The sequence below is a fragment of the Pipistrellus kuhlii genome, unplaced genomic scaffold, assembly GCF_014108245.1.
Source record: "Pipistrellus kuhlii isolate mPipKuh1 unplaced genomic scaffold, mPipKuh1.p scaffold_m20_p_21, whole genome shotgun sequence".
Lineage (NCBI taxonomy): Eukaryota > Metazoa > Chordata > Mammalia > Chiroptera > Vespertilionidae > Pipistrellus > Pipistrellus kuhlii.
Window position 1 is genome coordinate 5,508,211 of NW_023425520.1, and position 72,089 is coordinate 5,580,299.

Below are 72,089 nucleotides of genomic sequence, written 5' to 3' on the forward strand. Positions count from 1 at the left end.
TTATATATGGGGGAAACAAAAAAACTTTAGTTCTCTTCACTTGCCCTTCTCCTTACTTTCACACAGAACACTTTCGTTTTGACACTGCTGTTCACCAAATGTGTAGGAAGTTTTCTGACATTAGCAATTCTGTGACACCAGAAGGATGTCCTACAAGTCAACTCAGTTCTGATGTTTCTACCTGGAAATAGCATCAGATCCCACAGGTTAAGGGCTCAATCCCACAAGATTGTCCCAATCCAGATGCCAGTTGCAAAGAGTAGGTCCCCAGGACACTCATGACTTTTGTGAAAATTGGCTACAAATCAGAGGTTCCCATGACCTCCCTCCCCTTGGATTTGATTCTTTTCTGGAACAGCTCACAAAACCAGGGAAACACATTTACCATTTTATTAAAGAATATGGCAAGGGATACAGATGACAGTCAGATGGAGAGATAGGAGGTCTGGGTGGGTCCTGAGTTCAGGGGTTTCTGTCACCGTGGAATTGGGGTGCTGACATACCCTGTTACATGGATGTGCTCGCCAACCTGAAGCTCTCTGAAGCCTCTATCACTGGGATTTTATGGTGGCTTCCTCATGTAGACATAATCAGTTATTCACTCCATTTGCACCCCTTCTCCGCTCTCTAGAGGAAGCTGGTGTGGGGCTGAAAGTTCCAAGATTATAATCATGGCTTGGTCTTTCTGGTGACTGGCCTCCATACAGGAACCATCCATGAGCTAACCAGAATCACCTCATCAGAACAAAAGATGCCCCTAGTGCTCTCATCACTCAGGAATTACAAGGGTTTGGAGAGGCCTGTGTCAAGGCTGGGGTCAAAGAGCAAATATTAGAACAAGAAATTCTCCCGTCACTTGGGAAATTACAAGAGTTTTACAAGTTCTGTGCCAAGAATTGAGAGGGAGGGACTAATATATACTTCATGTACTCCAATTCATCTCATATATCCACATGATTATATGATTAAAAAATAAGTCTAACACAATATTTCTGTGTTCAAAAGCTTTGTGGCCATTGTCTTCAGGATAAATAATTACCTTTTTACTCTAGCGAATGGACCTCTATACCATCCATCTCGGATATAGTAGATAGCTTCATCTCACAGCACGGCCCCACCCCCCCAGTCCTTTTTAACCTGTTCCACTGCTAAACACATCTCTATTGAGCACCCAGTTTAAGATGTGAGCTGACTTCATCTAAATTGTTTTTCAACACTTTTATTTTAATTCATACAATACTCTACTATAGAGTTCATACCTATGGATAAATCTCATCATTTAATTAACATCTAAATATTATATATATATACATATATATACACACACACACACACACACACACACACACACACACACATATATATATATATATATATATATATATATATATATATATATATATATATAATTTTTGTCCTATTTACGTGAATACAGCTGACCCTTGAGTAACATTGGTTGAACTATGTGGGTCCAATTACACTTGAATTTAAAAAATAAACATTTATACCATTTTGATCCATAGTTGGAAGCATGCAGATGTGGAGGGCCAATTATATACATTGATAGTTGCCATTTTATATAGGGGACCTGAGCATCCTGAAATTTTTGTATTTCTTCTGGGGAGACCTAGAACCCATCTCCTCATAGATACCCAGGAGGACCACTGATGTAGTTAAGTTTTGGAGGAGTCAAAAGTATAACTACACATATTGTTAGAGATTTATGAGCAATTGCCTAATACAGTGAGTGCTTAGGGTGTCCATTTTATTTCATCATTAGATAATAGGGCTAATTTAGAGCCTGCTTTAAAATCGTGCATTCCGAGGAAAGGGATATCTGAGGGCCAACATCACGTCCTTAACTTTGTCTTTGTGAGGAGTCAGCCTTGCTGTGGGAATTTTCTGGCACAGGCTTGGGAGCCATGCCCAGCCTCTGCCCATGATTAATGGAGTGCTTAGTACAGGCACACAGAGATCTCGCTGTGCCGGAAGGAATGACTAGGGGACAAAGCATTGGGCAAGCTAGAGAGATACTATCTCATTCATTCCTAGTTTCAGAAAAAAGGCACGATGGATGTCCAATCTATTAGAAATAATAATACAATCTTGGCTCCTGGTATTTGATGGCTTTGCCTAGCTGTTTGTCACAGGTAACTCTGGGGCCTTTGAGGAACCTTATGTTAGATATACAAAGACCCAGAGAAGATTGAATTTTCAGAAAGCGTAGAATGGTAGAGGAACCATTTGCAATCACAATACATTTATAATGTTTACCATCTACTCTGAAAACTGAATGCAGCAATAAAGTTATAATAAATTAATCTTCTTGATTTACTATGTATTGAGTCCCAACAGTGTACAAGGCCTGGAGTTGTTAGACCTTGCAGGGAACATGTGAATGTTAGCCATGGTCTCTGTCTTCAAAGGGGTTGCACATATTTGAGAAGATATGCTGAAAATTTTTCTAATACCTCCTGGCATTGCAAGTATTTGAAAGAAGTAACAGATGGAGGGCATGGGACTTAATTTATATCATTTAACTGAGATCTAAACAAACTTACCAAATACAGTAGACTTCACTATATCTAGTCTACAAAAGTAAGCAAACAAAAGAGAGAAAACTCGCTCAAAGTTTCTCACACACTGACAGGTACACTGCGGGGCAGCGGTAGGCAGAGTATTAGGAATCAGGGAAAGGAAGGAACAGCTGTTTTATGGTGGGTATCATGAAGAATGTGGCATGAGATGTGTGGGTTCAGGAAAGCTGGATAGGAGATGACCCTTCACCTCAGAAAGTGACTTATTGTACTTGTAAAGTTGGAGGAGAGGGTGGCATGAAATAAAGAATATGAGTAAGCCATCAAAGACTGACTCTAAGTTCTGTTCAATCAACCCTATAAAAGGTATTTCAGCTGAATCTGGAGGAAGATGAAAGGTGAATCAGCTATGTGGGAGAACTCACACAGGGTTCTGATAAAAGGAGCAAGGACACCAAGAACCGAGCAGGCCAACCAAGCAAATGATCAGTTCCTGCTTTTGTTGTTGTTGCAAATCTTAAAATATTTTGCAAAAAGTGTATGGACATAAGTTATTTATTCTTATACTTGGCCACCATGTGTCTAGAGTAGGGGTGTCGAACTCAATCAGAGAAGGGGCCAAAATCTAAAATCCAGCCTAAATCGCGGGCCGAATGGTTTACTGAACAGTCATAAACTGTCATTGTGATGGAAACGCAGCGGAGTGCAGTGATGACAGCACGGTGCGGGCCACATTGCAAGGCCTGGAGGGACGGATTTGGACCGCGGGCCTTGTGTTTGACACATGTGGTCTAGAGTATCCCCTTCAGAAAGACAGAAGAGGGAAGAGTCTCAGACATCCATTGATAATACTAGTTTCTTAAAAATCTATAATAATAAAAGGGTAATATGCTAATTAGACCAGACATCCATTAGTACATCATTCCAGACATCTTTCCAGACAAAGCCTGGGAGAGAGAGAAGCCTGGGTCCTGGGTGCTTGTGGGCAACTGGAGGGAAGCCATCTTAGGTCCCAGGTGCCAGAAGGAAGCCAATGTCAGCAGCTGGGGAAAGGAAGGCCTACTCTTGCATGAATTTCATGCATTGGGCCTCTAACATATATATACACTGTAAGGACAATATTCTTAAAAATGCTTAATTTCCATTAAAAGCATTTATCAAGAGTCTTCTTTGTGGGAGGTGCAATTCTAGATATTGGGGACATAACACTGAACAACAGACAACATTATCTAGATTACATTCTGTGCAAGTAGACAGATGAAAAACAAATACTTAAGTAAAACTCTTCATTGGCCAGGTGCTTAGTCTTCATTGGCCAAATGGGAAAGGCAATAAGGAGAGTGCAGGTGTACTGCATGAAGGGATTTGCAGCTCACCTGGCAAGACTCAGTGGTTGAGTGTCGACCTAGGAACTATAGAAGGTCATGGTTCAATTCCCAATCAGAGCACATACCTGGGTTGCAGACTAGATCCCCAGTGGGGGGAATATTAGAGGCAGCTGATCAATGACTCTTTCTGATCATTGATGTTTCTATATCTTTCTCCATCTCCCTTCCTCTCTGAAGCCAACAAAAATATATTTAAAATAAAATAAAATGGAGTGTACATAGTAGATGTTAATGAAAAAAAAAATGTATTTGAGAAAAGAACTAAGAAAGGTGAGGGAGGAGACCTGAAGTTGAAGACAGCATGCTGGCATGTTTCTTCTGGAAACAAGAAGGACAGAGTGGCTGAAGAGAGCTGAAGGGAAGAGGAGGGAATGAGGTGCAAGAGGTACAGGGTGCCAGATAGTGTGGAATCATTATGAGGAATTTAGCTTCTATTCAGTAAGATGGTAGCCATTGGAATATTTTAAAGAAAGGAATGACACAGCATTGCTTCCATCTTAAAAGTATGGCTTATTACTTTTAGAAAATAAACTATGAAGGAGAAGCAAAGTAGAGTAAAACCACTTATCAGAAAGTCGTACTAATAGAGGTGAGACAGATTAGGGACTTTTGTCAGAGTGGAAGTGGTGAACAGGAAAGGAGGTTAGATTCTGGGTCTATTCTGAAGGAAAAATCCACAATATCTCCTGACAGCTTGTGTGGGAGTGGGGGAGAAAGAGAGTGCCAGGACCACCCCCTGATCTTTGGCTTCAATAGCTATACTGATGGACAGCATTGTCATTTCCTGAGATGAGCAAGACATTTGGAGGGGCAGTTTTAAGGATGAAGATCGGGAGTTTTGTTTTTGTATATATTTAATTTGTGATGCCCACCAGACATCAAAATGAAAATGCCAAGTAGACAACTGAAGGGGAAAAAATATTTCTGGGACCTATGAATTTGGCAATCAACAGCAGAACAGTCATTTTTTAATCACGTGATATGGTAAGATCTCCAAGGGAATAAGACTGAAAAGAGAGTAAGTTCAAAGAATGAGACCTGGGCCCTCTGCTGTTTGCAGGCCTATAAAATGAGGAAAAATGAGTGAAGAACTTCAAGTAAGAAAAAGCAGCTAATGAGAGAGAAACAGTAGGGCTGGAAGTCAAGTAAGAAACATGTATCTAAAAAGCCAGGGTCAAATAACAAGTCAAACATGGCAGAGAAATAAAATCAGGACTAAGAATTAAGCATTGAATTAAAAATCTACAGAGGGTCGTGACCTTGATGAGTAATTTCAGTAAAGAGATGGGGAGAAAAGAGATTGTCTCTTGTTTGTGACTGGAGTGGATTAAAGAGAGAATGAAGCACTAGGGTCAAAGACTATAGATAACTCTTGGAGAGGACCTTGTTATAAAGGAACCACAGAAATATTGTGGTTGCTGAATGGGCATGCAAGGTCAAGAGAGTTACTATAATTTGGTTAAAGATGAAGAAAATTATAGCTTGTTGAAGGGTGCAGAGAAGGGGTGACATAATTGTATGAATAGAATTAAAAATTCTATCACCTTGGCCCTACTTATCCAATAAGGGAAAATCTAATTATGTTGCATTTTATTTGATATTCTGACACCATTTGACTTTAAGTCTATTTTGTTTAAACCATTTTGACCTTATAAAATTTAGTGTATTTTATAAAGATCTTATGAAAAAGTTAAGTTGAAGGTGGAAAATAATGTCAGTCATTCAACAACATTGAGAGAGAGATATGAGTTATGAATTTTTCATTATCACACTTAACCTGCACAGGATTCTTATGTACAAAGTACTATTCTAGTTTTCCACGAGGAAATAAAAACTCTAGGAATATTAAGTAATTTGTTCAATGTCATTAGCTAAGTCATAGGATTATCAGAATTAAGAGGTAAAATTTATATACACTCTATTTACTCTGGGTCTGCCATTCCCCAGAAATAACTTTGTCCATTTGGGTGGCAGAGTGAGTTGATCTTTTATGACACTTTTATTTATTGCATGACATTTACTGTGCATATTAATAGACAAATCTGTGGTTAGAAATGCAAAGTATGATGGGGATAAAAGCTCCAGATCAATGAGGAAGGTCTTTGAAAAGGGGAAGAAATCAGTAAAAGCAAGGCAGCATAGCATCCTGGTGTTAAAATTATGTCCTTGAGGATCAAATAGTTTAAAAGTCCTAACTTATAAATAAGACTCGGGGACCCAGAAAATAAATAATTTGCCAGAGGAGGCAGAATTAATCACAAAAGAACAGAGAGCTCCTGACTCTGAATTGAATGTTCTCTTCAATGCACCTACAGCATAATTCATGGGTTGAAATTAGCTTCCACAAAGAGAATTACAAGTTCCCATTGATTAATATGGTTTTGGAGTACATTATAATGATATTTCTTTTAAAATCAAATAGAAAAATGTTAATTTCTTGTTTATGTGAAGCTTTAGTTTGAGTAAGATATTATTGTTCATCTTTATTTACTTGAATTTATCTCCTTTTTTCTTCATGTTTCTCTTTACAAAGGTGGTATAAGGATAAGCATTTTGGGTCTGTAGAGTGGGCTGCTTCTTATTTCTGATTTAGATCATCTCTGTCATTTGCCATCCTTCCTATGCTTTCACAGTTGTGGGGTTGCTTGCCAAGTTGCACTAGACAAAGAGAGGGAGCAGAATTGAAGGAAAAAGGGGAGGAGAGAGCTCAGGAGAGCAAGCCCTAGGGCAGTGGTCCACAAACTCATTAGTCAACAGTGCCAAATATTGACAGTACGAAAATTGAAATTTCTTTTGAAAGCCAAATTTTTTAAACTTAAACTATATAGGTAGGTACATTGTTATTAACTTAGGCTACAAACTGGCCTTTGCTAAAAACTCAAGGGGCCAAAGAGCTGCATGTGGCTTGCAAGCCGCAGTTTGCAGACCACTGCCCTAGGGGTATCTGGATTGTGAGATAGATCAAAAGGGGTCACAAGCTCTGCCTATGGGCCTCCAAGAAAAATACTCCGATTGATTATTATGTAAAGAACCAATCCTAGTGGCAATAAGTAATGAATTTGAGAATCTACAACCTCAAAGGAAACAAAGATGGGAGTAGATTAGCATCTTATGAGAGGTTGCTTCATTGATTTGCAGCAGAGAAATAAGGAAACAAAACATCTCCATACTTATGTAAACTTTATGATCTGCAGTGGTGAACATAAAATACAATATACCGCTGGTGTGTTATAGAATTGTATACCTGAAACCTATATAATTTATTAACCAATGTCACTCAAATAAATTCAGCAAAAATTAAATTTAAAATTTTTTATTTTTTTTTATTTTTTTTATTTTTACTTTTATCTTTTAAATATATTTTATTGATTTTGTACAGAGAGGAAAGGAGAGAGATAGAGAGTTAGAAACATCGATGAGAGTCATTGATCAGCTGCCTCTTGCACACCCCCTACTGGGGATCTGCCCGCAACCAAGGTACATGCCCTTGACTGGAATTGAACCCGGGACCCTTCAGTCCCCAAGCCGATGCTCTATCCATTGAGCCAAACCGGTCCCGGCTAAATTTAAAAATTTTTTAATGTCTGACATTCAGACTCACAGAGCCCCTTTGATATAGAAATCTGTTTTAGGCTTCATTGTTGTTGTTTTGTTTTTTTTCCTAGGAAGTTAAATGTAATATTTCAAAGGAAATGGTTTGGTCATTGGTGCCAAATATTGCTGAGAGGGCAAGTAAGATGAGGAACCAAAATATCCATCAGATGTAACAATTGTGAATTCCTTGGAGATAGGCAGCTATATCAGTACAATCATAAAGGCAAATGCCTGAGTTTAATGTGTTAGGATGAACTGTAGATAAGAAAGTTACTAAAAGTTATATAAACTTTGTGAGAAGTGTAGCTGAAAAAGGAATTAAAAAAGATAATGGTAGGTGCTTATAGAATATAGGATTGACAGTAGGATATTTTGAAAGGGAAAGACGAGCTTATTTAAACTTATCAAAGTTTTCAAATGTCATAGACTGGCTATGTTTTTGGAATTGCTATAAGGATAATCAATAATGTGAAACAGGATAGAATCACACACACAGATAAAGAATTGTATTGGCAAATGAATATCTCTTCTAATATAATAAAAGAACACAGACATATAGTTTTGCACAGGTCCTTTACACATTTACCTATTAATGATTGTTGGTGTGTTTTGTTTGTTTTTTTCATTGATTTGAAGAAGTTCTATATTATAGGATCATTTACCCTCAATTTTTATTATATACTAGAGGCCTGGTGCATGAAACTCATGCCCATTTAGGGTCCCTAGGTCTGGCTGGCAATCAGGGTCCATTGAGGCCTTCTGGCTGCAGCCAGGGTCTTCCTTCATTCCATGCTGCCCTCTTGTGGTCAGTGCACGTCACAGCAAGCAATCAAACTCCTGGTCTCCTGGTTGAACACCCGAGGAGATACTTTGCATATTAGCTTTTTATATATATACTAGAGGCCTGGTGCATGAATTCAAAGAGTAGGTCCCTCAGTCCCGTTTGTGCCCTCTTGCATTCTGGGACCCCTTGCTCCTTACTGCCCCATACAGTGGAGGTGCCAGCCATTTGCCCAGCGTCTGACTAAGCAGTGCTCCCCTTGTGGGAGCATACTAACCACCAGGGGGCAGCTCCTGCATTAATCATATACCCCCTTGTGGTCAGTGCGCATCACAGTGACCAGTCGTTCTGCTGTTCAGTTGAATTGCATATTAGGGTTTTATTATATAGGATATAGATGTTGCATGCATTTATAGAGTTTTGTCTGTCTTTTAGTTTTAATTAATTTGAAATTGATAGCATAAATAAGTTTTCATGAGTAAGTTTAGAGGAAGGTGGTCAAAAGGTACAGTAATAAGATAAATAAGGAATGTAACCTCCACTTACAGATAAGGATAGCATAGTGACTGTAGTAAACACTCCTGTGTAATATATAGAAAAGTTGTTAAAGAATATGAGATAATGGTGTTAACTTAACTTATTATAGCAATCATTTCACAATATATTTAAGTTAAATCATTATGTTGTACACCCTAAACAGAATTGTATATCAATTACATCTCAATAAAACTGGAAGAAAGAAAAAAAAAAAGATAGTCTTGGCAAATGTGGCTCAATTGGGTGAGTGTTGTCCCATACACCAAAAGGTTTCTGGTTCAATTCCCCAGTCAGGACATATGCCCAAGTTATGGGCTTGATTCCCACTAAAGGGCATGCAGTAACTTATAGTCTCTCTCTCTCTCTCCCTCTCTCTCTCTCTCTCTCTCTCTCTCTCTCTCTCTCTCTCTCTCTCTCTCTGTCTCTCTCTTTCTTCCCCTCCCTCTTCCTCTCCCTCTCTCTCTAAAAATCGATAAAGATATATTTTTAAAAATATATAGTTATTTTTCCTTATCCCCCTGTTGCCCCCAATAACCCCCCTGGGTTCTTTTATCAGAGTGGAAGTAAAATAAAGATTACTAACTTGTGTTTCATACAGCATTCAAAAGGCCATTATTTAGCTAGAAAGTTCTCAATATTTCTATCGATTTTGTTATATCAAATTTTCCTTTAAAGTTTTTGCATGTGACATTTTGAATATCGATAGAAAGAACTTCTTTGACCAAAGCATATGTAACATTCTTCAATCATTTTTTTTCCTGAGGCATACATGAATATATTTTTTTGAATTTTTAGTACACTAGGAATCTTTACAGTAGGCGTGAGGTAGGGATCTCTGCCCAGCCCACCTGTACCACCAGCACAGAGGTTGCCTTTAATTAGTACATGCTGTCCAACCTTCAGGTTTTAGCCTCAAGCACCTTACAAATTGTGTAATGTGGGTCAAGGAACACTTCCTGGAACTGGATCAAAACTGTCTAACTACCTCTTAGACCCTGCATCCTTGCTGTGGGAGCAAGGACAAAGAACTGTGCACATTTTCCTCAAGCACATGCATTCTTCTTCAACCAGAGTCATTCAGAATGCTTCCCGGGAGTTTAATTTTCATGATTTTATTCACTTCTCAGTTTAAAGGTATGTCTTAATTTTTTCATCTGGGTTTTCTTATTGTACAATGTGATAATGTCTCTTTAATCACAATGTTTAAATGCAAACAATAAAAACATTAATATCCCTTGATGGTTTTGCCGGGAACACAGCATAGGTTTTGGACTACATTAGAGCTAATCTTGAGATTCTATGATTCTATGAAATGCCATGTCGCTCTTAAATAGCCTGAGTTACAGGGGCCAAGGAGGCAGGAGTGAGCTGAATATTTGTAATGCAGCAGTCACTGTGTTAGCCAGGAGCCACTTTGTATATGAGCATGTTTAAACTTTTATATTATCATCTCCACTTGCAGATAAGGAAATCAGAGAGATTAGGTGTGCTACTCATAGTCATATGATAATAAGCTGGTAAAACTTTGATTCAAATAAAAAAGCAGATTCCAAAGTCCTGTGCTCTTTCTTCCACATGGGTCTTGGTGTGACGACTACCAACGAGACAGGAAATGTGTAGATTCTGTTTAACACTGATTGAAGAGTATCTAAAACCTTTAACAAGGGAAGCCTTCTATTTAGCTTCTTGAGTTAGGACTTCAAATGCTACTGTCCCTGGGAGATATAAACAATGATTTGCATTGAAACTGTCCATTTTAAGGGAGGCTTTGACAGGTGGCAGAATCAAGAGACAGGCATGAGGAGAATCAGATGACAAAGGTGACAAAGTAGAACTAGGTTAAAAGATGGAAGACGCCGAAGCACCCTGATTTCTTTGCCTCCTTTCCAGTTTTACTTACATTTTTCTACATTGGAACTATCTCTCTCAATTTCCTTCCTTGTAAAGCAGAGGATGCTATCTTACAGTGATGTTGTACACGGCTGCTAATTGGGAGCAAGTGAACTCTATGAGAGTAATTCTGTTATCCAGTCACCGTGGGTGCATGTTAATGCCACATGTATTTTCCCTTTATGCTTCCTTTTAGAAAAGGCAGTCCTTACAGTAGAGGGCCAAGAGCTGGTTTATCCTAAAAGACTTCCTCTGGTACAGAAGCGAGATGTTTGGCACACTCATGATTATGACCTACAGGTATAGATTTTTGAAGTAATAAATAAAATGTATTGCTTTTACAGGTATGTGGAAAGCAACCTCAGTTTCTAATTAGAAGCAAACAAGAGAAAAGTCTCAGTTCTTCTCAGGACTCCCAATCAGTTTACGGCCTGTGCCTGGGTGGGTAGGATATGGAGGATAAGAGGAAAGAAGCCCTGGACAGATTGGGAGACAAGAAGGAGTCAAGCTCAGATTTTAGGGGGTTGCATTAAACATTTTTCAGTCTATGTGAGGAGCTCCACTACCTGCTCTCCAGGCTGACGTAAGGCAACCTCACTTATTCTGAGCTGGCTCCCATGAACAGGGATCTGATTTGCAGGTTATTTGCCTGACAGATTTGCGGCAGAGTTGGATAACGTTGACAGCAACAGAAAGGCCTACGTGGCCCATTGGCTAGAAGGGTGGTTTATTCAGGTGTTAAAATTAAAAAGTTACCATTTTATTTTTATAAGTAATAAATGTTTACTTATGTAGAAATTGTATAATACACATCATGGGTGCAAACCTTAACATGAAGTTATTTTCAATTCCCAATATTATAAAAGACATTCAATGTTGGCCCTTAGATTTTTATTACCAGGCATTTGCATTTTGAGCCTTAGGTTTTTAATTTGCTCACAGAGAATACTGACTGTCACTTTGACCTAACACTTCCTTTTTAAAAACTTCTTTATTGATTAAGGCATTACATATGTGTCATTATCCCCCCTATTCCCTCCCCAAATCCCCACTTATGTCCTCACCCCTGTGGTGTCTGTGTCCATTGGTGAGGCTTATATGCAAGCATACAAGTCCTTTGGTTGATCTCTTCCCCTTGCCCCCACCCTCCCCTACCTTTCTGCTGAGGTTTGGTGTACTGATCAATGTTTCTCTGTCTCTGGATCTGTTTTTGTTCATCAGTTTATGTTGTTCATTATATTCCATAAATGAGTGAGATCATGTGGTAGTTGAGCATTATGCTAAGTGAACTAAGCCAGTCAGAGAAGATAACTTTCACATGACCTAACACTTCTTGAGAGGGCAAACCTTTCCCAGTGTACTGCCTTTTCTTCCCTCCACCATTAGAAGAGCCAGCCTTCCAGGCTTCCACTTATTAGGTCTCTCAGTCAGAATTAAGGCACATTTTAATGTTCCAAATGATACTATTGAGGCCTCTTTAGTGATGGCTTGAGATGATGAAAAAAGCAACTATTTGGAAACAATGTCTACTCTAAACATTTTCGTCTGTTAACCTCCTTACAAATAGATTTGTCTTGAACTCCAAGCCTTTCCTCATCTTCTCTTAACTCAGTAGTCGGCAAACTGCGGCTCTTTGGCCCCTTGAGTGTGGGTCTTCCACAAAATAGCACGGCGTGGGCTAGTCTATTTTGAAGAAGTGGCGTTAAAAGAAGTTTAAGTTTAAAAAATATGGCTCTCAAAAAGAAATTTCAATCGTTGTCCTGTTGATATTTGGCTCTGTTGACTAATGAGTTTGCCAACCACTGTCTTAACTGGTTGATTATTAGCACCCAGCTAAGAGGTCAAAACAAGCTTTCTACCACCCATTGTGCAAAAGCTGGTGGGCTCTCTGGCTTCTGATAAGAATTAATCAATACTGATATTAAAAGTCCCACAGTGAATATGCAAGTTGAGCCAGAACTGAGGCAGGAAATACACAAGATGAGTTTGGAGCACCTGTACCAGGAAGTAAGGAAGTTCTCAAACAGACAATCTCTACCCACCATGAGGAGAGATGTTAAAAGAACATAGGAGCCAACTGAAATCACTTGTGATGGCCAAAGAAGAAACAATAAATTGAACAAAACAATATGTGACATTTTTGGACCCTAGCATAAAGTAAATGTCTATGATACCATGTTGATATAAATATGTGGTTTGATAAGTCAATAAATATGAGACTAGACATCACAGAAGAACAAAATATTGATGTAGATATCTCCTCCCCCCGACCTTCCTGGCCACCCAAGAGGTGGAGCATAACTCCTTACCCTTTAAGCTTGGGCTGTGCCTCATGACTTCCTTTCAAAGAGTGGACTAGAGAAGGGGGGAAATATCCCTTTACAGTGGAGAAAGCTGTCAGATGCTACCTCAGCCAGGTGACCAGTGTTAACATCACCAGGGATGTCATGTTGATAGTTTGTACTCTTGCTATGATGTGATGGAAATGACACTTTATTTGTTTTTCTCCCAAATCTCTATACACATTGTAAAAACCTAAATTGAGAGACAGCCTGCAAAATACCTGACCAGTATTCTTCAAAACTGTCGAAGTCATCCAAAATAGAGCAAGTCTGAGAAATTGTTATTATCTAGAGCACATGTGTCAAACACAAGGCCCGCGGGCCAAATCCGTCCCGCCAGGCCTTGCAATGTGGCCCGCACCGCGCTGTCATCACTGCACTCCGCTGCGTTTCCATCACAATGACAGTTTATGACTGTTCAGTAAACCATTCTGCCAGCGATTTAGGCTGGATTTTAGATTTTGGCCCCTTCTCTGATTGAGTTCGACACCCCTAATCTAGAGGAACTTAAGGAGACATGACAATAAAATGCAATATGGTGTTCTAAGTGAGATATTAAGGCCACAGAAGGACAGTAGACAAAAATGAAGGAAATCTGGTTAAGTGTAAATGTTGATTGTAAAATCCATAGTTGATTGTAAAAACAGTAGCGACAAATGCACCATAATATAACATTAAGGAAAACCTGAGTTGTGGAGTACATGAGAATTCGCTATATTGTCTTGCCAATTTTCTCTAAATCTAAAATGATTCTAAAATAAAACTAAATTTAAAACATAAATATAAATACATAAAATTATAAAATAAAAAATAAAGTTAACTATCCTGTTCATAAAACTATTAATGACAAGATTAAAAATAACTTTATCACATCTGACATATAAAAATTATTCCTCAATACTCAATAATATAAAATTTATATTCATTCACATTTCAAAATGTCCTGATATACCATCCTGTTATACACATAGACACACACACACACCTACACATCTATGCATAAAGGTCAACTTATTTTAAAATGGGATTTAACTCTCATTTAATTGAGTATCTGTTTCTTGCTTGCCCACTAACAATACTGTGTCTTTACAATAAAATGCTAATTTTATGTTACACTTGCAATAAAAAAAAGTCCTAATGATGCACACCTCACCTTTAACAAACACGAAACTCTCCTCCCCTTCCCTCAAAGTTGCCTCTCGTCAGTCAGAAGATCCTCCTCTTAGTAGTGGCACAGCTAAACAAACCAGAAAGGAGAGGTAGTTCTTAACTTCTCTCTTCAGCCTCCCTATCAAACAATCACCTAGCCTTGTAGACTCCATAATGTAAATGTCTTTCAAAATTATCTACTGTTCCTTATTCTTGCTGCCACTTCCCTGCACAGTCAGTATTACAGCAACAGCCTTTAAATGTTTCTCTTTTTTTTAACTTTAAAGTAAAATCCTGCATATATTAGCTTCCTTATAAATTCAGCTTTATTCATATTTACCATTTTGCCTGAAAGGAGAGCTGAACTCTGAGTAGACTACCCACCCTCAGCCCACACTGAAGGAGTACATATTTAGTTCACATTATGGATATTGTTTTTCAGGAAACTTATGACAATGAACTGTTATATGAAATAAGTCTAAGTAGGAAAAGCTTTATACTTCACCTTTTAAGATCAAGGTAAGTTCTATTATGATTTAATAACATAGATTTATTAGTCTATAGTATTAACCATTTTTGTAAAAACTTGCAGTGAAGTGAACTTACATCATTTTCATCTGTACATAATCTGAATTTGTACCCTCCTAATGTAAGCCCACATCATTTCAACAGCCTAACAATTATAGATACTGCTCTCCTGTTTCTAATTGACTCCCTGTTTGGGATATAGGAGTGCTTTGAGCTCTACATACTCTAAGAATACTTTCACAAATACTTTGTGAATCAGTGGAACAAAGGAAATTTGAAAACCATGGTTCTTAATGGAATTTTATTTAAAATAGATATCAAAGCACGTTCTGTTTGCACATGGAGCAAAATTGAAAGAATTTTATAGTGAACATTTATAAACCCATTAATATATACAGACTAGTAGCCCTGTGCACCAATCTGTTCACCAGTAGCTCACCAGTAGCTCGCTGCTGCCCTCCAGTAGCTCTCCACCTTCTGCCCCACCCTCCTGTAGCTCCCCCAGCCACTCCTCCTCCCTACCCCCCTTCAGAGTTTGCTGCCCTACCCCCTGCTTGTAGCCAGTAGCTTGCTGCCACCTTCCTGTAGCTCTTCCTGCTGCCCTGCCCTCCTGTAACTCCCTCTGCCTGCCCCCACCTCACCCTCCATAGCTTGCTGCCCTGCCTTCTCCAGTAGCTCTCTGCTGCCTCCTTGTAGCTCGCTGCCCCTCCCTCCTGATGACCGGTGATCTGGTCATTGCGCAGCGCTTGATCCTTATGCTTCACAGGGTAATGACCATTTGCATATTACATCTTTATTATATAAGATCCTCATAATCCCATCAAGTTAGACATATACACAAATATTCGTTAATATTTTACTATGCATGTTCATATCATAATTCCTTTATCTATTTACACATCCATTCACCTTTCATTGTTTTATGCATTTCAAATTATGTTGTATAAAATCTTCAATAAAATCCTTCCTAAAAAAACAAACATATCATTAGGGTTGGCAGGTTTTTCTTTTGATGTTAAAATTTTTTTATAATGAAATGCATAAACCTGAGTATACATTCATTGAATTTTGACAGATGCACATAGCTATGTTACCTAAACTCCTATTAAAATAAACTAGAAAGTTTTGTTTTATCTGAAATAGTCTTTATTTTCTCTTCATTCTCAAAGGTCATTTTTTGTGGATATAAAATTATGTGTTGACAGAGTTTTAGCAAATATTATAGACATATTCTCCTCTCCTGTGACGTCTATAGTCTCGCATGAGATTTTTGCAATAATTTTGATTCCTAAGGCAAGCAATTTTTACCAAGGTAATATTTTCTCCAGGTTCTTTTCAAGGTGCCACTTTGCTAAAACTGACAGAATATTTTTCTGTTTCTTCTATAGTCTTTACCAACCCATGAAATCCGGGTAGAAAGTTGTTCCACAGGAGTGGGATTAGTTTTGCTTCTTGCTTTTAGCCTAAGAGCAGTTCCTGAGATTTGACAGCAGTCTGGAGGCTTCTCAATCACATAAATGGTTTTATCTATCCTGTTTCCCTGAAAATAAGACAGTGTCTTATATTAATTTTTTCTCCCAAAGTTGCGCTAGTCTTATTTTTAGGGGATGTCTTATTTTTGGGGAAACAAGGTATGCACTGTCAAAAATGAGTAAACTTGGGCACTTCTCTGTCTTCTTTTCCAGGGAGTTCCTAGCCTCAAATTATAGTGAAACGTACTACTCCCCAAAAGGAGAGGAAATCACCAGCCATCCTGGAGTTAAGGTATTTTATCACACTAGCCTACGTTTCTTCTCTGAGACTCTTTTTTTCCTCCCGCAATTTTGCAAACCAATCCTAGCTTTACAAGCAGTTTCAGAAAGACTACTGTCACTGAATGATCCTAGAGTGCAAAGCCCTTTGAACGCTAAAAGTCTAACAAGCAAATAAATAATTTTTTTAAATTAATGTATTCTTTTTTACCAAACCGACTTCTTCTATGAACCCAAAAATTCTGGAGGAAGGATAAAACTGGACACTAAAGGAGTATAGGGCAGCCTGATGAGACTGTAATCAAGTTAAATTGATAAAACCTAAATAATAAATGAAATGATTTTAAATCCCCCATCTAATTGACCTTTAATGAGTCACACATTTAATGAACCCTTGTCCCCCATACTTCTTATGCACCCAACACTGAGGGTTCACCTTTATTTTCCAAATAAATCTTTGTGCATTTATTACTAGTATTTCAATGGAAATAGGTTCTATTTTTATAACTTTATTCACCTTTCCAGAACACGCCCTCTGCAGACTTCTAACCAAGAAGAGCATTATTCTCTTACCAAAGATATACTTTTAAAACCAATTTTCTCTATTTAAGGTAACTTCCAACTATGAAATCGAAGTCATTATGTAATGTATGTGAAGTAGAACAGGAAAAAAAACAGGGGACATTCTTTCATGCAGGGAGTGGTTGTTGGCCTGCAAGTGTCTGAGGTTCCTGGAGGAACATGGAAAGTGTCACATGTAGGTAGGAGTCACACAGATGGAAATGATGGAAGGTTATTCCTGTTGGACTCACCACGGGCAGAGCATCAAGTAGGGAGTGACAAAGATACCAACTTGGTTGAAGCAGAAGAGGAAGGCATAAAGGTTGGAGAGTGAGACCTAATTTCAATAGTCATCAAAAAGTTAGGCTTGATTTCATAGGCTACTCAACTGAGGAAAAATTATAGTAACACAGGAGGGTTAGTTTGGTAGATATTTTAGGATGGCTTAAAGTAGTAATATTACAGAAAGTAATCATGCAATTAAAATAAAAGATTCTAAAGCAGTTTCAAAAAATTTCAAGTGACATAACTCGTTAAATGAATGCATGAGTGAATATAAATATTAATTTGTGAGGATGAAATACTGATATATTGTGAACATATTATATGTAGCAATTTTATTTAGAAATACATATCAAATACATATCAAAAGGGAGAGGCAAAAGTAGGTTTATAGGCATTCCTATGGAAAATAATACAGTAATTAATAAATAGTAATATAAGAATAAACTCTATGTTTCTTATACTTCCAACTATAAACCTACTTTTGTCCCACCCTCTATATGTACTTATATCATTAGCCTCTTCATTTATTTTAGGATCACTGTTTTTACCAAGGATCCATTATACATGAATATGATTCTTCTGCCAGTATCAGCACATGTAATGGTCTCAGGTAATGCACAGTATCTTTCTATTTTGTTTATGATTTTTTTCTCTGGATTTAAAAAAAATTTAACTTCTCATTTTTCGCCCCAATGCTGGTAAATAAAAAAAGCTACTATATATTTTCAACATGAGTATCCACTTCATCCCATTGTTCATGTTCCCTTTTTATTAAAAAAAAAAAAAAAAAAAAAAAAAAAGATGTCTAATGGCAGCCCTAAGCAAGATAAGTATTCTAGCATATGATCAAGAGATTCAGTGTTTGAATACTATTGGAAATTTCATGTTCTATATCAGGATACTGAAATCAGAGACTTGCTCCTGAACATTTTATTTGCCAGTGGTAGAATTAAGTCCAAACCAGGTCTCTCAACTTCTAGTCATGTGAATTACACACACACATCAGCACTTCCCAGTGTTTTCGGTCCCTAGAAAGCAAAATGTCAGAAGCAAAACCTGTAGCGGTTCTCTGTAGATCTTTAACTCTACAAAGGAGAAAGACATAGAGAGGCAAAAGGTAGAACAAGAAACTTCTGTCTCTTTTGCTTTGGCATTTACTTGAGTAGTGCCCAGCATTTTCAAATATGAAAACCCCTTTAATAACAAGTTAATCACATAATAGCATTTGTACTTTAACATATATTCTACAATTAATGCATGGTGGTCATAAAAATTCATAGCATTTTTGCAAGAATTCTGAGACTTTCCAGGGATCTATAGCTGCAGGTGGGAATTGTTACTCTAATACTTGAAAGTAGAGATTGGACTGTTAAAGCTTCTGAAAAATCCAGATGAGTTGACTCTTACAAAAAGGTATGAATTCAAAGACCACAGATTATCTCATATTTTTATCATTCAAAATAGCTGCAGTCTCATGGGGCTTTGCCTTTATAGTTCTCCTTTCTTAAAAGGCAACATCAGAAAAAATAAGTAAATGGAACTACATCAAATTGAAAAGGTGTCGCACAACAAAGGAAACCAACAAAATGAAAAAGAAACCCACTCTGCGGGAGAACATACTCACTAGTACATCTGATAAGAGGTTAATATCCAAAATTTATTTAAAAATGTATAAAACTGAACACCAATAAAGCAATCCAATTACAAAATGGGCAAAGGATCTGAATAGACACTTCTCCAAAGAGGTTATACAGATGGCTAATAGACGTATGAAAAATACTTAACAGCACTAATCATGAGAAAGATGCAAGTTAAACCACAATGATATATCACTTCACACCTGGCAGAATGGCTATGATCAATAAATCAACAAAAACAAGTGTTGGCAAGGATGTGGAGAAAAGTGAATCCTTGTGTACTCTTGGTGAGAATGCAGATTGATGCAACCATTGTGAAAAACAGTATAGAATAACTTCAAAATTCAATTGACTTATGATCCAGCAATTCTACCTCTGGGAACACAACCAAAGAGACCCAAAAACACTTTTTCAAAAGAATATATGCACCCTATGTTCATTGCAGCTTTATTTATAACTAGTGGCTTGGTGAATGGATTCATACACATTGTAAGGAAATTAATTAGAAGAAATATTTTAATATCGCTGACAGATCAAAACACACACATGTGATTAGCTCCAGAGAGACCTTTATATGTATCACACATGCATGAATTAAGGTTTGTTTTTAAATTGCCAGTGCATATTGGTCAGACAGTTGGTCACTTAATATTTTATATATATAGATAGCCGAGATCTGGAAGCAGTCCAAGTATCTATCAGTATATGAGTGGATAAAAGAGTTATGGTACATTTGCACAATGGAAGACTATTTGGCCATAAAAAGGAAGAAAATTTTACCCTTTAGCAACATCATGGATGGACCTGGAGAACATTATGCTAAGTGAGATAAACCAGTCAGAGAAAGACAAGTGCCATATCATTTCCCTCAAATGTGGAATTTAATAAACAAATTGAACCAATAAGCAAAACAGAGACAGACTCATAGATAGAGCACAAACAGATAGCTCTGGGAGTGCTGGGGAAAGTGGAGGGATTGAGCAAAACAGAGAAAAAACTCATGGACATGAACAGCAATATGGTGACTGTGGGGGTGGTGGGTGGAGTTGGAAGAGGGTATATGGGGGATAAATGGTGATGTGAAAAGTAATAAAATAAAAGGGAGTGGGAAAAAGTACTTATGTTAAATTTGAAAATTAAACCAAATTAGGGAGAATTTATAAAATAGATAATAAAAAATTTAAAAGACAGCATCAATAAATATGGAATAGAGTAGTTTTGTATAGTAAGGTAATAATAAAAATTCTTAATTATGCATTGTGTTCTCAATTTCCACAGGGGATTCTTCAGGGTATATGACCAAAGGTACCTTATTGAACCAGTGAAATATTCAGATGAGGGAGAACATTTAGTATTCAACTATAACCCAAAAATTCAGTATGCTGCCAATTATTCTTGTACAGAGCTTAATTTTAAAAGGACAACTGCTCCAAACATCAATTCTAAATCCATGGAAGTGAATTCTTTATTTTTAAGTTATATTTTTCTCCATTCCTTTATGATCTCAAGAGAGAAATTCTGATCTCAACAAAGAAAGTATGAATACTATCTGCATCTATCTCTTTACTGTTTGAAATCTGAAATCTCAAGCACTTGTATTTGTTATCTATATGGAAAGTGATTGTTACATACAGTAAATCTCAGTTTGTCCCATTGGTTTCAGGAAGGGGAATATCTACCATATGTATATAGGTTTAGAGCATTTGAGCTACAAATGGCTAAAAGAGTGAAATTTACATTGTCTTGGAACCTATCCTATATATTGTCTGCCCTTGTCTTCATTGACATTTTTGGGGAATTAATAAGCAAGATTCTCTCCCTTTAATTAGGTCAAATGTTCTAACTCTTAAGGACAATTAAGAGAATAATGAGTTCATTTTCTCTACAACCAATTTATATCTCCTTAAATTCCACTGGATGTTAGTTAGCCTTTAAGTTCCAAAATTGTTCATCTTCTTCCCATATTCTTAGTCCAATTAAATAAATCAATCAATAAAAGATTACTTAGTCCACATAAGAATGACTTAGTCAATCTTTGAACAACATGTCCCTGATTTATACTCAGAGAATATGCATGAACTCCAATGTATGCCATCAAAAACTGAAAACATAGAATTTCTTAGTATTGGTATTTTATAAAAGATCTATAGTTAGCAACTTTTATACATGTCCTCTTGGAATTAGACTACTGAAATACAGATGATTTGGAGAGAGGAGCAAGAATAAATGAAAAACAATCAGTTCTATTAGCCTGACTGTAGGCTAATAATTAGCTCTATGTTAGTTCTGAGCTTTATAGATGGATGCTTTTTTTAAAGGAGTTTTCTTAGTAAGCATTTACTTTGTAAATAAAAAAAAAAACTTAATGTTAAAAACTATATATATATTTTTTATTTATAACTTATTTTATGTGAAAGACTTAACAAGGAACAAAAAGATAATCAAATATGGAATGCTATTTCAGGTTTATTACAATCTGATATACAGGACCACATCTTTTAATAATATGGATTTTATTTAGATAATTTTCTAGAATTACTAAATATACTTCTATACCTCACATTCTTGTATCAATAAAAATTTACAATTCTTACCTTACAAATGTTATCTTAAAATTTTAAAATAGGGAATATTAACTATACCTCATTAATTTTTTTTTATAAACTTCCAGGTCACCCATTTAGAAAACTATGTTGAACTGTTTGTTGTTGCTGATAGTAACGTGGTAAGTTTTCAAATGAATATTGGCTCTTCATTCATCCTTATAAAACTAGATTTGTGATCCTAACAAATAAAAAGGTTTATGCAGAATTTCATTCTGGGCTCAATATCTTTTTTGCTTCCCAGAACAGATTTTTATAAGAGATGATTGCATCCTTTAGTTGTACAGCAGACTGAGCCAAAAAAGAACTGCCCTCCCCATTACAAATATGAAAATGCTGAGCAACATGCAAAAAATGAAACTATATCTATACTCTGTAGTTCAGCTAAAACCAACCAAACAAAAATAACAGCAACAACAATAAAAACAAGAAATCTCCAAGTGCTAAAAATGAGGAAGAAAGCCTCAGAGTAGTAAATAAAACTTAAAGGCTTTGTGACTCACAATACGTAGACTAGTGCATGATACTCAGAGCCATAAAGGGCTGGCCCAGACCTGTAAAGGGAAATAGAAAGGTTCTGTGCATTGAAAATGAAAAGAGAAAGAAAACATTCTGTCTTCCTTGGGAAAAGGGCAGAGGAAATATAATGCATAGGAAAAGAAAAAAAAAATCTAATGAATTAGTAAATTCTAGGCACTAATGTATAGATAGGATCATTGCATGTCAGTAAGAAAAAGTTAACTAGATTTTTAAAGAAAATTAAGAGAAGCTTTGATCTTAATAATAATCTACACTAATAAAAGAGAAATATACAAATTGACCATCACTTTGAGATGCCCACTAGCCAATCAGAAGTGAGTATGCAAATTCATCTCATCGCCTCCATGGAGACCGACAGCAGGGAGGAGGCAGCTCACAGCCCAGCCTGCTTGGCAGTTGCTGTGGTGGCCCAGGAGCAGGCAAGTGCTGTCTGCAGGCAACACCCAGCATGGCCTGCTTGGCAGTCACCATGGTGTGGAGCAAGCAGGGCCTACAGAGAGGAGAGAACCAAGGGGAGCAGGCCTAAGCCATCAGTAGGACATCCCATGAGGGCTCCCGTATCGGAGAGGGTGCAGGTTAGACTGAGGGGCAACCCTCCTCCCATGCATTAATTTCTTGCACCAGGCCTCTAGTTTATTAATAAAGTCTAAGAGTTAGGGTATTTTGGTAAGATAGAAGAGGGAAAACAAAGGCAGCTTTGGAAAAACATGTTGAGGGTTTGACACATCTTGAAAGCAATATGATGAGTTTTAAGCATCATTAAGAGTGAGGGTATGATGGGTACACCCAGAGTTAGCAAGTTGAAAGAGAGAGCATAGCACAACTGTCTGATTCCAAGGAACACTAAACGTTTAATAAAGGTTTGGAAATAAAAGTACAAAGACCCCATGTCCATCCCTCTTTCTTTCCCCATGGGTGAAAATCAATTATAGATAAGTATTCTATTCCTGTAGTCCCTAAGACAACTTCGGAATCTCTATTAACTATGCATACTAGGCCAGCCCTACCCATTCATCAATGGGAATCCTGGAGTGAAAACATTTGTTATTTAGAAGCTAAGGGGATGGTGGAAAAGAGAAACCTCTCCACAGTAAGATCCCAGAAATGTATAGAGTAATGAAAACCAGGATGATAAGAAAAGTCTTGAAAGAGAAAATAGTCAATATTAAATATGAACAGGATGAACAGGAAGATGAGGGAAAAGTGTTCAATGGGTTGATCATTGAGAGGACATTTATCAAGAATAGTTTCAATGAAATGGTGATAGTCAAGCTAGTGAGTGATGAGTTGAGGATTAGGTGGTAGATGGTAATCAAAGAGATTCTAATGTTATATCATTGAGATATATAGATTTTTATTATAACAGGACAGCAATGAAATGTTCACTAGAAGATCCTTGCAAGATTCAGAACAGGACATTTATTTTTATTTTCTTTAGGTAAGAAGCTTGACCATTTCCATTGGTCCCCACAGAACAACTTACATTATTGTTAAATATATTTGGTCAGATCTACATGGGTGATACTGAGAACAAGGTCCTGATGGCACAAATAGAGAACCCATTTGAAAGAAGACAACAAAAGTCAGAATAGGTGGTGATGGAAAGACATAACTTAGGGTGGTGTACACACAATACAGTGTACAGATGATGTGGAATTGTGCACCTGAAACCTATATAATTTTGTTTAACCAGTGTGACCCAAATGAGTTTAATAAAAATAAAAAAATAATAAACTGACAGGATCGAGGTTGGCAAACTACAGCTTGCAAGCCACATGCGGTCCTTTGTCCCCTTGACTGTAGCTCTTCCACAAAATACCACAGCCTGGGTGAGTCTATTTTGAAGAAGTGGCATTAGAAGAAGTTTAAGTTTAAAAAATGTGGCTCTCAAAAGAAATTTCAATCGTTGTACTGTTGATATTTGGCTCTGTTGACTAATGAGCTTGCAGACCACTGCACTAGAGGGAAAAAACTAAAGAATAGGCCAGGGTAGGAAAGTTGGTGTTTCCTTCCTAGTCTTATCCTGGAAAGAAGGGCAAGCAACAATTCTGTGTCCCTTTCCTCACATATCTGGCTCTAGGGTGACCCTTGATTGTGTCCCATAATTTGTGGTCACCATAGACACAGAAAGGCTGATAAAGTTGCTGTTTGCTTGCAACATAATGGTTGCTGTGGAGATTTAAAAAGTTTTGTTTCATCAGCATGATAAATATGAAATCTAAAAAAAAACACTTACTATTTGATTTGATAAATCATGTAAATGTAATATAATAAAATGTGAAAGGGGACAAAGTTATAAAAACATTTAAAGTAATTGCTAAGTTGAAGCATGTCTTTTGAAAGTGCTACTTTCAAATTTTTGCTTACATTATCAATATTTTTAGCTGACTGCAAGGAATGTAAATGATATTTTTTTTCTTTGAAATATCTGATAATGTGTGAAATATTTTATTGAATTTGTATTAAACTCCTATTATTAATAGAGATTGGTCTGATGTTTATATTTGCAGTACCACAGGAATAACTATCCTCACAATAAACTGAGGAACCGAATTTGGGGAATGATCAATTTTGTCAACATGGTAAGATTTTATACAGTTTAAATCAAGCTAAAAATTACAAATGGAAAGAAATTTTTAGGATAGATACTGCTGAATTTCTGTGGTGGTTTTGAGACAGCCCAAAAGACAAAAATTCACTCAGTAGGCTAATGAGTAAACATTAATTAAATCCACAGCAATAAATGAACCAGAGGTCTGAGTTTTTTGTTTTCTAAATAAATGGCATTTATTAAATAAATATTTAAGTAAATTTTAAATATTGGTCACTAATCACAAAATTATATAAAGTAATGTACAAAGATTTTAATACCCATCATTTATAAATCAAATCCACTATTGTAAATTATTGCTCCATGACCGTGCACAGCAAAAAGGTTTGCAAATTCATGTAATTTTCTATATTTTGACACAGATGTTAAAAAAAAAATATTTCAGCAAAATCTATAGTTAACCATAACCTTTGTTAAAAAGCAATACTGTAAATTGTACATATTTTTCTTATTCTACTCCTTCTAAGTCATTGAGCTCCATTACTAGAATAAAGAAGGCCCAAAGGAAGATGCTGTAATGAGTAGCCCCATCTAGGTCAGACGTGATTCATTCACCAGTTGAAGGACATTTGATCAATTTTTAGTTTTTGCTATAATGAATAAGATTCCTTTCAACATTTGCATATAGATGTATATGCAAACATAAATTTTTATTTTCTTTTTGTAAATGACTAAGAAATAAGAATGCTGGGTCAAACAATAAGTATATGTACTTTAGCTAGTTCTAACAAATTTTTATGTTTTATTTTAAATTTTTGTTCAATTCAAATATATCCAATATCACTTATGATTTTCTATTTGATTCAATGGTTATATATGTGTGTCACTTAATTTCCAAATACTTGGCAATTTTTATACAACTTTATGTTAAATTTCTGCTTACCACATCCATACTTTCCATTAGAGATATAACATATAAATAATTATTATTTTACATTTCCTGTCAGATAACTTCAACATTTGGATTATCTCTGAGTCTAGTTTTGTTGACTCATCTCTCAAACAGTGGGCTGTTTTTCCTTGCTTTTTTGTGTATTCTTTATTATTTTATTGAATATTGGACATTACTTATAGGATAGTAGGGACAGAGGAAATAGTATTTATCACTTCTTTTGTGACTAGGCCATAACAAATGGGATTGAATCAATCTTATCAGCAATTACACTGGTTTGGGATGTTTCTATTGCTATTGTTACTTATAGTGCGCCATGAGCTTCAGATCTCTGTAATGTTATCTTGTACTTAGAGTCAGTCCTGGGTTATTCATTTCTGCTTCAATCTCAACTTCAACCTCAGGCATTTGTCCAGGGCCGATGCTCAAAGGAAGTTTTCTTTCACACAGATCTCTTCTTCAGTAGTAATCTGTTCTTGTGTTTTGCTCAGTAACTGCTGGCCTCGTTATGGGACCAAAGTGTTTTCTGTTATCCTGATCAATCCTCGGTCTTACGAAAGTCCTGCCCATGGGTCATTGGCTAGATATTTCTCCAAGTTCATGTCCTTCCTCCTTGGGTGGGAGCCCTTGAATAGTCTGGCCTCAATATAGTTTCCTCCCACTTCTCTAGGGGTGGGTGTTATTTTCCCTTCTTTCAGCTACAATAGGTCTTCACTTGAGTTTTGAGGGTGTAAAAGAAAAAGGTTGCTGAAGTTCATACAGCAGCTTAAGGCTTTTGTTTCTCAAGAGAGGGGCTTGGGAGGTTTCAAAATGTTTCCAAGGCAACAGTTACACCCATCCTTCAGGCAAGGATATCTCCAGTCTCCCACCGGCCCTCCATTGTGTTCTTGGGAAAGACATTACTTCGTAGTAATGTGCATGGGCATATTTCCTTGTGTCTGTCTCCCTGAGGGTCCTGTACTATTGTTCTATCCCACCCTTGTCTTTTAGCAATTCCTTAAAAATATTTGGTGGATTCTTCTTTTCTCTCTGTTTGACAAGCAGCATCTCTTTTTCTCTCTTTCTACCACTGGGAGATGCTCTTGTACAATTTCTCTTAGAAGGAGTCTGTATTTCCTTAGATTCCAGGCTGTTTGCCTAGTTACTTCAGCTCTCATGGTTTCAATAAAAAATAAAATTTTGTAGATTCTTTTTCTGTTGGTCATTATAGAAGCAGTGTTCTTTACAACTGTTAACATCTTCGATATGATGTTGGCTGTAGGTTTGTCATATAAAGCTTTTATTATATTAAGATATGAGCCCTCTATTCCCATTTTGCTGAGATATTTTATAAAGAAAGGGTATTGGATTTGGTCAAATGCTTTTTTCTGCATCAATTGATATGATTATGTGGTTTTTGTCTTTCAATTTTTTTATGTGATGTGTCATGTTTATTGATTTGCATATATTGTACCAGTCTTGCATCCTCAGAATAAATCCCACCTGGTTATGATGTTTGTTCTTTTTAATGTATTGTTGGATTCAATTTTCTAGTATTTTGTTGTAGATTTTAGCATATATGTTCATCAGGGGTATTGGCCTATAATTCTCTTTCTTTGTAGCATCTTTATCTTATTTTGGGATTAGGGTAATGCTGGATTCATAGTAAAAGCTTAGAAGTGCTCCTTCCTCTTTAATTTTTTGAAATAATCTGAGGAGGGTAGATTTTAATTCTTTAAATGTTTGATAAAACTGTCCTATGAATCTGTCCAGATCAGGCCTTTTGTTTCTGGGATTTTTTTAATTTTTATTACTGCTTCAATTTCCTCAGTAGTTATTGACCTATTCAGATTTTCTGATTCTTCTTGATTGCATTTTGGAATATTGTGTTTTTTTTTTTCTAGGAATATGTCCATTTCATCCAGGTTGTTTAGTTTGTTGGAATAGAGCTGTTCATAGTTTTTGTTTTGTTTTATTTTGTTTTGTTTTGTTTTTATAATCCTTTGCATTTCTGTGTGGTCAGTTGTTACTTCACTTCTTTCATTTCTGATTTTGTTTATTTGGGTCCTCTCTCTTTGCTTCTTGGTAAGCCTGGCTAGAGGGTCATCAATCTTATTTATCCTTTCAAAGATTCAGCTCTTGGTTCTAATGGTGTTTTGTATATATATATTTTTTGTCTCTATGTCATTTATTCCTGCTCTGATCTTTATTATCTCCTTCCATCTACTTACTCTGGGCTTTTCTTGTTGCTCTCTTTCTAACTCATTAAGTTGTAGGGTTAGATTATTTATTACCATTATTTATTTATTTATTTATTTATTTATTTAGGTAGGCCTGTAATGCTATGAACTTCCCTCTTAGGGTTGCTTTTACTGTGTCCCATAGATTTTTGGATTGTTGGTTTTTATTGCTTTGAGTCTTACACATTTATTGCTATGAGTTTTAATCCCTTCTCTCATGGATCTGGTCCCTCCTTTGTCTGCTTCAGATGTTCAGGGTTGGCAGGGTTACATGCAGAGTTCCTCTGGTGTGCAACTCCTTATGAGGGCCCAGCATCGGCAGCCTGAAATTTGCTACATGGCCCTGCTACTTGCAGTAGGATGGCAACCTCAGACCCTCTGGCTGGATACTTGCATTGTAGTCCGTTGATCCTTGCCTGGGATCACCAGGTTGGACCAGAAGGACACTCCCTAGGCCCAGGGTTGGGGTGGTCACAGGGTGGCTCTGTGTTGCTATGGCAGCCCTGTCAGCATGGGATTCTGGGAGGCTGGGTCCAGGCACATGGGTGAGAACTTCAAGGTGTGGGAGGTCTCTCTGGCATGCACTCACTGCAAAAGTTTCATTTTTTTTTTTTTATGTAAAAGAATATGCTAATGGCAAGGATCTTTCTGCAAATTGACTTTGTGAAATATTTTTTTTTAAATTTTAAACAGATTTATAAAACTTTCGACATTCATGTTACATTGGTTGGCCTTGAGATGTGGACAAGTGGAGATAAAATAAAAGTTGATTCCAATATAGAAACAACTTTATTACGTTTTTCAGCTTGGCAACAGGCAATCCTTAAAAAGAAGAAGAATTATGATCATGTTTTGTTACTCAGGTATGTAAATGCTCTACTTCCCTTCATACCTTAGGAAGTTTATAAAAAAAAAAAAGAAAACAAAACAAATAAAAACAAAATATTTTTAAGGCAATTGACATTTTTGGATAGTACACAGGGACAGAATGTTATGTCTAACTATATAGAAAAATTTCATAAGAACTTTTTAAGAATTTCCTTCCTAATAGTGGTGAACACTAGAAAGGAAAAATTTAATATATTCATATTCCTGGGCAGGGTTGAGAAATGTTGTTATGTAAGTAAAGCAATTTCAGAATCCATTTACTTTACCTTTCTGCTTTCAATTCTCACTCCTTCAGCTTTCCACACCATCCTATTCTAACACTCCCCAAAAATCAACTTTTTCTGAGAAAACGCCTTATACTCTGAACATTTCCCCTCAACAATGGGTGCTCATTCAGTGACTAGTGTTCCAAGAGCATCTTCTCTATCATTCAAATTTTCAGAAAACTAATGTGATAAATTAAAACTTCCATAGCCCTAAAATTTCTAAGAAAAAGTCTGAATTTATCTGGAATACTAAGGTAATTAATTCTTTAAAATAGGGGCCATTTTAAAATCATTTCTGTTATTCAAAATACCTGAGCACAGTACTCAGCCAGTAGAGAAATGGTAAATAATTGTGAAGCTGAACTGACTTCAATCTTATGTTTCACATACCCTGATATAGTAAAGAATGTTAATTTATGGAAGAACAAATTTGGAGCATTGGAGTCTTTTAGCATCTCTCCTGATTCCCTTACTACCTATAATAGCAGTGTTTCTCCTAAAGTCTGCAAACACAGCCTGCAAATGTGCTTTTGACCATTATCAAAATGTTAACTTTTAGTCTGACCTCAGAACTGTGAAGCTTCCAAAGCCTCTAGTCAGAGGTCAGCTCCAGCCCTTTGTTAGAATAATGAGAGTGAGCCAGACCTCTAGTGTAATATCATTTCTGATTTCCATACAGGGATGGCCCATAGCACATATTTGCAGGGGATGCATGTACCTGGCTTGGGCTTGGATATTCATGAACTAGTATAATTCAAAAATATGGGTAGTGAAGCAAAATATCATCATAACTTCTGTAGTGGCAAGCTTAGCCCCTTTGCCTAATCCTTAGACATGTGTTAAAAATAATTAATCAATTAATTTAAGAACATTTAAATGAGTATAAGTGGGAAATCTTTTACTTCCATGAGTGTCTCTTACTCTGAGAGGTAACTATCTCTCCCTAATAGTATGTCTACAGATAGAGAACTGATGTGAAGGGGAGTGATATTAATGACTAACTGGGCACTATGTTTGGGATTTCTCAGATGTTCAGTTTCTTATATATCTTCCCTTTTCTACTCACAAAGATCTAGAAGTGATAAGGCACTATATATGGCATTGTCATGGAGTGACTTTTGGTTTTAAGTGTTTTATGAGCAGTCAGAATTTGGACCCTGCTTTCTAAGGCACTTCATCTCCACAGGTGGTATTCTCCCAAGAAATTCAGAGTCTAGAATTCCATGTTCCTTCAAGATGTATAGTCAAATACTAAGTCTTTAAAATAGAGGCATGGGGACATTTAAATCATAAGGAAAGAAAAAGAGAACATCTTCATATATACATATACATATACATGTACATATACACACACACATATATACATATCCTATATAATAAAAGCCTAATGTGCTAAGCTAAGGCCGCTCAACCACTCACTGTGACATGCACTGACCACCAGGGGGCAGATCCTCTGACTGGTAGGTTAGCTTGCTGCTGGGATCCAGCCAATTGGGACTGAGCGAGAATAGCCAGACACGCTCTGGAACCCTCTTGCAGTCCCTCTCCAGCTGGCCAATCTCCTGAGTCCCTCTCCAGCCCTGATCGTGCACTAGTGAGGCCCCTTAGCCTGGCCTGAACCCTCTTGCAATCTGGGACCCCTCGGGAGATGTCCGAGAACCAATTTCAGCCCCAAGAAGGAGGATCGATTGCTATGATGTGCACTGACCACCAGGGGGCAGATGCTCAACACAGGAGCTGCCTCCTGGTGGTCAGTGCTCTCCGACAGGGTAGCACTGCTCAGCCAGAAGCCGGGTTCATGGCTGGTGAGCACAGCGGTGGTGGTGGGGGCCTCGCCTGCCTCTGTGGCAGTGCTAAGGATGTCCAACTGAAGGCTTTCAGTCCTGGACAGCGAGAGGGCACAGGCCTTCCAGCCCTGATAGCTCTCTTTAAGGTGTTCCAACTCCAAATATTTTTCTTGAAAGCATTTAGATTCATATGATATACACATCTACATCTGTCTTTTTAGTTAATCTAGGGATAGTTCTGTTTTCACATGATACTCTTTTAAATCTTTTATCATAGCTATAAAATTCTCTGTAATTTTTTATAGCTGATTCAAGATTTTTAAAAATTTTCAACCACAACCAATTAATCATGCATTGAGTCCATTCACTATGTTATATTTTCTAAACCTTTTTTAAAATATAGGTTTTTACTGATTTTGGTGAGGAAGAGAGAGATAGAAACATCAATGATGAGAGAGAATCATTGATCGGCTGCCTCCTGCACACCCCACACTGGGGACTGAGCCTGACAAGGAATTGAAATGTGATGCTCAACCATTGACCAACGCTGGCTGGGCTCTAAACATTTTAATTTTTTTTAAAGTTTTTTTTTGTTTGTTTGTTTGTTTGTTTGTTTTTTTGTTTGTTTTTTATCCAGAGCTGAATGCAGGGTAAACTGAAGTCAACTAAAATGGGACTCTACCATTGTTATTTTTTAAAAAATACTTTGTATGATTTCAACTAAATATTGCTTGATTTTTCAATGCATCTAATATACCATAGTTTTAAAATGAGCTAATGTCAACTGAAGTCATCCTTAACTCCAGGGAAAAGAAAAGACACTCTCATGTGCAAAGGCACTAGCACTGTGGGAATTCACTGCGGTTCAATGTACAGTACGTATTAATTAAACTACGATCTCAGATTGAAGAGTGTATTTTCGTTTTGTTTATAGTGGGAAGTGGCTTTATACCAATGCACAAGGAATTTCTTATCCAGGGGGTATGTGCCTGCCCAATTATTCCTGCAGTGTCGTTAAGGTGGGCTGTGTTTATTTATGTCATACTACTTAATAAAATGTTTGAATTAAATTTCTGTAATATTCTGTGTAAAAGGGACTATGTATGCATTTCTTCATGTATTCCTACCAACCCATGATCAAACTTCCATGTTGCTTTTATTAGATGAGAAAGGAAATATTTTATTTAAAAAACAATAGATGAATAATAAAGGTAAATCAGTGTTCACAGTTTAAGATAACATAATATACAAATTAACATGCAAAGATTTAAAAAGTTATTTTGCATATTAAATATAGTTTTGCAGATGACATATAAAGTCCATTAAACTCAACTGATTTCGCAAGTGAGGATAATTGTTCTTGTGCTGAAAAGAAATTGCAGAGACCATATAAAATATCATATTAAGGCAGACTTATTATTTGTTTTCCAAAAGCATAAGACCTTCACACTGCTGACTCTGATTCTTGTTTATCTGATCTTTCTCAAGTCACTGAGCTTCTAGTTAGTACTGTTGAAGTAACAATATTTAACAAATTTTTGAAAACATCAAGACTTGAATTAGATTTTTTAGTGCCTACCTACTGATTGCAATGCTCCGCCAGTCTTGTTAAGATGTTAAAATAAAAAGCTAGAACTTATTAAAATGAATTCATGAACTATGTATTATATGATTATGTGTTTTCCAATGGAGTTTTAATAACTTAAATGTTGCATAAAGAGTCAACCTAATCTAATATAGGCAACCACTGCTCAAATTATGATATAATAACCTAGAGTAAGTACATTTTAAATTTAAATGAGCAAGATGAAATTACCAAAATAGTGGCATTTTACTTCTACAGTAACCTGACATTCCATCCCCTTTGGAAATTCATATTTTTAAAGATAATATAAAGATTAGAATGTTAAATACAATGCAAACAGGTAACAATCGTTTTTATGTTAGATTTTGCCATACTGACCTCCTGCTTTTCTTCAAGTAGGAACTGCATTCTCATGAGTGCATAACAATTTTGTGCAATGTGAGGCTGCACATTGAAAGCATGAACGACGCACGTTTTTATTTTTACCCCCTTTGATTATCTCTATATGGATGGTAGTAATGTTTATTTTTGGGGGTAAAGCATTAGTAAATCGTTTTTAGCTATTTGTAAGCATGTGTCTGTATAACTCCAACAATGACAATTATTATACCACAAAAAGGAATTTCAGAATGGTAGATTTAGAGACACTCAAAACCTCATTATATTGTATAACTAGAGAAACTGAGGGACAGAAGAGGGAGGTAAGTCCATGGCCTCTCTAATAAGTATTAGTTAACCAGAAGCTAGAAAACAGGTTTCAACCATTAGTTCAAAGCACTATTTACCACAGTGCGCTCTTGTAGAAATTGCTAATGCACATCTCCCTTTGGCCTCAGGATCTTCTACCAGACCTTAATGTGATTGCAAGCCGAATGGCCCATCATCTGGGGCATAGCCTTGGGATGCAGCATGATGATTCCCCATGTACCTGCACTCAGGAAAGATGTGTGATGGATAGAGGTGGAAGGTAAGGCTCAAATGGTATAGAGAACACATTTAAATATGTAGGGAGTGACTTTTGATTCAAATTCCATATTGTAGGGGTATATTGTGATTATATGGAATTTTCCTAGTATACTCTAGAAGGCCTATTACAAAAGCAGTTCCAGTAAGATGCTTCCCTCAGGGAGCTAAATCATACCCATTGGTAGTGTATCTCCTAGTGATGTAATAAGAGAAATTCTAAAACTCCATCTGAGCACATCGAAAAAGTACATGACAATCAATTATTTAGTTACTATAACAAGCTGTTCAGGAGAGGAACATACTCCACATGCCTTGGTTTATCATCTTTCTCAGCAAAGCCTTCGTAGCTACCAGATCCAATTTTTCAATCCTGTCCCCTCACACATATACTCTAACAGTATGCACACCCCCAGTCCTTGCTTTAATCTCCCCCTCTAATACTAAGAACTATTAATGCATTCTACATTTTACATATTTAGTTATTTCCCTTCTCCATTGGAATCCATGTTTCATGAAGTCAGGGTTCTTTTTTTGTTTTGTTTTGTTTTGTTTTGTTTTTCTATGTTCTTTGTTATAGAGCCCTGTCTAGAAAAGTCCCAGACACATACAAGGCACTCCCCAGATACAGAATGAGAGGATGCCCCGCTTCCTCTCAGCCTTGAACTAGCTGCAGTCAGGCCCCAAGCCTTGCACATCTCTGAACTCTCACAGTAGGTGCATGTAGTGCGTTGTATAAAGTAAGAAAAATATTACTTGATGGTAACCAGTGCTCTATATATTGATTAAATGGAGGAAAGTAGCCAAAGCACCCAAGCACAGTGACTTCATAAAGGAAGAATTCAATAACCGATATCTAATTTTATATGGTTATTTACATAATGAGCCATTTATTTTCAGGGCCCCACCATCCTTACCTAATTATCTAATGTATTCAGGACTCTAAATGTCCTTCTGTATTTGATCTATCTGTCAATAAGAATAGAAAGGAGTCAAAACAAAACAAAAAATAGGAGGGATGTCAATTTCAGTTTTTTTAAACTATATCCTATTCCTAAGATGTGTTTGATATTATTAAATGAATAGTTTGTTTCAACAAATGTTTATAGACAACTACTCTGTTCCAGCCACTGTACTAACTAGTGCTTTTCTTTTTCTGTTTTTTTTTTTTTTTTTTTAATTTTTGTTAATTCTCACCTGAGGATATTTTTCCATTGATTTTTAGAGAGATTTTTAGAATGTGTCTCTCTCATATCCATGTTTCTTTCTTTCTGTCTCTTCCTTTTCAAAGTAAAGGGAGAGACAGAAAGAAAGAAACATGGATATGAGACACACTGATTGGTTGCCTCTCGCATGTGCCCCAACCAGGTCCGGGGATCAAGCCTGCAACTGAGGTATGTACCCTTAACAGGAATCAAACCCATGATTCTTCAGTCCAAGGGCCATCACTCTATCCACTGAGCCAAACAGGCTAGGGCAACTGGTGCTTTTCTTTAATTTTTTTTTTTTGAACGTGTAACACAGTCTTTGCATTGAGAAACTGTGATCTTACATGGATGGTAACCAAGTATATAGATTATTTCAAGAAAAAATAAAAAGTGGTACGGGAGCAGAAAGCAAGGACCATCAGCTTAAACCAAGGTTCACAAAGAATTTCCGGGAGCAGATGAATAGTCCAGTCACTGCTATAACAGAAAGACAAGAGTAGGGAAAATAAATAGACTTTTAGAGTTTAGTATTTATATTTTTTTCTTTCTAAATTATTTATAAAATTTTCACAGTGATTCTCCCAGTATGCAATGATATGATTAATCTTTGCTTTTAACTTATCTCTAGCATTCCTGCACTAAAATTCAGTAAATGCAACAGAATACAGTATGAGAAATTCCTGAAGGAGTATAAGCCAGCATGCATGTTTAATGTTCCATTTACTGATCACTCAAATGATTCTCCATCTTGTGGAAACAAGAACTTGGATGAGGGAGAAGAATGTGACTGTGGCTCTGCTCAGGTATTTGCAAATGATGTCTTTTTTTCTTTTCTTTTAATTAACAAAAGTTTATTTTTATAAGAACCTGGCTCCACGCCAGACACAGAGGACAGGAGAGCACAGACAGCCACCTCGTCTTCCATCCTCGCCTCAGCCTGGCAAGGTTGGGGAACTAGGGGGGCGTCCACACAGGTGACTGGACAGAAGATGTGCTATTTTCTGACTAGAGAACACAGAGGGACAGGAGGACACAGAGGAACATAAAAACAGAGATGCCAGCAGTTAGATGCATGTCTAGGCCTGAAACGAAAGGAAGTCTGGGCTAGACATGCAACTGGGAGGTATGGCCTCCTCTGAGAGCTGGGCCCCTGGGGAGGGGCTCTGGTGCCTGCCACCCTCAGAAATGACCTTGCGTTTGGGGCTCATGTTGCTTCCTGTCCCCGGTGGGTGCAGGGCACCCAGTAGGCCGACAGGTGCAGCCAGAAAAAGCACAGATGAGACCAGGGCCAGCAGAAGCTCAGAAAACTGTAACCTTTTCTGCTGACATGAGACTCTCAGGTCTGCTCAGCTTGGTCGTTTTGTCTAGGAGCCTGACACCAGAGCTAAGAGGGTGTTGGCACTGAGAACGAGCCCCTGGCCGACGGGAGGGTGGACGGGTATATTCTTATTAATTTCAGAGAGGAAGGAAGAGGGAGAGAGTGAGATAGAAACATCAATGATGAGAGAATCATTGATAGGCTGCCTCCTGCACACCCCCACTGCGGACCAAGCCCACAACCTGTGCATATGCCCTTGACTGGAATCAAACCAGGACCCTCCAGTCCATAGACCGGCTTTCTATCCACTGAGACAAACTGGCCAGGGCACATCTTTAAAGTACAAAGTTTGTGCTCAGCTAGAACCTAGGCAGGGATATAACCATTAATCAACCATGATATTCTTTATAAAGCTTTAAAAACTGTGCTTTTTTTTTTCTTATTAGGAAATAGGCTGTTGGTGCAGCCTTATCGAAGGCTTCTTACTGAGTAATAAATTGTGTGTAATGATCTTGCTGGAGGTCCAGTCCATCACAATTGCTGCTTTATATATTAACTAGAGGCCCAATGCATGAAATTTGTGTCAGAGTTGGCCTTCCTGCCTCAGGCTGCCAGCTCCAGCTTCCCTCTGGCACCTGGGACCTGGGCTTCCCTCCTGCCCTGGCTTCATCTGGAAGGACATCCAGAATGATGCCCTGTCTAATTAGCATATTACTCTTTTATTATTTTTTAATATATTTTATTGATTTTTTACAGAGAGGAAGAGAGAATTAGAGAGATATTTTATTGATTTTTTTTACAGAGGGATAGACAGTTAGAAACATTGATGAGAGAGAAACATCAATCAGCTGCCTCTTGCACACCCTCTACTGGAGATGTGCCCACAACCAAGGTACATGCTCTTGACCGGAATGGTACATGGGACCTTTCAGTCTGCAGGCCGATGCTCTATCCACTGAGCCAAACCAGTTTTGGCTACCCTTTTATTATTATAGATGGACTCTTCTTGTAAGTAGGGCCCATTTGTGTCATCTCTGGCCTCTCATGCACAGTAGAAATTCCCTCTACAAAATCCTTCACAGTCTGTCCTGTTTTACTCTGGAAATTATGAGGCTAGCTATAGCCTGGTGTGACAGCTCATGTTATTAAAAAAAAAACTGTCTTATAATTGAGCGGGAAACTTATAACCTTTCACATATTTATTGCAGTCTTGGTCTCTGAAAGTTAGAATAATCCTTTGAGGCAAATTTTAAAGTAACTCTTCATCTGCTTTCCTTCAACGTAGAAGTTATTTATTTCAAGAAACTGTCTTAGACAATTTCTTCTCAAATTACCACGTTCAGATGCATCAGCTGGAGATGTTGATAAAATGTGATTTTTTTTTTATTCAATTGCTCTGGAGTGGGGCTGCGATATTTCATTCCTACCAACTTGAAAAATTATACTGATGCTGCAGGTCCAAATACCTCATTCTGAGAATGTGCATTGGAGACATGGCACAACTCCAAAAAGTAAGAAACCCACACCTGAAACCTATATGATATGTTGACTAACGTCATCCAATAAATTTAATTTAAAAAAATAATTCTAATAGGATGGCAATTAAGGAATTCCACAATCAGAGTGGGAACAGTGACATGTCCAGAGGTTACAAAACATGAAGACTTCAAATGCCTTTCATGAAATGTACAGAGGCTTAATTTTGAAACTGATGCCTCTGCTCATGCAGATACTTTGTCATGGTTCACTTTCATCCTCACGTAGGAAGTAACTTACATGACCGGATGCAGACAGTTTTGTTTGCAGTTTAAATTATGAGCAGATAGAGCCTATGTGTCCAGCTTGCTGTTATTATTTAACTAGGAGCCCAGCACACGATTTGAAATTGCAAAGCACAGTCCACCCTCAAGTCACTGGTCTGGCCCTGCCTCCCTCTCTAGGGCCCTTGAAGCAGTCACAGTGGCTGCTATCAGGCCCTGCCCCAGTGCAGGCACGGAGGCCTCTGCCACCCCCCTCCCAACACCGTGTGTGTAGCCTCCTCCTGTCCCATCGACCCATTACAGAATACTGGTTAATTAGCATATTTCTCTAGTAAATAAATTATACACACACACACACACACACACATATATATATATGATAAATGCATTAAAAAATAAATGTCGGCCTGAAATACTTGGGTTCTTAAGGAAAATGTGAAATCCGATCTTCAGAAGTTGTATTATCTCACATCAAACCTTTAGAATAGAGAAGCAGCAAGACCCTCCTGGAGGACAGTCATCAGGAGAATGGGAGGTCATGAACTTTGGGATACAGAGCAACCTGGTGGGAAGAAAACCAAGTAAAAGTCCCCAACACCAATGGCAAGCAGTAGTCTTTATAACAGTTTGGCAAAAGTAGGTTTACAGTAGTGAGTATGGGAAACAGAGTTTATTCTTGTATTCTTATTTATTATCGCATTACTGTAAACCTATCAATACTTCTGCGCCACCTTGTATAGCTGTCATAGCTAAGGACCAGGCCTTTGTAACTTAACTCTGACAAACAAGTGATGCTAAATTACCCAGAAGCACAGCTAATTAACGCTTCAAACAGGAGACAAACTGCAATCCAATTCCTGATTTTAATTTTTGGTTATTGCCAGGAGTGCACTAATCCCTGCTGCGATGCCGACAAATGTCTGCTGAAGCCAGGATTTACTTGTGCGGAAGGAGAATGCTGTGAATCTTGTCAAGTAAGACCCTTTGTTAGCACCAGATTTCTCTGTCTTTGGTTGATTAAGTGAGCAGAGGACCAAAGTGCTGTCTGGCCATTAAAATCCTATGCCACTAATCCCAGACTGGGGCTCAGCTTGCTTGTACACAATAGCACTCTCCTGAGGTGCTCTGACTTCTAAGCACTGCACAGTGTTTTGGTCTAGGAAATGGAGAAGTGGGTATACAGTGCTTGGTGTTTCAGAAATGGAGTTACATGGCTAACGATACTCTTGCTTCTTTGTAAATAATTACCAAACCATTCAACCTCAGGTTGGGGCAGAGGTGTGGATTGGCATCCCAACAAGAGTGAAGAAAGAGGGGAAAGGATTATGCTGGAATTGGAGATGTGTTTCTAGGCAAGATGACCAGAAATCCCAATGACTCTGTGCAAGCATTTATTGACACTTCTTTTACCCAACTGGATTGTGAAATCACAAGGGAAGCATATCTTAGTCATCTTGAAATAGTTTCAAAACTCACACAATTAAATGCAGATTGAATGGCTGAATGAGAGAATATGTCCACGAAGTGCCCTCCTATGAGAGTCAGGGGTTGGTTCTACTTTATGGGAGACATCTGATTTCTTGGGAATGGAGATTCCTCCTCATAGGCAGGGGCTTCCAGGTGTGTGTGTGTGTGTGTGTGTGTGTGTGTGTGTGTGTGTGTGTGTGTGATGGTAGTAGTTGGGGGAGAGGAGAAGTTCAGGGGCAAAGATTGAAGAAGACAAGATGAACAGAACATTTATTCATTTTTTCTCAATTCATGCCCCTCCCAACTCTGCCCAATGCTGTTCTAATACCGAATTTCAAAAAACACCAACTTGGCATTGCTTAAATTAATCAAAGCCAAAGCTTTTACAAATGATAACTCTCCCTGGAATGGAAAAGGAAGGTATGATTCAGTCCTAAAAACTTTTCGAGATAAACCGATCAACCTTCCTCCTACTTACTGAACCTTACCTAACTAAATGTGTCGAAGATTTAATCAGTTTGTTTTTCTTCCACAGATGAAAAAAGCTGGGTCAGTATGCAGACCAGCAAAAGATGAATGTGATTATCCTGAAGCGTGTACAGGCCACTCCTCTGGGTGTCCCAAGGACCAATTCCATCCAAATGGAACTCCTTGCAAGAATGCAAAAGGCTACTGCTTCATGGGGAGATGTCCCACCCGGGACGACCAGTGCTCCGAACTGTTTGATCATGGTGAGACCTTACAGTGGGTACTGATAATGCTAATAGCCACTATTCCTCTGCTATTGCTCTATACAGGGGGGAAGATGGGAAATAATGCCATGTGTGGAATTTTTTAAAGATATTATCTAGCACCTCTTCATATACTATCTTTAATATTAATTGATATTACCTCTAATATTAATTGACTGTATCATCAGTATGTGGGTTAAGGTCTGTTTATTACTTTTTATATCCATATTAAGTATCATCCTGAGGGAATAGAATAATCTTTAAATTACTTATTTATTCCATTCTGCTTCACCATCACATAATATTGAAATGTCAATTACATCAGAAAAAATAAAGTATTTTATAATTAACAATATTCGTGCTTTCATTGTTTTACTTTTATACATCATTTTGCATTCCAGAAGCAAAAGGAAGTCCTGATCTCTGCTACATCATGAATAAAAAGGGAGATAAATTTGGATACTGCAAAAGCCAGAAAAGCAAATTAATTCCCTGTGAAGACAAGTAAGTGCCTTGGGAAGAAGAATTAGTGCCTCCGAGAGGCTTTTGGCAGATCAGAGCGGCTCTTGTTCTGGCAGCTGTTAACTTCTTTTTGCAGCGGTGACTGGGATGAGGGAAGTGGAAAGAGGGAGCATGCATCCCTGACAGTGTCAGCTGACATGTATGTGCTGTATGTATTTGCTGGAAGTCACAGACTATAAGGAGGGAAGATAGGAAAGATGTTATATTCTTCAGAGGGAAAAGGAGGAATAAAAAAAGAGAAAGGAGCAACTAGGAGAAAGAGGAAAGTAAGTAGAAAAGGTAAAAGGAGGAAGAGAGAAGGAAAGAATGAAGTCCTAACAAGGAAAGTAGAAGCTGACATTGAAAGAAAAATGGAAGAGTTAGAAATTAGATCTGATTTTTAAGAGCATGAGCATAGTCTGTGCTTGTTGGTGATACTTGGCAGGGCTTTGCATACCATGGAACAGGATTTGGCCTGAAAACAACATCAGGTGAAAATGGACAGTTATTGAACTTCCTTTACTTCCAATTACTTCCTAATCCTCAAAACGGAGATTATAATAATCACATATCATGGGTTTATTGTGCTCTATGCAAGGGAGAATAAGAAAGAAATATTAGCCTCCTGATTCAAGTTATGTTAATTCAAATTACTAATTAAAATATTCTTCTGGCCCTAACTCAGTGGTTCAGCTCAGTGGATAGAGCGTCGGCCTGTGGACTGAAGGGTCCCAGGTTCGATTCTGGTCAAGGGTATGTAACCTTGGTTGCAGGCAAATACCCAGTATGAGGTGTGAAGGATGCAACTTATCAATGTTTCTCTTTCTCATTGATGTTTCTAACTCTCTATTCCTCTGCCTTCCTCTCTGTAAAAAATCAATAAAATATATTTTAAAAAAATACTCTTCTGTAAGCTTAAGCTAATATAGATGTGTGAGAGCCACAAAGATATCAGAAAGAAATATGATCAATTTATATCTTTGCCTATTCATCTCAGTTCCCTGGGTCAGGACTGGACTACACCACAGCCTACCCTGCTCCTGGCCCTTCCACAACTGGCTGGCAAGCCAGGGCCTAGAAAGCAGGGACCAGGCCACCTCAGGGCAAGCTTAGTGTCCGAAGTTCTATTCTGGTCCCAAGACTGAGAATACTGTCTCTTTCCTCCAGAGATATCAAATGTGGAAAGATATTCTGCACCGGAGGGCAACACTCATCTTTCCTCGGAGAAGAAAAGATCTATCATATGAAGGCTCCAAAGCAGAATATCACCGCAGACTGCAAAACCTTTTATTATTACCACAATCTTAGAGATTTGGGGCTGGTTGCTCCTGGAACAAAATGTGGAGATGAAATGGTAAGATGAAAACTCTTCGTTTGATTAAGTCTTCTTGGTTCAGCCACTATAAAACATCTTTGGATTCTATAAGAGAAAGCAGAGGGAAAAATTGGTAATTTTTATATTGAGCAGAGTAGCAATGACATTTTCACAAATATTCATTTTATTTCAGCTTTATTATACCAAATGATATGTAAATATTATAAATGTGCTTAATTCATACCTTACAGAGAAATTGAATAAAATTATAGACATAATTTTTAAATTAATTTGGATTTGAAGCAGCCATACATTTTTCATTTATTTTATTCATTGGGCCATATTTACTGGGCACATACTCTGGTGCCAGTGACTGTGCTGGACTCAGATGATACAAAGAGGAGCGTACTATGTTATTACTACCATACCCAAGGGCTTTCAAAGCGGTGTGACCAATGGACATTTGAGGCCCAAGGACCCACTTTCCTTATAGAACATGGAATGACATCTTACAATGAGTGACATTTCAGCTTTGACTTGATGAACAACATTTTCCAACACACAGAAAATGAGCAACGACTTTTTATGAATAGATACCTACCTACATAATGTTTATGGCATGATCAGATAACTGATCATTTCAGTGTGGCTTTGGATGAATTGGAATAAAATTAAATTGCACAGGTAGAATGAGGCCAGATTCGAAAGGGCTTATGACTGCAAGTTAAAACTTAAGAATGCATACTAAAAACAACTACCAACTCACCCAGGTTTATAAACACAAGCATGTATTAAAAGCATATAAGAATTTATTTTTTTAAATTAGCTCTTTTGAAATTGAGTACTTTCTGTGGTATGGCTTCCCTTCGCTATGCAAAAATCCACAAACATTCCCTTCATGTAATGTAATAGAGAGCTGAATTAGAAAACAAAAACTCAGAATATAAAAAAGGATTGGAGTTAAAAAAGAAAACACAAACGTAATAAAGACCAAATAATTAACTATATAGTTTCCCATTAAAACGACTAAATAAATATCAAAATGAGCCAGTTCCTCAACCAATTCCTAATGAGAGAATCCTTGTGTGGTAAATGCTAGTCTGTAGAGGTATCACAAAGACACTGGGAACAGGATTTTTCATTTTATTCTTCTAATAAGATACTATTTTTAGACATATAGAATTTAAAATGCATAAAAAATGTTAGTTTCTCTTAGTAGTTATTTTTACTTTATATTAGTTTCAAGTGTATAACATAGTGGTTAGACAATCATATATACTTTGTAAAGTGTGCCCCTGATATTGCCAGTACTTAACTGGCACTATTCATAGTTATTACAATATTATTAACTACTAGAGGCCTAGTACATGAATTTGTGCACAGGTGGAGTCCATAGGCATGGCTGGCAATCTGAGCTGATTGGGGCCAACTCACCCTGTCTGGTCCAGGGTGCAGGTGGACCAGATTTGGGGCTGTTGGGAACCCAGCAGTAAGCTAACCAATGGCCAATTCTGCAAGGAATCAGGCTCCCTCCTCCTTCCTGTCTGGGCTCAGGGTGCAGGTGAACTGGATTTGGGGCTGTCAGGGTCCCAGTAGCAAGGTCTGGGTCAGTGTGCATCATAGCTACCAGCTGGCCATTCAGTCATTCCGTTCGTTCCAGTCATTCAGTTATAATGGTTGCTTTTTAGGCTTTTATATATATAGATATTCCCTATCCTGACTTTATAGCCTCGTGAAAGAGTACTGTAACTACCAATCAGCATTTCTCACTCCCTTCCCCTTTTAACAACTATTAAGTGCCATTGCCACTTTTGTAAAAAACTTTCTGTGGTAGCCTGTCTCTGTACTGTGGAAATGTTCCATTGCAATGACGGAAAGCATAGATAAATTTTATTGTATGCATTAGTTTATGACAAACAGAGACCTTTGTGATAGGTAGGGTCAATAGAACAAAAAAAATTTGAAAAGTCAAAATATTGGGTCCTCAGTTCCACACCCTTTCTGTGTTAAATGCCCTCTTTTCTTATGAATACTACAAAGTTCAAAAATCTGACCACTGCTCCAACATCCAACAGACAAAACTGTATTGCCATGCTTATCTCCTACATTCCTTTGTCTCTCCATCTCAGTTTCTTATTCTTACTTATCCTTATCCTCAGGTCACCTTTCACTCCCTCCTGCCACTATTATGGTGATCGATCCCTTTCCCAGTTAGTTTCCCCTCAATATTTTCCACCAATCCAGCCCACATCCCTGTTCATGGAGCAGCACTGACCGTTTCAATGTTCTCTTTCTAACACTGCTGGAAGGAAGCAGAAGGAATCATGAGGCTGTGTTTCAAAGGTCAACACTAGTGTACACTAATGTACTAGGCCTTCACCTTCACTCACCACTCACTCACTGGCCAGAACAACTTCCATCCTACGAGCTCCAATCATGATAAGTGTGTCCTCTTAAGGTGTACCATATTTTATCTTTTATATAATACTTCTTTACCTTTTCTGTGTTTAGATACACAAAGAAATATCATTGTGTCATAATCATCTACAGTGTTCTGTACAGGTTTGTAGCCTAAGAGCAATAGGCTATATCATGCAACCTAGCTGCATAGAAGGCTATACCATCTAGGTTTGTATAAATTCGCTCTATGATATTTGCACAATGACACAACCACCTAATGACACATTTGTCAGTACATATCTCTGTCATGAAGTGACATATGACTGTATATTGAAAATCTATTCCATAAGAATAAGCAAAGAGGACAAACAACAATAGACATAAAATAATTGAATAGTGGAAACCAGAGATGTCAGTCCCCTAAGGGGGAGGGGGAAGAATATATATATATATATATATATATATATATATATATATATATAATCTTTTTGAAAAAAGTTAAATTTATACTTAATACAATTTAAAAATATATTAAATCCTAAAATGTTATAATTTGCAATTAAGAAGTACAACCTTCAAAGTACAAAATAAACCATGGCTGCTAGTTTATTTGTAATTTGGATAGCAAGCCATCAAATATGTACTACATAAAAATTGTAAATTAGCCGAAACCGGTTTGGCTCAGTGGATAGAGCGTTGGCCTGCGGACTGAAAGGTCCCGAGTTCGATTCTGGTCAAGGGCATGTACCTTGGTTGCAGGCACATTCCCAGTAGGGGGCGTGCAAGAGACAGCTGATCAAAGACTCTCATCGATGTTTCTAACTCTCTACTCTGTATCTCTCTCCCTTCCTCTCTGTAAAAAATCAATAAAATATATTTTTAAAAAATCATAAATTAGAAGCTTAACTTCTTAACACAGAAAAGTAAGATAAAGAATTTTTTTTAAAATAGCTCTAGTTGCTTTTGTTCAGAGGTTAGAGTATCGGCCCATGGACCAAACAGTTGCAGGTTCGATTTTGGCCAAGGGCACATACCTGGGTTGCAGGTTTAATTCCGAGCCTTAGTCCAGGTGCATGTAGGAGGAAACAATAGATGTGTTTCTCACATCTATGTTTCTCTCTCTGTGTCTCTCCCCTTCCCTTCCACTCTCTCTGAAAAAAAAAATAATAAAGAAAAGAAAAAATATATATCAACGGGGGAAAATCTTCCATTGAAGATTAACAAAAAAGTAAAAAAATGAATGAAAACAGGAAAAATAGTTCTAAGAAATCTAATCCAGATCTAAGAGAGAGATCTAAGAATTCTTAGATAAATAAAACATAATAGAGGTAAAATATAATTAAAGAAATAATAACAATAAATGTTTTTGAGTTGAGGAATGCATAAAATGAAAACTCAAGCCCAAACCGACGCTCAGTGGATAGAGCGTCGGCCTGTGGACTGAAAGGTCCCAGGTTCGATTCCAGTCAAGGGCATGAACCTTAGTTGCAGGCACATCCCCAGTAGGGGGTATGCAAGAGAGAGCTGATCATTGTTTCTATCTCTCTATCTCTCTCCCTTCCTCTCTGAAAAAAATCAATAATATATATATATATTTTTTAAATGAAAACTCAATAACAGGAAGAATTCATAGAAAGAGAAGGACATTTATACTTACCTACATACCATGAAGTCAACAAAAATGAAAAACAACCATCTGAAAAAGAAATTAAGAAAATTCTCCCACTTACAATATCATCAAAAACAATAAAATACTTTAAAATATTTTTTTAACTAAGGAGTTGAAATCTATACACTGCAAAATGTGACTTTGATGAAAGAAATCGAAAACACAAACAAACTGAAAGATATGCTGTGCCCATAAATTAATGCTGTTATAATACTCATACTACCCAAAATAATCTGCAGGTTCCATGCAATTCCTACCAAAACCCCAATGGTATTCTCCACAGAAATAGGAAAACAATTCTAAAATTTGTATGAACCACAAAGATTCCAAATAAGCAAAGGGATTTTGAGTAAAGAACACAGCTAGAAGCATCTTATTCCAAATTATATAGTAATTTACACAACATGATGGTGGCATAAAATGGACATCTAGACCAATGGAACAGAATAGAGCTGAGAAACAAATCTATGCAATCTATGCATATATAGTCAACTAACCTTTGAAAAAGGCACCAAGAATATACATGGGTAAAGTACAGTCTCTTTATAAATGAAGTCGTGAATACCGGATATCCATATGCAAAAGGATGAAATTGGACACTTACCTTGGGCTATGAACAAAGATTAACTCAAAATGAATTAAACACATAAATGTCAGGGGTGAAACACCAAAACTCCTAGAGGAACACACCTAGAGGAAAGTTAACTAACATGGTCTCGGCAATGACTTTCTGGATATGACCCCCAAAACACATGCAGATTAATGTTTGAAGAATTAATGATGCAGACATTTTAATAATTAAGAAGTTTGTGTAAACAGTATGTGAATGCACAGTACATTATTTTCAAACTAAAGGCCCAGTACACGAAATTCATGCACAGGTATGGTCCCCAGGCCTGGCCAGTGATCAGAGCCAATCAGATTTCTCACCTCCCCACTTCCTCCTTCCCTCACTCCCTCAGGGCCCTGCCACCACCACTGCTGGTCACCTGCCATATTCTGCGCCGCCCCCTGTTGGTCAACACACATCATAGTGAGCGATCAAACTCCTGGTCTCCCAGTCAAACTCCTAAGGGGACACTTTGCATAATAGCTTTTTATAGGTAGAGATGACCATCAAACCTTTATAGAGGATTTCTTATTTCACAAAAGATTCTACCTGCAATTATTTATAATAGAAAAAAATTATGTAAATTCTAAGAACAAGTAATTCCAATGTATCTTGGTTATTTTATTTCTAGGTGTGCATCAATGGTGAATGTGTGAATTTTGAGAAGTTCTACAATTCAACTAATTGCTCTTTTCAGTGCAATGAAAATGCTGTAAGATTTGAATACTTTTTAAATTAATGTTTTACCAGACATTTATTTACATAGGACTTATTCCTAGGTGTGTGTGTGTATGTGTGTATGTATTCATGCACATGTTTGTATAGTGATCTTGAAATCAAGTGTACATTTGGGAACTGTTTTTCACATAAATAAAATTGATCCAAAGAGCCAAACCATATATATATTTATATATATATCCAATATTGCAAGTATATGTTTTATTATTAGACTGGTAATCTAGAAACCCAGTACTTAAGCATATAAAATGTCCTTGAGCTGAGGAATGTATAAAATGAAAACTCAGTAAGAGGCAGAATTTATAGCAAGAGATGGACACCTAAAGTTTAAGGTTGGATCCATCATAATATCGCTTATAGTTAAATTACCATATTTTTCGGACCATAAGACGCACTTTTTCCCCCCCAGAAGTGGGGGGGAAAAGTCCCTGCATCTTATGGTCCAAATATAGCCTACACATATACTTTAAAAAAAAAAGTTTTTTTACTTGCCCGGCTCTGTGTGGTCTCTGTGTGCTTGCCCCGCTCTAAAATGGTTCTAAATGCTGCTGTTTACTTTACAGGGTTGATTACATGTGTTTATGACTGTGATGTTGGGTTTTAATGCACATAAAATATTTTAGGACACTATTTGTTTCAGAATCTTTTTTTCTTCATTTCCCTTCTCTAAAAACTGGTGCGTCTTATGGTCCGGAGCGTCTTATGGTCCGAAAAATACAGTACATCATGTCAACATTTGTCTAAAACTATTGAAAACAACAACAAATCATTATATATATTTTTACTCGATACTATTCAATAATAGCAGTGCCTAGCAGTCATGTTTGTGGGTAACATCTTCCTAAGCCCAATTAATCAGTAATATTTATATATATAAATACTCTTTCAAATACTATATACTAATATATGTATATCTATTCATATATATATATATTATATATATATAATTTTAAATTTCATAACAACTGAAAAGGTGAGTCCTATTTCTATGCCTGCTTTTACAAATGGAGGACACATTAAACTTGGTTTATGTGAAAGGAAAAGTTGATATTTAAACACAGAAAGAATGTATGTTCTTAACTATTGCAAAATACTCTAATGAACTAAGCATGGTTCCCTAACTTTTATACCACATTAATATTACCTCATTATTATTAAGCCTAGTTAGAGTCTGTTCCTTGGCTGTGATATATTCAACTTTAGCAGGGACTGTTCCTTTAATACAATTGATGCCTTCTGGAAAGATAACTCAAGCCATCTTGTTTACCTGGTTTTAATTTTTTGGAATCATTCTCTTGCTCAAATAACTTCAAAGGTGGTTGATTCTTGTATTTTGTTTGCTTATTTCTTTAAAAAAATTGATTTTAGTACACAGTTTAATTACTCAATAAAAAGTGTGTGCGTGTGTGTGTGTGTGTGTGTGTGTGTGTGCATGCGATGTAGAACTAGCTAGCATTACACTAAGTGAAGTACAAAACAACGCTTATGTCAGTTATTTGGTAACATTAAGATTGACTGCTCTTCCAGGTGGATGGCAGTGAGCTCCAGTGCCAATGTGAGGAAGAAGAGATAGTTGTGGAATGGGAAGAATCCTTAAATGTTACAAGTGAGCATCCTAGAATATACCATCCTGCATATATCAAAAGCATAGCTAGTGATATATACATATATGTAATAGACTCTTATTTTCTGAGTCTATTACATATATGTTGTGTTTCTGCATGTGTTTATATGGTATTTTTTTCACTTGTTTAAATACTCACATTTGAATTTACTCCCATTGTTTTTAGAAATAATGTATCTTCTAAATTTTCATTCGGTCTTCTAAGAGCCCATAACTCAAAAAAGCTTTTTCTATAGTCTTTATAATAACTGAAAATCAAAACTTTTCTGCTGATTGTGGTTCCCTTAAAAATAAGGAGTGTTCATTGCTAACATAGATGGTAATTTGTATAATATTATAGCCTTTTCCTTTAAAATTTAAAAATTGTGGGGAGAAGGAATCAAAGTATTTTAAGGAATAGAGAACTGGTCTGTAACAGCTCAGTTAAATGTTAATATTCCACTGTCTTAAAGTTTAAGTCCTGGTTGAAGCTCACGGTTGTTGTTCTGTTTGTTTGTTTGTTTGTTTGTTTGTTTTTTACCATTCTAGATATCTCCATCCTGGTTGTAGTCCTTGTCCTGGGTATCATCGGTATTGGAGGAATTGCTTTTTTGATTCGCTACCTAATCTGTTTTAAATTGAAGCAGATTCAGAGGTATGTCTGTCTTCCTCTGTGTTGAAGAAGGCCATTATTGGCTTTGTTGAGAATATATTGGCTTTGTGTCCATAGAGGGTACTTGATGGACACCTCTTATAAAAAACCAAGTAAGAGTAGCCGTATATCAAATTCTAATCCCAATGTTTATCCCAGTCATTCCCAAACTTGATGGCACATTGAAATTACAGGGTTGTTGTTTTTTGTTTGTTTATTTATTTTGTTTTTAAATCCTAATTTTGGTTTCTCCATCTTATTTAATTGTTATAGGCTGTAATAGGAGTATCCATCTTTTAAAAATCTCCTTGTTGATCTAATATTAACCACAGGTGTATTCCCTATCTTGTATCAATGTTCCACTTCCTTTTGACAGCCCACCTCGGGAGAGACTGGGAGTGGAGAATAAAGGATACTTTGGTGACGAGCTGCAAACCAGGACTGAGCCAATCTTACCTGATATTCATCCCCTACATGTAAGAACACTTCATTTGCAGTAGTTGATTAACTTAAAAAGTTAAGTAATGTGTGTTTGAAGTTGAAGTAGCCCTAAATCTAAATCAGTTAGAAGTTGCAGAATAATTTAACAGTTTCATACCAAGCCTTCAGTCTACACATGGGGAGGGAGAGAATGGCAATACCCAAGCAAACCAGGACACTATTTCAGAGAAAACTGTATTGGTTAATACAATATTGATTTGTCCACTAGTGGAAAAATACAAGCATAATCCACATTAAGGGGAAAATGTCTTAGTACATTTAAAAGAACTGAAGTTAAATAAAATATGTACTTAAAATAAAATCATATTAAAAATCTGTAATGGAAAGATACTGGGAAAATCCCCAATTAAAAAGTAGATAACAAGTTCCAAGGAATCCATGGGTCAAAGAAAAAAACTGAAAGAAAAATTAGGAAGTATTTTAAGTTACAAGGAAACGAATCACAACATATCAAAACTTATTGGAAACATTGAAATTAGTAATTAAAGGAAACTTACAGCAGTAGTTTCTTATGTTAGAAAAGACAAAAGGTATCAGGTCAACAACCTCAGCTTTCACTTTAAGAAACAAGAAAAAGTAAAACAAATGAAACTCAATGTAAGCAGAGGACAGGAAAAAATAAAATGTTAGATTAGTCACCGATGAAATAGATAACAGAGAAAAATCAATTAACACAAAGCTGTTTTGTAGAGAAGATTAATAAATTAATAAACCTTCAACCAGACTGATACAAATAATAAGAGACTTTCAGAAATCAGTAAGGTGACTCACAGGAGATTATACACTTGTTAAATTGATAATTAGAGAATATTATGAAAAAGCATCATTTCAATATGATCATGTCAAGGGATAGCAAACTTTTTGAAAGTTACAAATCCTCAAGCTTATTCATGAATAAATAACTTGAATAGCCCTATATCCATGTAATAAAGAAATTGAGTTTGTAGTAAAAACCTTTCCACAAAGAACACTCTATGCCCATATAGCTTTACTAGTGAATTCTACTAAACATTTAATGATGACATAATACCAATTACATATAAATTCTCCCAGAAAATGAGAGAAAAGAGTTATTTTCCAACTCATTTCGTGAGCTCTGTATTTTTCTGTTACCTAGACAAAATTATTACAACTGAAAAAACTACTGGCCAATACTTTTAATAAGTATAGGTGCATAAATTATTATTAGTTTTTAACCAATTAAATCTCATAATATATAAAAAAAGAAAATGCATTGTGACCAGTTGGAATTAATCCCAGGAATACTAGTCAAATTTAACATTTAAGAAATCACTCAAGCTAATTCACTGTATTATCAGACTAAGATTATAAAATCATATGATTATTTCAAGAAAATGAAGAAAAACATTTTCAAAAGATGTAATATATATTCCCGATAGAATTTAGTTAAGTAAAATATAAGGTAACTTACTGAACCTGATAAAAGATATCTATAAAAACAACAACAAATAACCTATATCTAACATCATATTTATGGGTAAAAGATGAATGCACATAAATACATGCATCTCTTTCTTACAAAAATTAAAATTTTTAAAAATGACAGGACTAAGTTGTACGGTTGAGATATAAATATTTGGGCTAAAATATACTGACATGAAATGAAGATTTCATTATTTTAAGGCAGGAAAGTGACTAATTTGGGGAGGGAGAGGGGATAGCATAATGATAGGAAACGAAATGACAGTTTTATTTCTCAACAAATGCAGTGATTACAAGGATATTCACCATCAACGGTTCATTAAGCCCTGAATCTATTTGTGTGTGTTTTATCTGTATTGTATTTTCCATGAACTGATTAAAAGTAAATTAAGGACAACAATAGCAAATACTAGTGGATATGGACAATGAAAACTCTCAAACATAACTAATGAAAATGGTATAAACAATGGGGAAAATCGATATTATGTATTAAAGTTGATCATACAATGGCCTGTGATCCAGCAGTTCCTGCCATAGGCATAAACCCAACAGAAATGCGTCCTGTGGAATTGGAAGCCACTTACAATACTGTTCTCACAGTAAGACAAATTGCTACGTATTCATACAATGGAAACTAATGATAAAGAATAATAGATGACATACTGATATCTACAACATAAATCTCACATACTCTTCAGCAAGACACCAAATCTACAAGCAAGCTACATGATTCAATTCATACCAAGGTCAAGAATTGGCAACACTAACCTATGGTATTAGAAATCGGGGAACTAGTTACAACAGAGAAGGGAGGGACTTCATTGCAGGAGGTAAAGTTTTGCTTTTGGATCTGGGTGGGGGTTGCTTACACGGAGGTATTCATTTATGAAAAGCCATCCATCTCTACACTTAGTACTTGTGCATCTCTGTGTATATTTTACATAAAGGAAAAGGTTATTGAAACTTCAGAAATATATATTTAGCAATATATAATTTATATATATGCAATATATAGTCTTAGTAACATATGAAGACCTAAAAAATGAACTGCCAATCCTGCAGAAGTCCCTACAAGTAGTGGCTTGCTTAGTGCCTTTAACAACAGCCATGATTTTCTATGTAGTTAGCCCACTAAAGACACACACACACACACACACACACACACACACACTAAAAAACAAAACAAAACAAACAAACAAACAAAAACCCACACAACTGTGAGTGCAGCTTAAGAAGCTATAAAGGCATTTCTTTTAAAAAGTAATTAATGAATAAAGCATTCTTGATAAGATTACCCTGATGAAACTGCCCAATGGGACTGTTTCAAGAAGGGAGTATAAACCTTAAATTTTGAGACGAACTATCAACTGACCACAGCGGGTTGCAAATGCCAATGAAAACATAATGGTGCCAATATTTTAAAACAGGGAGTCTGGCGGTTCACAGTGGTCTGGTTACACAGCTCCAGAGGTTTTGAATGCTTTGATATTTCTGCATGTCCCATATGCCCTTGTGCTTTTTCTGCACAATAATGTAGACCCTGCTCCCACCCTACACCAAGGAACACATGTATGGCCTGGAGCAGAAATGCTTCTTCTGAACTTCACTGAAGTATTTAGGGACAGACAGATCACCTTTCTCTGATTATATGATGGTTTCTTATGTTTATCCACTTGTGCTTTTATTACACCGGTGGTGACCCCAGATGATAAAAATAAACAAGTCTTAATTGTGTATTCAAATGGGTGGAAAATATTGTGTGATGATGTTTTGTGGCTATACTAAGGTTTCGTTGAGACAAAGTCAGATAATGATGCCAATGTGTATGTTTACCTTGAGGTTTAACTAAGAAAGTGTATGCAAATGCTTGGTTTAGACTTGTTGTATTTATCATAAAATCACATATATAATATTATGTATCCAGCAAGATGATTCTCTCAGCAAAACTGGTTTGGGAAAAGTCGTTGTTGTACTTTCCTTGTTACATCAAGGGGGCTTGGCTAAGCTCTGGCTCTGCACCAATGCCTCTCCTAGGTCCTATTTCCACTGGAACACGTTTCTAATTATATTAACATCTGCCAGGGTTAAAGGAGAGCACTTTAGAGGGTTAACCTCCATCAGGCATCTGTGTATTAGCCTAGTAAGTTCTGAAGGTCTGCAAAGACCTTCAAGGTCCAAAGGGATATAATGGTTGTGGAATTGCAGGCACCCAGACAATTGAAGATACTAAGATTCAGAGGCTAACAGGCTTGCCTAGTGCTACTCATAACATAATACAGACAAAAGCTTCTACCCTTTTCATTTGTAAGTTGGCTTTATAGTTGAAATCTGATACTCATTCACCACAAGAGAACAACCTAGGAAGAAGTCTGTTTCCATATATTTTAATATTTGTACATTTACTAGGACTGTATTCCAGGAATGGCTGGACATTTATTTCATGGGCTTGGAACAGAGTCATCCTGGCTTGAATACCAATTGCAGGTTCATAGTATTTCCCTTCACCAGAGAAGAGCTGCAGAGTCGCTGGAGAGACTTCTAACCCATTTCTCCAATCCCCTCTGCATCGCACTGCTATAGCCCCTTGCCTCCTTTCTGTTAGTTGTGCCAGTTTTTTCACAGCAGTAATAATTTTGATGTCACTTGACCATTCATTGGTTCCTTGAAAAGATCCAATAATATAATATAACTGTCTTATTTGAGGCAGAAATAAGCCACTTTCTAGTTCTCTGTAGGGCTGGGATTCAGGCGGGAAGAGCACAATGGTTCATGTGAGTATGCAGTCAGAGATGGTCTTTATTTACAGTATTGGAATTGTGTTCATCATGAAATCTTGGAAATTCATTTTATAGTATTATCACAATTACTGAGTATGTGTGTCTCTTTTAAATATTGCTCCTGTGACAAGATAAATGCCTCGCTCACCTCACCCTAGTCCTGGCCCAGGTTCTCAGGGTCAACATCCAATGATGGCTTCCAATGAAGCCTTGATCAGCCTGAGGACTTTCCACTGGCTGAGAAGGTATTTTCCATGATCAGTCTTGACGAGAGAGACACAAATTAGCCAGATCAGCACACTCATGCATTAGAGACTAAGTCACAAAAGAATATTACAGGCTTTCTAAGATCACCCAAAATGCTGGTGGCTGTTTCTACATCTCTATCTTCAAGGTAGATAGTATGGTGCTTCTTACTGAGAACAGGGTGCTGAAGCACCAAGACTCTCAATTGTATGTTTCTTGTAAATTAGCAATGATCGTTATGTCATTTTTATTCATAGCCAAAAGGATGCAATTAAGACAGTTTTCAGCCAGGCCAGTGTGGTACAGTGGTTGAGAATTAACCCATGAACCAGGAGGTCACAGTTCAATTCCTGTCAGATTTCCAGCTCATTCCTCAGTAGGGGGCATGCAGGAGGCAGACTATGGATGATTATCTCTCATCGTGGATGTTTCTCTTTCTCCCTCTCCCTCTCTCCTCATCTCTCTAAAATCAATTTAAGCCAAAACTGATTTGGCTCAGTGGATAGAGCCTTGGCCTGCAGACTGAAAGGCCCCAGGTTCAATTCCAGTCAAGGGCATGTACCTTAGTTGAGGGCACATCCCCAGTAGAGGGTGTGCAGGAGACAGCTAATCAATGTTTCTCTCTCATCATTGTTTCTAACTCTGTATCCCTCTCTCTTCCTCTCCGTAAAAAAAATCAATAAAATATATATTTAAAAAAATAAAATTAAATTAATTTTAAAAAATTAAAGAAAAGATAGTTTTTTGTTTGTATTTCCACAGAATCTGCCTATCACACAAGATGATCTAAGAAGATGCTGCACATGCAATCAGGACAGGCCTTTTTATAAGCTAGTTTTACTGGAATTTCAATTGATATACTTTTTGAATGAAATATCTTGAGAAATGTTTGCAAATCTATTACCAAATATTAATATATTGTTGGAGAGATTCACAAGGTTTACAAGGAAAAATAGTTTCTGATAAAACTTCACTTTACCAGAATTGTCTCTTCCCTCCTTATCCCATAGGGATTTACAAACTATTCTAGATTTTTCATGAATCAAGAAGCTGTCATCTGTGTGTATATGTGCACATGTGCACATGTGTTTATGTACAATACCTGATGCAGTTCCTGACACAACATTTATTTATTATAGAAACCTGCAAGTAGAGAACCAAGAGGCCTTGAAGATTCCAATCCACATGCCAACATGGTAGGCTCCCAAGACAGGAGTACTTTCCCCACCCCCCCCCCTTTATATTTTCCAAAGGCTAGCTTCATTTTGTGCTCATTGACTGACTAAGAACATCCTCTGCTCTTATAAAAAAGAATAGGATGGTTAACATTGTTTCTTCTGATGTGCTAACATTTCTAAAATAATCTAGCAGGGCACACTTTAATCTAAGAGTTTCAACCTGACCAAAAGATGGAGCTAGAATTCAAGTGTCGGAGTTTTAAAATAATAATGACAAAAACAAAACTTTCTTCTCAAACTTTTCTTGGCCAGTGCATACAAACTCATGGGCTTTCATGAAGTATTTTAAAGGACATCATAGTACTGGCAATCACAGAAATGGTATCATGTCTAGTGGTAAAGATTTTTTCCCCCCATGATTGGTTTATCAAAGTTTTCTCTTACCGAATCAATAAATGACTATATCTCAGGCAGAAGGTCACTTTTGTGTATGTTACAAAATGTATCTCTGTGTTAGAAAATTTATCAAAATTGTGAAGGGAGACAAAATTATCAAAGGGAGACAAAATTAGAACTGTTTGGCTGCATTTCAGAGTTTTTGTTTTCTTTCCTTCTTTCATCCAGTCATTGACTATTATTGAGTGTCTACTGTGTACTGGTTTAATACGAAGCTTCCCCCCTCAAAGCATCCTTATAAGAAATCCAGCCCAATACATCTTTGTTGTTGGGATGGTGAAGAAGGGATATTTCTAATTGCCCTACCTCTTCACAATGATGAACTTGTCTCATGCTGGAGTGTGAAGAGAGGCACTCCTAGTGCAAGCAAACTGGTTCCATCTAATGAAAAACTAAGTGGTTTTCTTTCTTTTGTGATAGGCTCATTCATTTTACAATAACTGCTTAATTAACCCTGGCTCAGGAGAGCTGGGAAATGTCGATAAATGTACTACAGCAATATCCAGAAAGATTATTGCCATTAGTAGATATGAATAAGTAACTGAAATAGTACATGCTTATAGATTTTACCAAAACAACTTATTTTTAATCATATGTTTCTATTTAGAGCTTGAAATTGGATATCCAAAATGGATGCGCAAGTCTAAGTTGAAGCTGCTAGATGCATGATCTCTTCCCTCAATATTCGCCTCACAAATGTTGGTAGTTTTTCAAATGTTTTATATCCAGACAGAAAACATTGAAGAGAAATAACTTCTTTCTGTAATATTTGCCTATAGAATTCATAGCCTTTAGTGTAGACATATGCTACAAAACTTATTAAAGTTTTTCAAATCCTTTTTAGCTTACTACCAATATTAACAGTCTCCTTGCTCTGGTATTTCCCTATAAAATTTTAGTATAGTTACTTAAAAAGGAATCGAAACCTTGAAGATAATAAATTACAATCCTGAGTCTAAGAAGCGAAAAAACAACAACAAAAACAAAACAGAGTTTGTATAAGGTTAGTTCCTAGGGAGAATGAAAGTACTTACCTTCATCTGAACATGACATGATTACCACTCATTCTGGGTGAAGTGAAATTCTCTCCCACAGAAAGCCAAATAATCCAATGCTAATTAAAAGGGAGATGACTGTTTTACTCATTTCCCTTTAATGAAGGAGACAGAACAGTCACCCTAATTGCAAAATAATCCTTAAAGTTCTGCTGACAGGATTGGAGGACGTGAGATGTTCCTGATTAATTCTAAATTCCTAGAATTTAATTTTTAAATTCTTAATTCTTTAGAATTCCTTAGAACCTGACAGAGAAGTCAGAGGGTTATAAGAAGTTCAAAAAATTTACTCGCACAGAAGGAAATACAATTTCCATGAAGGGCTTGTGAGATCCTTATAATAGATGGATCTGATCACATAGTGTGTGATTTCTGTGCTGTCTCCACTCCTCTCTGTCAGTTGATTCAGTTGTCCTAGGAATGATTTCAGCTATTTCTCATACCAGTTCTTCTCAGTGTGCTCTCTACTTTCTCTTGGTTAGCTGTTAAAGCTGCATCCAATTCTTTTTCATGCCTTGAAATAAAGTTTTCAAGTGCTAACTGCAAATTTTATGATTCAATTAAATAAAAGCTGCAAATCAAGGAAGAAGGCTGGTTGTGCTTGCTGAGATTTTGTTGCTAAGCTGACTGGCTGATGAGAGAAAAGAGTGCAGATCGGGCAGCAGTGACTCAGCACTTTATACCTAAGCAGTTGATTAAGGATTTGGTGCTCTACTTAAAAGCATCCCTTTAAGAAAGAATATTGATAAATATGTACTTAAAGCAGAAGGTGACAATTTACATAATCAAAATGAAGGGACAGTCACAGACTCATATTCACCTGAACAATACATACATTGCTGAACACATTTTGGTGACATCTTATTCCCCCTATAAAAGGGTAGCCTTCTTGATTTGTTCTTGTTACCAATGCTCTTCCAGAGAACTTGTCATCACCACTCACTTCCTCTGTCTTGGACTCAACATTTCCGTAACTATTCATTTCCAGTGATTTTTTTCAAATTTCTTCTCTCCCTCCAATTATGAATGTGTCTGATACTCCCAAAATCTTCCTGCCTCATTGCTTTCTGCCTAATAGCTATAGACTTCTAATCTGCTTCCGTCTCTTCAGATAACCCCAGGGCCTTCTGGTAGTTAAGAATCTTACCATTTTAGGTAGTGCTCCTCATGCGTGCCCATACTGTTTCCTATCCCTTAGAGATGTTACCTGCACTCCTTTCAAATGTGGCCACTACCTTCTCTGGTTCATAGGGACCTTCTCCTTCCAATACTGTCTATAGATTAGGAACCTTCTCCCTACCAATGGTTCCCTTGGAGGCCCAGTTCTGTCCCTGGTTATGAGCTAGTTATAATTTCATAGTCTTAATATTTCTGGCCCTTGCCACCTCCAGGAGTTTGAATTCTTTCCTTTGAACCCACAATTGCTGACAGGTCTCCTACTGTGAATGGACAGACCTGCCCAACCTTTAGTCTAAAGACCTCTGTCTTCCACTTTAGTCCCATGAAATTCTTGCTGCCCTGCTCCATGCACAGCTTGAGAACTCTTCCTGATGCTGGTTCTGCCTAACTAAGACTGAACCTTTGGCAGCCCTGGATGCTGTGCCCTGGTGTCCCTGCTATCCTCTGCAGCTGGGTCATGTGCTCTCTGCCTTTGGCAGAGGCGATTTATCTGGAACTTAATGAAGCTGGAATTTCAGGGCCCATATACACACTGCCCCTTCCAGGACTTTTTATCTAGTCTTGCATTTACATATTGTAGTGACATTCAGTGAGCTGGGTTTGGGTTGAGGAGGAGGAATTCAAATAATAATCAACAAAAGTGCCTATAGGAAACAAAGTCTCAGCAACAGTGAGGAAAGGATCAGGTCAATGCAGAATGGGGATGGGAGACCTGGGAAAGAGAGAAAATGGATGGTTTGAGCAGCTATCTACACCCCCCTTGCTGACTGGAGAGAGACCTTTGGAGGAATGAGCACTCCCATAGCATCACAGAGAGTAAAATCACAGACAGAGCTGAAAGCTGAGTGAATTTTGACTGTGTTCCTCAACATATATGCAGATTAATGGCCAATGGCAGAAGCTTTACCAGCTCGGGGAATTTGAACAAAACCTTTGCTCTAATCACTGGCTACTGAGCCATGCAGATCCAGGGTAACCAATAGGAAAAAAGAAAAAGAAAAAGAAATACAAAAATATGAATTAAAACCTGAGCAGAGACACCAGCTGGGTATTTCAGGGGGCAGAGGATGAGCAAGGTTCTGCAGTTGGAGTTCAGGCAAGTCATAAAAGAACACTCAGAAGAAAGGGAAAATGTCTCTCTCTATGCTCCAGACCAATTCCTGTTTGGCACTGCCTGATTCGAATTAATTTTTGCTCAAGTAAACTCTTAAGAATAAATAAATAAATAAATACTCAGAAAAATACATCAGAGCCTGTATTTATTGCTATATATTACCTATATGCTATTGTGTCAAGGAGTAGCAAATATATTTTTACTTCATTTCTGCCAGGAATACAGTGATGGTGATCTAAAACAAAACCAGCATTTCTAATAAAGCATCAATTATCATCTCATATCAACTAGCTCCACACAGCCACTTTGCCTTTTTCTCAAAGCTTCTGTCCTGATAGATGGTTGTGGAATTTTAAAAACTGCATTGGTTGCACTAAAATTGGGTAGTCATATTCTAAAGAAAGATGAGCTTTCCCTTATTAGCATGCAAATGTGTGGTAGGACTTTCTATCGGTTAAGTTCCTACAATGACCACTAGGTGGCAGTCTAGTAAACGAAATCTGTGAGCTAGAAAATTCCATTATTTCATCCCTTTGTCAGACAACCCTAGACCCTCAGAATTGTGACTTTCAATAAACTTACTAAGAAATTTGCTAAACTCCTGTTTCTCGTTATTAAAATTGTAAGTCTGGGGGAATTTTGCTACACACCATTTTCTTCTCTGCCAGGGTTGAGAGTTGAAGTACACAAACAGGGACCATACTCCTTCCTAAACAGAGGAGAGCTGGGCTGCACCTGAAAGCTTTGAATGGAGATTTCAAATTAGAAAGATGTGACTCACTTGCATTTTGAAGACCAGTCTTCTTAAAGTTGATTTGTCAATAGCCCAAAATGATTCCATCTTTTGAAAACTACTTATGGGTGTCTAGTTTTGAGTTTTGTTTGTTTTTTGCTTTATATTATCTGTATATCTACTTTTTTTTTAAGACCAGAAAATTAACCACTGCTGCCATGGAAACATGAAGGGCTCCCTTTTTTCCCCAGGGACACATAAGGGATAGTAAATGCCAGGAAAAACCACAGCCTGCTTGACTTATATGACTTTGTGGTGAACTGTTGATGACAGTTGATGCCTCCCTACTAATCATCGGGGAATGAGAAATATTGATTAGATTCCTGAGCTTATTGGAAGCTTCCTGATCACTTTCTAATGGAAGGTCAGGCTTTTAGGGGACTCGGGAGCTGTTAGGTTAGGTAGGGAAGTGACTGTCTTGTGGCCGGGGCAGAATCCATTAACATCTTTCTCCAGGAAAAGCTGCCATCGTGAGCTATTTGTAATGGGTATTGATTGCTAAGAAAAGAAGATACACATAACTTTAAACCTCAGGGGTCTCTAGGGATGGAAGACATAGAAGGAAGGAGGCCTTCAGAACCACAGGAGTGCTAGTTGGGAAGCAATTGTATCAGAGGTGACTTACAGAATCTTAGGTAAGTGGATTTGAAAGTCAGTGCTTCTTGCTCAAGGACATTGGTAATTTGCTGCAAAGAGAGCAAATATAACACATACTGAGTACACGCTACTTGTCGGGCACTGTTCTAAGCTCCTCACATATATTACTTTATTTAGCTTAAAGCAATTCTACGAATTAACTACTATTATTATCCTCATATTACACTGTGAGAAAATCAAAGTCAAACAATTTGCCAAATGAGAGAACCAATTAAGGAGTATAGTCAGAACACCCAGCTAGGAAGTCTAACTCCAAAGACTACACTTTCAATGCCTACCATGCTGTTGGTGTAAATGTAATTTTGCTCAGGAAAGGCACAGGCCTTCAGACCTGTGTAAGAGAAGTTAATACATCTCACTCCCACTCCCAGTTTTTATCCACCAAGTTGCCCAACCTTCTCAGTCACAGTAACAATGGCGCGTGGGTTTACACAGCCAGGAAGGGGAAGGAAAGCCAGGCAGCTGTCACCTCCCAGGTTAGCCAGACCCGGTCTGAGATGCTGCTGTTCATGTGGAGCTGTATTTGGAGATGCACCCGAGACTTTAATCATTTTTCTGTTCTCCTGGCCACTCTCTAGGGGGTGCTAGTGACCCTGGAATTTTTTTTTTTTTTTTTTTTTTTTTTTTTTGTGGGGTGGGGTGGGGTTTACAACTATTTCAGGCTCTGAAAATGCTTTCTCAACAGAATAGGCCTCTGCCTGAGTGATGTATTGGTTCAGTGTAGCGTGCCTGGGGAAGCTCTGTGCTCCTGCCTCCACCATCTGTGTGCAGAGAAGGAAAACCAACAGTATTATTGATGCTTGGCAGCAGACAGTGGGTGAGGAGATAGCAGGGGTCAATAAAGGGGCAGAGCCTTGGATGAAACCTTCCTCCTTGCTTTAATAAAATAAAGACACGCCGGGTGAGTGGTCACTTTTAACACGTAGGAAAGAGAGAGGGTTTGCACTGTACCTTCTGACCCCCACGCACCTGCTAGACCTTTCCACCTTCTCATGTGCTGCCCACTGCAAAGCTCTATAACAAGTATTTTATGGGCGAGGAAGCTAAGGATGAGAGGACCCAGACATCCAGCTGTAAAAAGCAAACCAGAAATATGTGCATGGGCCTCAGACCAAAACTACAATCTCAGCTGTTACCCAGTCCACTTCGGCTGGCCTACCAGCCACTAATGGACAGTGACATCACGGCTGGCCTTTGAATGACCCTAGTTTATTCCAGGGAAAGGTGACTGGTCTAGAAAGGGGCTTGCTGGCAGTGGCTGAGCCTATGTTTTTGTCATAAAGCTGCAGAGTATTAATTTTACTTCACATCTTCTCCAGGTTCTTCAAAGTAATGATTAGAAGGAAGAAAATGTTCAAAGGTCTATTGCTAGACATAAAAATACAAATTATTTTAAACAAGTCTTCCAACATTTAAAATCATTCTCTTCCTACATGTAAACTATTCCGTTCTCTCCTATTATCAGCATCAGCCTCTTGATATAAAAGTTTATGTCAATGACCCAAAGGTGGTGACATGAAAAAAACAGACCCCAAAACACAAAAGTCCTGTCTCAGGGACATGCCTCTTCAGGTCCAGCAGGGAAAGTATCTGGAGATTAAGTTGATCTTCTCTGAAACATGTTTCATAGACTCTCTAAAGAAGGACATAATTTAAAATAGCATTAGCTACTGCAGCCTTTAGACGGGCTGAGGGGAGGAAGAAATAAGCTAAGTAGCACACTGAGCAAATGTGATGCCTGAATATTGAGACACTGCCAAGCAATTCGAAATAAAAAGAAAAATAAATCAATTCATTCCATCCCCTTAATGCTGCCTTGGTAGTTTGACAGGTTTCTATGCTGAAAATATAATCAGCTGGACACTGTCACTCAATAGCCTAACTTCAGAAGTGGATTATCAGGCACCAGCCCAATCGCACTCCATACTTTTCCCTGGGTTCACTGGCATCTTCAAGTGAGCGAGCACCCAGACTCAGACAAAAAGGTAAAGCGGCAGACCACATAGCACCATTTCTGGGATCACGGCACAGGCGAGGCCATCATCTGTAGGGAGCAGCGATAAGGTTAAACCAGGGACTGACCTGTTGGCAAAGCCACAAACAAGTCCCAGCTTACAAGGCACAGCCCTCTTAGCATAATTAAGCTTGACCTCATGATGATCCCTAGATGGTATCTGGGTAGCTAATGGGCAGTGGGAGGTGCAGCAAGTGCTGCCGAAACAAGTGAAACTCACAACATTGTAACTATGTTGACCAGCTCCTCCTTTGTCTCTGACTATAAAACAAAGCCTAGGCCAGCCGTCTGCAAACTCATTAGTCAACAGAGCGGGAAACCGACCACTGGTTTAGGCTTACAGGTGGGATCTTTCTGTGTCCTTGCTCAGGCATAGAATATCCATGGAGACCCAGCTATATTCTCTTCGTCTGTCTTTTCTTTAATCCTTCACCACCCTCCCTCAGGCTGGCCGAACCCTTGGCTGTGCTGGCCTGGCACAATCGTCTTCACCAGGACCTCCTCTCTCCAGGTGACTCTTCTAAAAGCAAACAAACAAAAACTGGAGACAGAGAGCAATAATACTTGTAGACTTCAGAGGGAAATTGGCATGAAAATAACAAAATAAATAAAGATTGATACCACTTCAATCCTGCTTGTTTAATTATTCATTTGCTTCTTTATTCAACAGATATACATGTGTATAAAGCTCTGCTTAAGAAATCGAAGCCTCATGGGAAAACAAGACAGGATCCTAAAGGAATGATAGCATAAAGTGGTGACTGGCACAAAGGGAAAATTTTAACAAGTGGGAAATGTTTGCCAAGCCAAGAATTGATATTCCAAAGAGAATCAGAGAGTATGCCTTCCAGCCTAGATGGGGTCTCTCCTAGTGAGTAGACAGTGGAGCTGACTTATGAGATGTATAGGAAAGTGTGGAGTGAGGGCAGCTGTCAGGTAGGCTCTCTAGGCTGTGATCAGCAAACTGTGGCTCGCAAGCCACATGCAACTCTTTGGCCCCTTGAGTGTGGCTCTTCTACAAAATACCACAGCCTGGGCGAGACTATTTTGGAGAAGTGGCATTAGAAGTTTAAGTTTAAAAGATTTGGCTCTCAAAAGAAATTTCAATCGTTGTACTGTTGCTATTTGGCTCTGTTTGATTAATGAGTTTGTCGACCACTGTGACCATGACTCATGAGGGTATCCTATCTTAAAGACAATGAGACCTTATTAAATGGACTTAAATTACAGTAACAGGATCAAACTTTATTTTAGAAAAAGAATGAGTCATACTTGTAGGGTGGATTAGAAAGGACTGGACTGTCCTGCTTAGAAGTTATTAAACTTGCTAGGAGACCAGGGATGGTAGAAACAGAGAGAAGCCATCAGCATCACAAAGCTTTTTATGGCAAAGTAGGGGACAGGGATGAGGTAGAGAAAAAGTTGAGATTGGCTTTTAGGTTTTTGCTTTTGTAGAGGAGGCTTCATGGGTTCTTTCACCAACAAAGAGAAAGTGGTCATTGTTTAGCAACAGTCACCATCTGTCATTTGAGACTTGCGATCAATTGCAAGGCAAGACTCAGACCCGCCAGCCACTCCCTCCCCTGAGGTTGGGAGCTCTGTGGTCAAAAATGTTTTTCTGTTGAGCTAACTTTTAATTTAAGCATGAATCCAACTCTGCTGATTACTGCTCTGTGACTTGGGGCAAGAGTCTCCCCTTCCAGGGCTTTGACTTTCTTGAGTGAAGCTGGGCAGTTCCTTATGGGGGAGGAGCCCGTTCCAGGGCCTCAGCAGTAACTGGGGGTGGGTAGGGGCTGGGAGAGAATGTAAATGGGAAGCATATCAGGCTGGAGGTGATAATGGATTACATATGAGGTATTTTTACCTGACTCATGTAAATAAATATAGTGAATTACTGTGATTATAGGAGCACATTGGAAAAATTATTGAGAAACATTTTCCTTAAAATGACTTTAAAATACATTAAATGGAATAATTTACTCAATTATTAAAGCTAGACCCTGACTATCTATGGCAAATTCTAAACAAGTAGTGTGGGGTAAAATACAAGATAGGCTCATCAACTACTGGTTTAGAGTTAAAATAAATGCGTTTGCTTTTTTTAGGTAATGAAAATAAAGCCCAATAATGTTGAGTAAATAGTGAATAATACTAGTAATAGATGTTGATAATTCTGGTAATAGGATCCGATTCCCCTTCAATTCAATCAATTATTATATGAGAAATTATAAATTAGGGTATATTAACTCCAAGAAATGTACATGGAAAAAACTGTAATCACATGTAGTATGCTGTTCAAATATGGAAATTTAAAGCATTGTGCTAGAACTATTTTGGAAAATTTAGCAAACTCAAGTGGTGAGGGAAAGGAGGTAAATGAGTGATAAATCTTATTTTATTTATTTATTTATTTATTTATTTATTTATTTATTTATTTATTCATTTATTTATTTTGATTGAAAGACAGTAGATAATTCCTAAGCGTAACAAATGTACAAATGGAAGTATAAGTAACTTAATTAGAAAGATCGAAGGCGCTGATAGTGGAAATAACTCACAGTATTGAATATTTAGTAAATAATGAGTGGGACCAGGAATGAGAAAGTATGGCCCTGAGGTGCCTGTCTTTCATTTTAAGTCTTTGAATATTACATGATATTTTAAACTATATGTATTTTTATGAAATCAACATTTTTTAAGAGGATAAGTCAGGTAGCCAACACCATATCAGTAATCTAATTAAGAAAATACATTTCAGACTATCGGGTAAGTAACTTGGACAACGTTGATGGAAATTTCATGCTTTTATTTTATGATTGAAACACCCAGAGAGGCAATATTTTGACCTTCACTATCATTTTTCCCTATTATTTCAAATTGGTTTTCCCCTAGTGGAGAGTTAGGCAGAGCAGGCAGAAGTGGGTGTGTTCGGGGGTGGATTCAGGGAGCACCAAGACTATGCCATCATCATCCCTCCATGGTGCCAGGACAATGTAAAACTGAGAGACAGAAGCTGATCCAAAGGCTCATGTGCAAAGTGGGCCCATAACACTGCAATAAAGGAAGCATCCAGAATCAACTGGAATTGGAGAGAGAGACAATTTGAGGAGAATTGGCTGCAATAGGAGATGGACTGGAATAATTCCAGGGATGGGAGCCCATGACTGCCACTAGGCTTGTGTGAATTCTCCGTACATGTCAGCATGTGAGAATCCTTGCATTAAAGAAGTGACAGAAAAGAACGCCAGACTGTCATACAAAGGGAGGACTCAAAAATTGAGCAAATATACCTGCATATACACTGGCAAACACACAAAGGATAAATTGCTCTCTTGTTTTGAATTTCCATGTATGACCTTTGTGAGCCACTCAAATAATGAAATAGAGGGAATGACCAGCCTGCAAGTGATCAGAACAAAAGCCTCCTTTGCTGCAATGCTGAAACAGCTTCACTGGGGGACAGCATCGCCAGACATCTGACTGATGACAAAATATCTGCATCTGCTTTTGGATAAGAAGTCTAGCACAGAGAGCTTGCTTCTTCAGGGTGATGGGTTTACTTGCCTCTTTGCTATAAGGAGCACTGCCAATATAGGACAATTATAATCAAGGGTTCAATAATAACATAAAGATATAAAGTGATTTACTATGCTGATTAGATGCAACAATTAGATTACTTGGCATTCCATTACAGTGCTTAAAAGATGACAGGGAAATTTTTATTTTATCACAAGAATAATTTTTACTAGTGGATTCAGAGGATGCACACACATAGGAGAAATTGTCATGGTTTTTAGAAGAATAACTATGTCACAAGGAAAATTTAAAAATCCACTAAGCTAATGATGCTAATACTTACATTCATGTGGTTAAAATCGTTCCAATTTTCACACTCCAATTTTTCAAGTATGCATAGGTTAAATCTAAAAATTTCCCCTAGATACAAGATGTGCAAAGACATTTCTTTGGATGGTTATATTTTGGTTTGCATTATCTACACCTCATTCAAAACTTTTAATAAAAGCAGGCTGCCTCTGCTGGGTTCTCTCCATGTGCCCTCTGATTCACTGTCCATCCTTTACACCCTTTATCTGCTTAAGAATGACTACAGCAGGGAAATTTTCTTCTAGCTTCCTTCTGGGTTTGTCCAAAAGGAGACAACAGGCAAGAATTAGAGGGAGAATTATATGAAATGCTGAAGGGTATTCATTAAGAAGAGGAAGAAGAAAAGGGTAAAGATAAAAATTATGAACAACAAAATGACAACAAACACATATCTATCACTAAGTGAATCTAAAAATCAAATGAATAAAAAGTCTGATTAATAGAACAAACTGGTGAATGTAATAGAATCAGAGGCATAGAAAGGGAGTTGACTGACAATTCATGGTGGGGGGAGGGGGAAGGAGGAACATCTGTAATAATCTGAACAATAAAGATTAAAATAAGAATTAGAGACAAATGCAGCTGGCATTTTTATTTCCTGATCCTTCTAAATAGGGCTGGAAGTTGCTGTGACTTCTATACCAAAATATACCCTCTCCAGCAGCAATCTCTCTCTCTCTCTCTCTCTCTCTCTCTCTCTCTCTCTCTCTCTCTCTCTCCCCCCTCCTCCCCTCTCTCCCTCCAGCCCTCCCTCTCCCCCTCTCTCTGTCACTCTCCCAGTAATGGCTCCCTCCATTGGCAACTTTTGTCTAAGGGTGGTAAGAGATAGCTGCTATTCATAATCTCAGGGTGTTTTACCATATTTTAAATGTCCTGAAACCCTACCACAACTTTTCACAAAATAAATTCTCTTCCTGCTACTCCTTTCCTGAATACTCATTAATTATCCCCATTTGAGTGTGGCATTTGCCTGAATCTTGATGGCTACAAAGTGAAAATTCTCCTTAGTTTTATGCAGAGGTAGCAGAAATATTCATAATTTTCTCTCATTTGGTGCCATATGCAATTACAATGGCCCTAAAGTAAATCAGCCTGTAGCTGGTTAAGTTTCATCAAATCTCATGAAATTTAATTCTCTACAATCTTAGAAAATAGGCCAAAAACAGCTTTTGGTTTTTAAAAAATATATTTTATTGATTTTTTACAAAGAGGAAGGGAGAGGAATAGAGTGTTAGAAACATTGATGAGAGAGAAACATCAATCAATTGCCTTCTGCACACTCCCTACTGGGGATGTGCCCGCAACCAAGGTACAAACCCTTGATTGGAATCGAACCTGGGACCTTTCAGTCCACAGGCCGATGCTCTATCCACTGAGCCAAACCAGTTAAGGCTTTAAATATTTAAACCATTTCAAATATTTCTCTCCATCTTCTCATTATTCCTTTCTTCTATTCACTACACACCTCTTTCAAGCATAAAATATGGATACAAAGAGACATGGTTGATGGGGGTCACAAGGAGAGAAAGCTTGGCTTACAGGATAGTAACATATTCAATAAAAAATTCTGTCTAATCATATAATCTTGGGGGAATAGTTGGGGAAGGTAAGAAACTCATAATAACACAGGTTGGACTAATTATAAAAGCTTTTATAGATGGGATGATTCCAAATTGACCTTAATGACAAGAAATGATTTGGGATTCATTAAGAGTTTAGAAAGCATTTCAGGAAATGGTTATATCTCGGTAAAGACAAAGAGGTTCAGCAGTAATAGATTGTGTGCAGTAGGTGCTCAGGAGTAAGGGAAGATGGATGGGATAAGGTTCCTTGATAGAAGAGCTTGAAAGTTAGGTAGAAATATTAAAATTAGATGTATTCATCAATAGAAAAACATGGAAGTTATATGCTAAACATAATCACCACTAGGAAGAATTCTGTTCTAGCAATGTAGTTAATTTAACAGGATTTGGAGCTCTGATGGCACTATCCTCAGAAAGACACATTGGACTTTCAGGAAGATGTGGAAGCCAATAGAGGCCAAAGAAATCTATATATATAAAAGCCTAAACAACCAGCCAACCAGCCAGTAGCTATGACATGCATCGACCACCAACGGTCAGATGCTCAACGCAGGAGTTGTCAGGCTGTGTGGTGACTTGGTATCTGTGGTTCAAGGGTGATGCACAAGGAACCAGAGAGGAGGGAGCTGAATTCTGGGGTGTGTCACCTGAGAACCACCCTCTCACAATCCAGGACCTTGGGGATGTTGGAGAGGTGGTTTTGGCCCAATCCCAGCAGCCCAGGCCGAGGGACTTCACCAATGCATGAATCCATGCACCAGACCTCTAGTTCTTCCATAATGGCCATATGGAAATCTTGAAATCTTTAGTTAAGAGAGTGCTATTGTGCTTTGCTAAATCTCTGCACAATAATAGAGAAATGGCAGATAAATAGACTATGGATATGTATGTGGAGACTGAAAAGCTTTCAAAGGGTCTAGAAACTCACCCAGAAGTGGATGCCCACAGGAAAGTTTCCCTAATTTCCATTTCTGAGGAAATTAATCAATAACAATTCTTTAGGCCCATGCTACATCTATTAGGACATATTGTTTGATTTGCAGTCTGGAAGAACCAATAATGCAGAAAAAGCCAAAGAGATGAAAATGATCAGAGAAGGATGCAGAGTCCCTTTGGCATGAAATCCAATAAGATTATAGGTCATGAAGTGATCTATGCTTTTTAATCACCTAAATGGTCTGCATATGACTTCTTTTTATTTCAGAAGGAAAGATGATAAGGAATACAAAATTATTAGAGGGAAATTAATATGTTTTTGAACATTTAATAAAGACTAAAGCTGTGCTTTTATTCTTAGAACTTTCTCATTTAAATAGCAGTATTATTAAGCCAGGGTGTTTAAATAGTTTGTTCCAAATTACAAGGCAAAGGGCTTCTTTTTTAATTTAAATTCTTTATTTTTTAAAGTATTACCTAAGTCTCCTTTCCCCCCTATTGACCTCTTTCCAGCTGTTCCGACCCCCCAGCACATGCCTTTATCCCTCTACTGTCTGTGTCCATGGGTTATGCTTATATGCATGCATTTAAGTCCTTTGGTTGATCTCCCCCTCCCTACTTCCACTGCTTTCCTTGTGAAGTTGGACAGTCTGTTCATTGTTTCTATGTCTCTGGATCTATTTTTGTTCAGAAGTTTATGTTGTTCATTATATTCAGCAAAGGGTTTTAAATTAGGACAGTCTATTCTCAACAATCAATGCTTTTCATGTGCTACTCACCTGGTGTACCTGAGCAGAAGTAGTTTGTTTGAATATTATATATGTTCAACTTGGTAGATATGTGTTGTCTTCCAAGAATTTCTTCCCAGATATACTGGAGAGCTAAGTTTCTGCCTGATTGCAGCCAGATCTGTATTCCTGATCAACATCAAGTCTCTAGTTAAAGGAGACCCACTCTCTATCCCTACACTGTCAGTGGGCTTTCTTTTTGTTTTCTTTTTTATTCCTTCATTGTGTTTGAAAAAAATAAGATTTTATGTCATTTTTAAACTTATATTTTCATATATTTTAGCACCCCCTATATATAAGTTATTAATAAGAACTAAAAATAAAACTATAATTCCTTACTCCAAGAGTTGGAGTTGTTTTTCTAAGGTTATGAATAAATAATTGTGACAAGAAATATTATTGATATTCTGAAATTATTACAGTATATATTAAGTGTTGTATATTAAAAACAACCTTAGAAAATGTATCATGTTGAAGTGACTATTTGTGTCCTATAAGAATTTTGAATACCAGCTTTAAGGAACTTGAAATTTAAGTAGGAATTGATTTTATATTTTTGAGAAGAAAAGTCATTCTAAAATCCCTTACACCTATATAATTTCCAAATACAACTTTGAGATTATCAATTGTTTCAGTATAAATATAGAATAAAAACATAGAATTTACAACTGGGAGATACTTTTTAAATCACCTTGTTTTGGCTTCTCACTAGTTAAGGTAGATAACTAAACTCAGAGAGGTGAAAATTCCTTAATGGGATCTAATAGAGTATGAATAGTGCTTCCTTCCAAACTTAAATAGATTGTCATTAAACTGAATGTTCATTTATTTAGCTCACAAATAAGTATTTCCTATGATCTTTGTGACCATTGACTCATCATAAACTGAATATCCATGCTGAGACTAAACTGAGTATCTATGCTAAGTACTCTGGATATAGTGAGAAAACAAAACAAAAAACCATTCCAAGTGACTTTCCTGTAATTTCCTCAAGGTCTGGAATAGCTCTGATATTAACACTGTTAGAAAAATATTTCTGCTTCTACAGGCAATATTCCCACTTGGAATAAGGTCATGTATGTTGTGGTCCTCAATGATGGAGCCCACTGTGTTGCCAACAGCCAAGGCTCCAGAGTCTGTTTAAGCTAAATTCCCATTCAGAAAACCACAAGATGGGTTTCTTCCCTGCTCTGAAAGCTTACAGCTCTTTTTTTTTTTTTTTTTTTTTTTTTGGCCTATTTGCTGAGCTGCAGAAAATCTCTTTCATCAGGAAATTTTATTTCACAGATTCAGAGTAATTCAATGCTATGAAGGTCATTATGCCATTTTCCTCATTTTTCAAGTGAGGAAACTGATACCCACAGAACCCAGGTGACCTGAAACTAGAGGGAACTAGATCTCTAAACACCTGTCACTTGCCCAATATGGCTTCCACAGCACCATGTTTCTTTGAGACCTTTGCCAATGCAATTTCTTCATTGTTAGTGAACTTGCAATCACCCATGATGAGGCTATTTTAAGAAGAGTTCCGTGAACTCATTCCACACTGATGTGGGTCTTCATGGATTTTATTCCAAGCAGAGTGACTGGGATAAGCGGAATGACACCAACAGGGTGTTTTTTTTTTTTTTTTCTTTGTGGCAACTTTCCTGGGATGTACCACTTGTTAGCATGTATCTTATATTGAGCACTGGTCACTCTAGTGATTTAGCATTTAAAAGTTTAGGAAAACTGGAAGGTAGACATTTTGCTGGACACTTTGCCTATGCTATTTCATTCATCCCTGCAAATCTGAGAGGCATGAGACTGTCTGCAATTAACATTATTATATAGATTGGAAAACTGAGGCTCTGAGAGGCAACCTTCCAGGTCACATACCTCATAACTGACAAAGTTGAAATAAAATTCTGGTCTCCCTAAACTCAAATCCATGTTCTTCACTCTGCACCATTGTACTCAAGTGCCTCTACTCTGCCCCAAATTAAGCAAAAGCAATATTTGTTTTCATGCAAGGTAATTCTATGTGAATAATTACGGGTTTAGAATGAAAAGAACCGTGCTTAAATATATAGAGCATTTTGCATTTCCCAAGTGTTTTTGCATCCTTTTTTATTGCTTGCTCAAGGAGAAAAACCTTTATAAGTGATTTTTGCAAGTCATAGTTATATATTAAAAATA

The 72,089-nt window shown here is 37.3% G+C and overlaps 1 protein-coding gene across 1 annotated transcript; it reads left to right on the forward strand.

Moving 5' to 3' along the window:
* Nucleotides 1-5,004: 5,004 nt before the first annotated feature.
* ADAM7 (ADAM metallopeptidase domain 7) lies at nucleotides 5,005-56,444 on the forward strand. Its single transcript, XM_036450581.1, has 23 exons — nucleotides 5,005-5,022; nucleotides 7,591-7,657; nucleotides 10,924-11,027; nucleotides 14,661-14,737; nucleotides 16,432-16,510; nucleotides 17,877-17,953; nucleotides 20,259-20,436; nucleotides 21,652-21,705; nucleotides 24,634-24,705; nucleotides 28,539-28,708; nucleotides 31,721-31,805; nucleotides 33,208-33,338; nucleotides 35,171-35,345; nucleotides 38,505-38,594; nucleotides 39,623-39,818; nucleotides 40,220-40,322; nucleotides 41,487-41,673; nucleotides 46,945-47,025; nucleotides 48,579-48,657; nucleotides 49,204-49,309; nucleotides 49,683-49,782; nucleotides 55,413-55,469; nucleotides 56,328-56,444. Exons 1-23 carry the CDS (start codon nucleotides 5,005-5,007, stop codon nucleotides 56,442-56,444), a joined length of 2,403 nt encoding a protein of 800 aa, XP_036306474.1.
* The last annotated feature ends 15,645 nt before the right edge of the window (nucleotides 56,445-72,089 follow it).

Excerpts from the sequence above, each read along its gene's own strand:
- ADAM7 (XM_036450581.1), top strand. Across the intron at positions 17,954-20,258 it reads AGCACATGTAATGGTCTCAG|GGGATTCTTCAGGGTATATG; the intron begins GTAATGCACAGT and ends CAATTTCCACAG. Across the intron at positions 38,595-39,622 it reads AATGCTGTGAATCTTGTCAA|ATGAAAAAAGCTGGGTCAGT; the intron begins GTAAGACCCTTT and ends TTTCTTCCACAG.